This window comes from Staurois parvus, unplaced genomic scaffold (genome assembly GCF_062004578.1).
Source record: "Staurois parvus isolate SC_StPar_1 unplaced genomic scaffold, SC_StPar_1.0 ptg000461l, whole genome shotgun sequence".
NCBI lineage: Eukaryota > Metazoa > Chordata > Amphibia > Anura > Ranidae > Staurois > Staurois parvus.
In genome coordinates, this window is record NW_028318257.1 from 664,011 (window position 1) to 724,958 (window position 60,948).

A 60,948-nucleotide genomic window follows, 5' to 3' on the forward strand; every position below is an offset into this window, starting at 1 on the left:
CACATGAGAAAATGTAGAGGGTAGCTGGTCTTTAGAACAGATGTAGTTCCACAGCAGCTAGTGAGATGCAGATGGACTACAAGACCCAGCATTTCCACACATCCAAAGGCTGATAGAGGTGATGGGATTCATAATTCTGCAACAGATGGTGCACCATGATCTGCTTCAAGGTGAGGTCACCAAGACCGGCTAGAACACCCACTCTGGACAAGTGCCCCACTGCCACCACCCTTACTCTATATTATTGCAAATAGGAAATATGGCATTTTTCTAAAAGTCGTGGTATATGTGACAACTTTATGTAATTCCCCCATTGCTTCTGTGGTTAGTGTATGAGATTATGTATGGATCTGCAGTATTACCTTTATCAATACACAGTAACCTGTGCACTGTCCTGTGGACTATGTGGTGTGATATTTAAATCAATTAAAAAAAAAAATAAAAAAGGAATATCAGTAAGAAAAAAAAGGCTGGCATGGATCATTTTGTATATTTGTGTTTAAAAAAAAATCATGTTTGTTACATACGGATAGAAAAAGTCAGTTAATCCTTTCCTTTTTTGTACATGTTAATGCACATTTTTAGGTCTCAGTGTTAATTAAAACAGCCAAAAAAAGGCTGACAATGTCGGGACAGGCTCCTAATGAGATGATGGATGGTGTCCTGGGGTATTTCTTCCCAGATCTGGACCAGGGCATCACCGTGCTCCTGGACAGTCTGAGGTGCAACCTGGTGTCGTTGGATGGACCAAAACATGCTGTGGGGGCCATTCAACGGTATCAATTCCTTCATCCTCCAGGAACTGCCTGCATACTTTTGCCACATGAGACCGGGCATTGTTGTGCACCAGGAGGAACCCAGGACCCACTGCACCAGCGTAGGGTCTGACAATGGGTCTAGGAATTTCATCCCGATACCCTATGGCAGTTAGGGTGCCATTGTCTAGCCTGTAGAAGTCTGTGTTTCCCTCCATGAATATGCCTCCCCAGACCATCATTGACCCACCACCTGATTGGTCAAAGACATTCACATCAGTGGCCTGCTGGAGGTAATTTTGTAGGGCTCTGGCAGTGCTCATCCTGTTCCTCCTTGCACAAAGGAGCAGATACCAGTCCTGCTGAAGGGTTAAGGACCTTCTATGGCCCTGTCCAGCTTTCCTAGACTAACTGCCTGTCTCTGGAATCTCCTCCATGCTCTTGAGACTGTGCTGGGAGACACCGCAAACCTTCTGGCAATGGCACGTATTGATGTGCCATCCTGGAGGAGTTGGACCGCCTGTGCAACCTCTGTAAGGTCCAGGTATCGCCTCATGCTACCAGTAGTGACACTGACCCTAGCCAAATGCAAAACTAGTGAAAAACAGTCAGAAAAGATGAGTAGGGAAAAAAAAGTCAGTGGCCTCCACCTTTAAAACCATTACAGCAGAGGCACAGATTCGGAAGGTGAAATCATAAACTGGAGCCAGGCGAAGGTCCGTATCACACAGGCAGCAGATGAGCTGAAGGGTTAAACAAGATGTGGAGTCAAGAAGCAAGCCAAAGGCCAGGTACCAGAGGGATCAAGATCAGGCGTATTCAGAGGGCAAAACCAGGTATGAGGCAGGACCACGCAGGGTCTTGTCATGGGTCATAGGAGCTGATAATAATGATCCTGAGTCTTGCAGTGCTTTAAACAGGCCACTGGGTACCAAAGTCCATTCATTCAGACATGCATGCTTACGCACACGTGCATGTGTAGATTCACGCACAGTCCTGATTCTGTGGACTGACCTGCACATGTGCAGTTCTTTAAGCATGGGCATAAACTTCACTGGTATTACTTAGAGGGCTTGCAAAAAGTAAAAACCCACAAAAGAAACAACCCCAAAATACTGCAAATGCCATACAGTCATGGCCAAAAATAATGGCACTCCTGCATTTCTGTCCAGCAATGCACCACTTTGCTCAGAAAACTAAATGTTTAGGCATTCTGGAGATTATTTATTTTGTTTGTATTGATATGACACAAAAAAGCGGGCAAAAAAAAAAAAAAAAATCTGACACATTCCACACAAAACCCCACAAATGGACTGGACAAAATTATGGGCATCTTCTCAAAATTGAGTAAGAAATAGTTGCATTCCAAGTTTGTGATGCTCCTGTAATTTGTAATTAAACTCACCTGTACCAATTAACAGATCCTAAAGTTACTGTGTCCACTGTGTGCAACATTGTCAAGAAGTTTACAGCCCATGGCCCTGTAGCTAATCTCCCTTGCCCTGGACGTCGGCTTACAGACAAATTCAAGCTGACCTGAAGACAGAGTGTACAACTGTGTCAACTCACTATATGTCGCCATCTGCATCAAAAGAGACGCCATGGTAGGAGACCCAGGAGGACCCCACTGCTGACACAGAAACATAAAAAAGCCAGAATGGAGTCTGCCAAAACTTACCTGAGGAAGCCAAAATCCTTTTCGAAGAATGTGCTGTGGACAGACGAAACAAAATTACAGTTTTTTGGTAAAGCCCATCATTCTACTGTTTTAAAAAAAAAAAAAAGAAATGAGGCCTTTAAAGAAAAAATGCAGCCCCTACAGTCAAACATGGTGGAAGTTCACTGATGTTTTGGGGTTGCTTTGCCACTTCAGGCATTGGATGTCTTGATCGTGTGCATGGCATTATGAAATCTTAAGACTACCAAAGAATTTTGAGCTGCAATGTACAGCCCATTGTCAGAAAGTTAGGTCTCCATCAGAGGTCATGGGTCTTACAGCAGGATAATGACCCAAAGAACATATCAAAAAGCACCCAGAAATTGTTTCAGACAAAGTGCTGGAGAGTATTGAACTTGCCAGCAATGAGTCCAGATCTCCATCCCATAGAGCACCTGTGGAGAGATCTCAAAACGGCAGTTAGAAAAAGGAACCCTTCCAACCTGGCAGACCTGGAGCAGTTGGCGAAAGAAGAGTGGTCCAAAATTCCAGTAGAGAAGTAGAAGAAACTCATTGATGGTTACAGGAAGCGATTGATTTCATTTATTTTTTCCATAGGGTGTGTTGCTACCAAATATTAAATTGAAGGTGCCAATAATTTTGTCCAGTCATTTTTGGGGTTTTGTATGGAATGTGTCAGATTTGGCTTTTTGTTTCTCCACTTTTTTGTGTCATACCAATACAAAATAAATGAACATGAGAATGCCTAAACATTTGTAATTGCAACAATTTTCTGGGCGAAGTGGGACATTATCTGACAGAAATGCAAGGGTGCCAATATTTCTGGCCATGACTGTACCAAAATAAAGAAAACAATATGCCCCTAAAGTAACAAGACATAACCTATAATAATACCACTTAAAATTAAAGCCCCCCCAACTTCCTTTTAATAGAAAATAAAGCAGCAAAAGGTTTGATATAAATTAAATATAAAGTACATTTTCTTAAATTGACCCCAATCTTTCTCTGTGCAGTTTGTCAGCTTCTCTTATGCTTTCCCTACATTAGCTTCTAATTCACTGACACTATGGCTGCTCTGTGTCCCCAATTCCCAAATAATAGTCAAGGGATTTTAAAGTCTGATGGCCATAGGTCAAAGGCCACGCAGTGCATTATAGTTTGAATAATTCACCTGGCCACATAAATTCACCAGGACAGCAAATCTCAAACCCACAAGATCTCCCTCACACCTAAACCTGATTCCTAAAATAAATCCCTAATTTCTAATGGTCATGCTGCTTTAATTTTGTTCAGATGGAAATAATGATCACTTATCACATATACAGTATCTCACAGAAGTGAGTCCACCCCTCACAGTTTTGTAAATATTTGATTCTATCTTTTCATGTGACAACACTGAAGAAATGACACTTTGCTACAATGTGACGTAGTGAGTGTACAGCTTGTATAACATGTAAATTTGCTGTCCCCTCAAAATAACTCAACACACCGCCATTAATGTCTGAACCGCTGGCAACAAAAGTGAGTACACCCCTAAGTGAAAATGTCCAAATTGGGCCCAATTAGCCATTTTCCCTCCCCGGTGTCATGTGACTCGTTAGTGTTACAAGGTTTCAGGTGTGAATGGGGAGCAGGTGTGTTATATTTGGTGTTATCGCTCTCACTCTTTCATACTGGTCACTGGAAGTTTAACACGGCACCTCATGGCAAAGAACTCTCTGAGGATCTGAAAAAAAGAATTGTTGCTCTACATAAAGATGGCCTAGGCTATAAGAAGATTGCTAAGACCCTGAAACTGAGCTGCAGCACAGTGGCCAAGACCATACAGCAGTTTAACAGGTCAGGTTCCACTCAAAACAGGCCTCGCCACGGTCGACCAAAGAAGTTGAGTGCATGTGTTCAGCGTCATATCCAGAGGCTGTCTTTGGGAAATAGAGGTATGAGTGCTGCCAGCATTTCTGCAGAGGTTGAAGGGGTGGGGGGGTCAGCCTGTCAGTGCTCAGACCATACGCCACACACTGCATCAAATTGGTCTGCATGGCTGTCATCCCAGAAGGGAAGCCTCTTGTAAAGGTGATGCACAAGAAAGCCCGCAAACAGTTTGCTGTAGACAAGCAGACTAAGAACATGGATTACTGGAACCATGTCCTGTGGTCTGATGAGACCAAGAGAAACTTATTTGATTCAGATGTTGTCAAGTGTGTGTGGCGGCAACCAGGTGAGAAGTAAAAAGATAAGTGTGTCTTGCCTACAGTCAAGCATGGTGGTGGAAGTGTCATGGTCTGGGGCTGCATGAGTGCTGCCGCCACTGGGGAGCTGCAGTTTATTGAGGGAACCATGAATGCCAACATGTACTGTGACATACTGAAGGGGAGCATAACTCCCTCCCTTCGGAGACTGGGCCGCATGGCAGTATTCCAACATAACGATCCCAAACACACCTCCAAGACGACCACTGCAGAGGCCCCTACTAAGAATGATGTTCTGCTGGACCTGGTAATTTCAAACCAAGCAGAGCTTATTACGAATGTCCATATAAAAGAACATCTGGGTAGCAGTGACCATAACATGATTTTATTTGTTTGCTGTAAACAGCGAGCACATACGGGAAAAATAAAACCGCTCAATTTTAAGAGAGCTAATTTTCCAAGCCTGAGAGCTGCTCTCCAAGCCTTAGACTGTGAGGGAATATTGGCATCAATGAACACAACACAGAAATGCGAGTTCTTCAAAAAGACTGTATGTGAACACACTGCAAAATATATTCCCATGGGCAACAAGTTTAAAAGGCTAAAAATCAAAGCTATGTAGCTTACGGCCAAAGTTAAAAAAAGCTATAGATAATAAGAAAAGAGCTTTTATTAAATATAAAAATGAAGGAACACTATCATTTAAACATTACAAAGAACATAACAGAATATGCAAAAAGGAAATAAAGGCCGCAAAAACTGAAAACGAATGACAGATTGCAAAAGATAGCAGGACCAACCCACAAAAATTCTTCAAATATATTAATAGTAAAAAGGTTCGGTCCGAGCATGTAGGCCCTTTACAAAATAATCTAGAGTGGGTGACTGGGGACAAAGAGAAGGTAAATGTATGAAATACCTTCTTCTGCTCTGTGTATAATGGGCATGGTATTGACACAGCTTCAGATGATCCTCATTGGCTCACAATTGATATGATCCAGAAATATTTAGACAGAATAAAGGTGAATAAAGCCCCTGGACTGGATGGCATACATCCACGGGTCCTTAAAGAATTGAGCTTTGTCATTTCAAAGCCATTGTTTCTAATTTTTAGGGACTCTTTAATGACTGGCATAGTACCACTGGATTGGTCAATATGATGCCAATATTTAAAAAGGAATCAAAATCTTTACCAAGTAATTATAGACTTGTTAGTTTAACTTCTATAGTTGGGAAAGATACTGCAGAGGTTAATAAAAGACCACATAGATGAGTTCTTGCTGCAAAAAAATATTTTAAGCAACAGACAGCATGGATTCATGAAAGACAGAAGTTGTTAAACAAATCTGATTTCTTTTTATGAGGTGAGCAAAACCTTGGACCAGGGGCGGACTGACCATTTGGAAACTCGGGCACTGCCCGAGGGCCCGGGGTCAGTAGGGGGCCCCATGAGATGCCCCTGGTACCTTTTTCATAGGCTTTTTTGAGTTTGGGCAAGGACACAGGGGCCCCATGATCCCCTATTGCCCAGGGGCCCCACGAGTTGTCAGTCCACCCCTGCCTTGGACAGAGGTGTGGCGGTGGACGTGGTATACTTGGATTTTGCAAAATCGTTTGACACAGTTCCCCACACATGGCTAATGTGTAAGGTAAAGTCTACAGGCTTGGAAAAATCTGTATGGAAATGGATCGTAAAACTGGCTAAAAGTTCTTATTCAGAGAGTAGTGGTTAATGATTCATACTCTGAATGGTCTAGGGTTGTCAGAGGTTCACTGTTGGGACCCTTACTTTTTAATATATTTATAAACAATATAGGGTCTGGGATTATAAATCCCATTTCAGTCTTTGCAGATGACACCAAGCTGTGCAGTGAAATAACGTCCTTACAGGATGTCTCCAACTTACAAGCCGACCTCAATGCTCTGTGTAATTGGGCAACTATGTGGCAAATGAGGTTTAATGTGGATAAATGTAAGGTTCTGCACTTGGGGGCTAAGAATATGCATGCATCATACATACTAGGGGGGGTACAACTGGGGGAATCTGGTGGAGAAGGATCTGGGGGTTCTGGTAGATCACAAGCTTAATAATGGAATGCAATGCCAAGCTGCGGTTTCTAAAGTGAGCAAAATCCTTTTTTGTATTAAAAGAGGTATAGACTCCAGAGAGAGAGATATCATATTACCCAAATCATTAGTACAAATCATTAGTAACACCTCATCTGGAATATGCAGTTCAATTTTGGGCACCAATTCACAAAAAGAACATTGGGGAACTGGAGAAAGTACAGAGAAGGGCAACCAAACTGATAAGAGGCATGGAGGAGCTCAGCTATGAGGAAAGATTAGAGGAACTAAATTTATTCTCTCTTGAGAAGAGGAGATTAATAGGGGATATGATCAACATTTATAGATACATCAGTGGTTCATATAGTGAACTCGGTGTAGAGTTATTCACCCTGAGGTCATCACAGAGGACAAGGGGGCACTCTTTACGTCTGGAGGAAAATAAATGTAATCTCCAAACACGGAAAGGATTCTTCACAGTAAGAGCTGTGAAAATGGGGAAAAGACTCCCTCAAGAGTTGGTTCTGGCAAGCTCTGAGGATTTATTGCTTTAAAAAGGGCCTGGATACTTTCTTAGATACACAGAATATAACTGGTTACTATTTATAGGTAAAGTTGATCCAGGGAATATCCGATTGCCTCTCGGGGGATCAGAAAGGAATTTTTTTCCCTGCAGGAGCTAATTGGACCATGCTTTGCTGGGTTTTTTTGCCTTCCTCTAGGTCAACTGTGGGTGTAGGATTATAACTGTTTTTTTTTTTTTTTTGGTAAAGCTGGATGGACTTTTGTCTGTTTTCATCCAGACTATGTACCTGGCAAAAAAATGTGGCTTTCTGTCTACAAATGCTCTTGAAATATCCTGGCTTAGAAAAATGCTTATAAAGTCCTCTAGGTTGGAACTTGACCCCTGACCGCATTTCTAAATTTTTCCAGCCGCATTTCCAATGTACTTTTATGGTTGTAGGGAGCACGGCACCCTTCTTCACATCAGGTGAACCTGCCCTAAAGCAACCTGCTTATGGATGTAAGTTTACACTATGATCGGGTGAGTATTGAATATTATTATTATACAGGATTTATATAGCACCAACAGTTTGCTCAGCGCTTTACAATATAAAGGGGGACAGTACAGCAACAATACAAATTCAAAACAAGAGGGATAGGAAGGCCCTGCTCCTGGGAGCTTACAATCAAATAGGGAGGGGCTGGCAGAACAAAAGGTAATAACTGTGGGGGATGGACTGATGGGGGAAATAAAAGATTTGGTTATTAGCTGAAGGCAGGATAGGCTTCCTGGAAGAGATGGGTTTTCAGGGATCGACTGAAAGTGGACAGAGTAGGAGATAGCCGGGCAGGAAGTTCCAGAGGATGGGAGAGGCTCTGGCAAAGTCTTGTAGACAAGCATGGGAGGAGGAGACAAGAAATCTGGAGATTGGTAAGGTGGATGAGTCTGGCAGAAGTGTTCATGATAGACTGAAGAGGGGATAGCCTGCAAAGAAGTAAGCCTATGAGGAGGGAGTTACAGTAGTCAAGTCAAGAGATAACAAGGGAGGGAAAAAGTTGCTTAGTGGTTTCAGTGGTTAAAAGTGGCGAATTTTGGAGATAATACGGAAGTGAAGTCTACAAGATTTGGACAGCAATTGGATTTAGGGCTGAAAGGACAAGTCAGACTCCAGGATTACACCAAGTACACTGACATGAGGGGAGGGATTGATAGTTGTATTGTTGATCTTGATGAAGAAGTCAGGGGAGGGGACACGAGCATAAGGGAATATTATGAGCCCAGTTTTAGAACATTGAGTTTGAGGAAGTTGTGTGAAATCCATGCTGACATGTCAGTTTATAAGTTAGTAATGCAAGGAGAAAGAGTGAGGTGAGGAGTAGAAAGATAGATTTGGGTGTCATCAGCATTGAGATGGTACTGGAAGCCATGGGAGTTTTTCAGATGACCAAGGGAGGAGGTGTAGAAGGAGAAGAGGAGGGTACCGAGGACACAACCTTGGGGGGCCCCTACAGAAAGAGGAAGTGGAGACCAGAAGACAGAATTATAGGTAACACTGAAGGAGCAATGTGATAGGTAGGAGGAGAACCAGGAGAGAGCAGAGTCTTGAAGGCCAAGAGAATGGAGCTTTTTGAGGAGGAGGGGATGGTCAACAGTATCAAAGGCCGCAGAGAGGTCGAATAGTATGAGTATGGAGTAGTGGCCATTGGTTTTAAGAGTTTAACATAACTTATTAGCGAGTTTTAGTAGGGCAGTTTCAGTGGAGTGTAGTAAGTGAAAGCCAGACTGTGAGGAGTCAAGAAGGTTGTAGACTAAGTGTTCTAAAAGTTTAAAGGCAAATATGAGCAAGGAGATGGGCCTTTAGTTGTCCAGGCTGGTGGGGTCAGTGAGGGCTTTTTAAGTATAGTGGTAATTAGTCCACATTTTAGAGGGGAGGGGAAGGTTCCAGTAGATGAGGAAAATTGAAGAGGGAGGGAGCATAGGATAGAAGAGGAGGATGACCATAGTAGTTGTGAAGGAATGGGGTCCAGTGGACATGTTAGGTGGGCTTCTGAAAGAACTTTAGCAACCTCTTTAGTAGTAGCAAGGTCAAAAGAGGAAAGCATTGAGGATGGTTTTGTACAGGGTATGTTAAGTGGGATAGATATCTGTGCAGTGGAGATGTCCCCATTAATTTTTTTATGTTTATGACCCTATGGTGGAAAGCGGATACATGTGAGTGCCAGGTTACAGGAGAGTGATCCAGAACATTGGAGGCTACCAGGCATCCAGGAGGGTACATCTGGAGACGTGGTTATCTATTGACTGATGTGGTTATTCCACTAAGCGAGTAGGCCCTTGTGGTCACATAAAGGAGGTGAGGAGGCACTTTGGCCACTTACGGATATCACATCACAGTGTGCGGCACCTATTGTCTGTGGTTACATTCACATGTGTGTGCAGGAAATTCTCGCACCTTGGAATTGCTAATATGGACTACAATATAGCATGATGCATTGCATTTGGACACTTTTCTTCACATGTGCTATTTATTGTGTTCCCCTGTGAGGAATCACTCACTTCACTAATTATTGGTCCCCCGATTGGGGATATATATGTGGGGGAATCACTAGTTCAGTTTGTGATTGTATATGTTTTTCATGCTCACGTATGTTTTAATTAATATATTTAGCGCTACACCATTATTATTGTATGTAATTATCATTTACTTTGTGGTTAAAGTTTAGGTGGCAGCTGCTTTTGTAGGGTTCATCCATTCTCAGCGCAGGAGGTTTTCTTTCATTATTTTGTGCAGTGGAGATGTCCCCATGAATTGCATCAATTTTGTTTTTGAGGTGATTGGCAATCTCAGGAGCAGTGAGTGAGTTACTATGTGGAGGTGGTGGTGTTTAAGTAGAGAGTTAAAAGTAAAGAAGCGATGAGAACTGGATGACAGAGTATTAATGAGGTTTACACTGTGATCAGGTCAGAGTATTAATGAGGTTTACACTGTGATCAGGTCAGTATTCAATATCTCTTTGGCCCATGACCCTTGAGAAGCCCGATTACATACACCAATCCCTACCCTCACAAACGTTCAGAGAAAGCCGGTGGGATTTGTGTTCTTGGCAGCTCAGTAGACATTGTCTAGGGCCTGAGGATAAGTGTTTCTCAACTTTGCAGAGGTCCATGGAGACTATAGTCCACGAGAAGCTCACTTCCATCCTGGAGGACACTTACAATACATTTTGGAAGGTCTAGGATCCTTTGATTTCTTATAATGCACAACTGAACATTGACAGAACCCTACTTTTGGTATGAGGACAATTGCTGCCCACATGGGACTGTCTTCTGCTTAGCCTTCCCTTCCCCTTTTCCTTCCTCTCCTCCTTAACCCAGGCAACTATCCTTTCTGGCTTCCTTTATCCTCAGCCTTCCACTTTTTTCTTTCCTTGTTGCCTATGATTGACTATTCTCTCCTTCTTACCCTAACATTATGCCTTTAGTCTAATTGGTGCCCCTCTCTGCCCTGGAGGCATTCCTACCTGCTGACGCAGAGCACCCCCTACAACATAGCTATTATCTCCTTCCTTGAAGACATCAATCACACCCTTGGTGTTCTGACTGTAATATTTTGTCACCTCCTACGATTGCCACTGTAACACTCCAGCAGACGTCAGTATCCTCGCCTCTGCTGTACATCCTATTTTGTATAATACTTTTGTGTCGCCTGTTCACCCTGTAAAAAATAAAAAAACTTTAAACAGATCCAATAAAGCTTTTTGTGAAACAAGATGCAGGGCGATGGTGAGGTGGATACAATGTAACAAGGTGCAGGGTGAGGGAGAGAAGGATACAATGTAACAAGGTGCGGAGCAATGGAGAGGAGGATACAGTGTAACAAGGTGCGGAGCGATGGGGAGGAGGATACAGTGTAACAAGGTGCAGGGTGAGGGAGAGAAGGATACAATGTAACAAGGTACGGAGCAATGGAGAGGAGGCTACAGTGTAACAAGGTGCGGAGCGATGGGGAGGAGGATACAGTGTAACAAGGTGCGGAGCGATGGGGAGGAGGATACAGTGTAACAAGGTGCGGAGCGATGGGGAGGAGGATACAGTGTAACAAGGTGCGGAGCGATGGGGAGGAGGATACAGTGTAACAAGGTGCGGAGCGATGGGGAGGAGGATACAGTGTAACAAGGTGCGGAGCGATGGGGAGGAGGATACAATATAACAAGGTGCGGAGCGATGGGGAGGAGGATACAATGTAACAAGGTGCCCGGATCGAGAGGTGGTAGACAAGAGATGGAGAGGATACAATGTAACAAGGTGCCCAGATCGAGAGGTGGTAGACAAGAGATGGAGAGGATACAATGTAACAAGGTGCCCGGATCGAGAGGTGGTAGACAAGTGATGGAGAGGATACAATGTAACAAGGTACAGAGTGATGAAGAGGAGAACACAATGGGATTTATTTTCTAAAGCTGGAGAGTTCAAAATCAGGCTCACTTCTGCATAGAAACCAATCAGCTTCCAGGATTTATTGCCGACCTTAATTGAACAAGCTGTAGGTAGAAGTTGATTGCTTCCTATGCAGAAGTGACCCTGATTTTGCACTCTCCAGCATTAGGCCCCTTCACACGGGCGTTCCGTTTTTTCATCAGTTCAGTTACGATTTTTTCCAAGAAAAAACAGATCAGTTCACATCCGTTTTTCATCCATTTCATTTTTTTTTATGGAAGAAAAATAGGGTTTTATTCCGTTCAAAAAACAGATGTTGTCAGATGCTGACATTAATGGATGTAAACAGGTGATCATCCTTTTACATCCACTAGTCCATAGAAATACATGGGTGTCCGTTTTTTTCATCCATAAATGGAGAGATGAAAATCGGACATAGGAAACGCCCACGTGAAAGGGGCCTTAGCAAATAGACCCCAACAAGGGGCAGAGCTACTGTGCAGTAATGAAATAGAACAGAGATGCAATCAGAGGAGAGAAACACAAAATGGGGGAGGGGTTATACTCAGACTGGAGCAGCTGTGCACAGTAACCAATCAGCGTGTTCAGTTAATCTTTGTAAATGGAATCCAGAAGCTGATTGGTTACTATGCACAGCTTGTGCCAGCTCCAGTTCCAGCGCATCCCCCCCCCCCCCAGTGTGACAGAGAGCATCTGCATGAAGCCGAAGGAGAATACACCCAGCAGGGGGCGATAGCGGCTCCTCTCCTGCCCAGATCATCAGAATAACAACACAGTCACGTGCTACACTCTAGAGGTCGGGCCAATCAGCGGGAGGGGGTGTGTCTGAGAGTTCCGTTGTACGTCGTGTGTTTGCAGGACGGCGGCACGCCGGATGTTTACTGCGGTGTGCTAGGAGACGGGGGCGTGTCTACAGCACAGCTGGGCTTGTGTTGCGGAAGGGCTCGTTGATCATCAGGTGAGTACCCCGTGTGTCCATCTCTGTGCTCTCATTGTACGGTGACCCCGTGTGCAGGGAGAGATCTGTTCCTTGTCTTAATACCCAGACGGCCTCAGATCGCTGACTCTGTCCTGCCAGAGGAAAGACACACGTGGCGGCTCCCTCTTGGCAGTCAGCACAATATTCATTTCTATACACCGTGCCAGGAAGAATTCTAACACAGCACGGTTGTTGTTTTGGAGGAGTTTCCATGGCAACCAGGGAAGGGCATGTCCTTGTGATAGCAAGGAAGCCCTGTTAACCCTTTACTGCTGGCCTTCACTAGGCGGTTAGGGGGCTTGGAGTGTTGGGGCTTTATAGCAGAACTTCACCGCTGCATTTGTTCCCTCCTGTGCCGCCATCTTGCACGGTCCATCGCTTGCGCAGATACAGCGCCGTTTACTGCCAGGTGTTTGGTTCCCGGGAGAGGCCGCTTGTTCTGTCTCCAGTCTAAGCATTGAAAGTGTGATCTCTGTAACTTGCAGTTGGGATGAGATAGCGATAACTCCAATCTTAGTTGAATAACACAGGCAGTGACGCGATCCAGACAACACCTTGTAGATCTTGTGAAGTGTATTCCATAAACTGAGAGAATCTTACAACAATGAACATCTGATAGGTCAAAAGATCATAATGTGATCTACTCCATAAGACATGAGGCTAGAAGCTGCAATGCATTACTGGGAAAAGAATAAAAGGGGTGGGGCTATCTATACAGCATGAACTAAACCAAAGGAAAGGGAGGAGCAGAGAAAAAATACAAAGAACACTTAAATGCATATGACAGTCATGTGAAACATGACACCGGTGGTGCACAAATGCCGCAATTTGTAAGGTATGGGCATCCTAGTTGGTTTTTTTTTTTTTTTTTTTTTTTTACGTTTTTTGTAAGAGGGGGAGGACAAGAAAGAAAATGCTGCTATGGTGAGTTAGTGATTGTAAAGGGTTATTTAAAAAAAATAACAAACATGTCACACTTACCTGCTCTGTAATGGTACAGAGCAGCCTCAGACCTCCTCTTCTGGGGTCCCCTGCCAGCACTCTTGCCTTCCACACCAAGTGCCCACCTTTGCTACGTCACTGCCGAGCCGGCTGTGTGAATCCATAGACATGCAGAACATGGCTTGCCCCTGCCCCCCCCCCGCTTCTGCTTCACGGGCTGTGATTGACAGCCATTGCTGTGTCTGAGCCAATGAGGAAGGAGAGAGTCCAAGCGTTCACTATAACTATATTTCTACGTTGTTTTTTTCAAACTGTGTAGATACTATAAGACGAACCTATGTTTCATCTGACTGTGCTTATCATTGCAGATATGGTGCGCCTACATGTGAAACACGGCGATGAGAGCCAGTTCCTCTTCGATACGACTGTCAGTGTTCCTGTGGATGACTTGGTGAAAGATATTGTAGTCATTTACAATGGCAGGCTTAAAGTTAGCAGGATTTGTTCAGGTAAGAAGGGCCTCATAGCTATCAAAGAAACAATATATACAGGTGAAACTCGAAAAATTAGAATATCGTGCAAAAGTTCATTTGTTTCAGTAATGCAACTTAAAAGGTGAAACTAATATATGAGATAGACTCATTACATGCAAAGCAAGATAGTTCAAGCCGTGATTTGTCAGAATTGTGATGATTATGGCTTACAGCCATAAAATATAATCTAACAGGGGTTATAATCCTCCCTTGCTCTATCAAAAATGAGAAAAAAAGTTTTGCTTATTGTTCTACTTTAAGATAAACTGAGCAAACACTTCTCCCTTATAAATAACACTAGGCAGATCACTAACCTATTTGTTGCTTTGAGTTTTCATGTTTTCTTACTTCAGGCTGCCTTGTAAAATAGAAAAGGCTCACTGTTTATTGTACAGTATGGTATAGTGAGCTGTTTATTTTATTTATTTATTTCAGGTACTTATATAGCGCTGTCAATTTACGCAGCGCTTTACATATATATTGTACATTCTCATCAGTCCCTAACCCTCAAGGGGCGTACAATCTATGGTCCCTAACTCACATTCATACACATACTAGGGCCAATTTAGACAGGAGCCAATAAACCTACCATCATGTCTTTAAAGTGCGGGAGGAAACCCGAGTCTCCAGAGGAAACCCACGCAGGCACAGGGAGAACATACAAACTCCAGGCAGGTGGTGCCGTGATTGGGATTCGAACCAACAACCCCTGTCAGAAGTGCTGCCCATTTAGCCACTGTGCTGCCCGTTCAACTACTGTTCAGTTTACTTATGCATTTGAATTTTGTACCTGATGCAAGCTCCTGCCCAATGTAAATACCCACTAGAGGAGACTTTTCCCATTTACTTAATGCCCTGCTTAAATGTCCCCTGATTTTACCTTTCACTGGCTGTCTGCAATGCTGGAGCACAGGGGTGCTTGTTGAGTCTTGTATCTTCTGCTGGTCTTCTTCCGCAGTGAGACATTATAACTTGGTGTCATATGACCTTTTCACACTAGACGGGGGATAGAGGTGTCGGTGAGGATAATTTTCCAACTTGGATAAAATCTCAATACTTCTCCTAAGGCTGCTTTCATGCTGCGCTTCTAAAACCTGCTATGTGTTTTAAAAAATGGTTCACACATTTTAAATGCTGATTGTTAAGGATGCCTTCGGGTTACGGCTACTTAACAACCAGCTATTCATTGGTTGTAAAGGACACTGGTGGGTGTCAGCTCTGTTATTCACTAGTTGTTAAGGATGCTGTTGGGTTCCGGCTACTTGGCTACACATAGAGTGCCACACCTATCTCCATGGTAGTCACCCCTAGCTCCTCTCTGCTCAGTCATTTGTTCCAATAATCTGTACCCAGGTGGTGCTGAGAGGTCAGTCTCGTGTCTGCTCTGGATACTCAGTGTGAGATGGGGAGGGCGATGGGAACACTGTGCCAGGCTGTGAAGGGAGCTGCAGAGTGTTCCATCACTACCACTGGACACTTTGGAGGATGGAGCAGCGGGGAAGACTGGACAGTACAGCTGAATGTTAGAGGAGGCATAGTGGAGGTCAGACCAGCTCCCCTAAACCTGAAGAGATTTAGCAGTAAGAGCCAGAGAGTGCCCACCATGGGGGAAAGGGGGGGGGGGTTGGCAATGTATGTGTAGCTATGCGCTGGTTGTTAAGGATGCTGGTGTGTACCAGCTCCTTAACAACCAACATCTTAAAAAAAAAAAAAAAAAGTGTCATGTGACCCTGAAAACCTTTAAACTGTGAACCCTTGGTGCTTTTTTATTGACTTACAATGGAAGGTGTATTTTGGTGCACGTTTGAAAAGTGTGCCAAAGATGCAGAATTCAAGACTTTTCTGGTACAATATTTTTTTATTGAAAGAAATAACGCGAGAACCACCCACGCAGGAGGCCTTGTACAGTCGCACGTAAATGAAAATTGTTTACGCCTAGAAATGGCAATTATCAAAAAATGTGGGTGCATTCCTGACTTATAACGAACTAGGTTTCAAGGATCGAACAATATGGCCACACGGTGGGGCCATCAGCCTGAACAACTGGCTGGATCAAAAGACCTAAGCATAAAAGCTTGTGAGGAAAATTATTAAGAGAAAGAGAAGTAGTGAAGAAGCGGATACAGAGTAAGAAAAGCAGAGAGAAGGAAAAAAAAAGTGGGGGATCCTGCAGGCCCTGATACTAGTCCACTTGGGGGTTACAATGTGCTGTGACTGGCTGGGTGTAATGTGGGGAATGCGTAAGTTAGCCAAGGTTTCCATATTTTCAGGAATTTAGAGTGCAAGTCGTGCAAGATGCTGGACATTTTTTGTTGATCATCATCGTGGTCAGTCTTTCACAGCTTCAGATGAGACCATGGGTTTTTTCCAGGCCTTGGCTATGGTACGCTTAGCCACAAGAAACAAATATGTGGGACATGCAAGATTTTTCAAACTGCAGCACAAATGCAGTGCAGCGATTTGAAAAACTCGCAACTCCCTCCTTACTGGCCTGCCTCTCCGCTGGCTATCCCCGCTTCAGTCCATCCTGAATACGGCTGCCAGACTCATTCACCTTTCCAACCGCTCCATCTCCGCCACCCCCCTCTGCCAATCCCTCCACTGGCTTCCGATTGCGCAATGGATCAAATTCAAAATCCTAACATTGACGTACAAAGCTGTCCACCATACTGCCCCGAACTACATCACTGACCTAATATCCAAGTACCGCCCAGCACGCACACTCCGCTCCTCACAAGACCTCCTTCTCTCTAGTTCCCTGGTCTCCTCCTCCCATGCACGCCTCCAGGACTTCTCCAGGGTGTCACCCATCCTCTGGAACTCCCTGCCCCAACCCATCAGATTATCACCTACTCTCCTCTCCTTTAGGCGCACCCTGAAAACCCATCTCTTCAGGGAAGCCTACCCCACCCCCTGCTAACTTGTCGACCTCCTCCACTCTTCCTACCACTCCATCCCCCACACCTATCTCCTCCTGTACCACCATCCCCTCTCTCCTAGATTGTAAGCTCGAAAGAGCAGGGCCCTCAATCCCCTCATGTTCTGCATTGTATTGGTATTGTTCTGTCACATGTTCTGTCCCCCTTTGTAATGTACAGCGCTGAGCGAACTATTGGCGCTTTATAAATACTGTATAATAATAATATAGGATTTTAAGGGAAATACAGTACTTTTGATGTGCTTTTGTCGCACTGGAAAGGTGCTTTTTAGCACAGCAGTGTTACAGGGCACTAAAACTACTGTTTTTGCTTTGGTTGGAGTAAAGCTTGTAGTCACTAGGACCCACATGAAGATGGAGAATGTAAAAAAACATCTCTGCTGCAAATTGTATTTATACTCTGCCTTTTTTCCCTGTATAGAGATGGAGGAGTTGGCAGAACATGGCATTTCTCTGCCCCCTAATATGCAGGGATTGGCTGATGAGCAGATTGAAGATCTGAAACTAAAGGATGAATTTGAAGCTAAATGCGTGCCCAGTGGAGGGAGTGTCTTCAAAAAGGATGAGATTGGAAGACGCAATGGACATGGTAATGATGTCATCTCATTTTAGTAGCATTCCCTTTCTGAATGTGAACATAAGATTTTATATCTGGCATTCCATATCCTTTCACTGTAGAAGTAAATCATGGCCTACTACAATTGTACAACCTATGGAATGTGTTGCCACTTTCGTTTAAAGCAGTCAGTTAATTTCAGCTGACTTTTTACTTCAAGCGATCCTTTCTACCTTATTGATTTAGCGCTGACAAATAATTTTGCATTATTATCTGCGCCAGTAGAGTTTTATCGTCTTTGCCACAGTCACCCAAACACCCTGTAGGGTCAATTTGGGCAAACAGCATTGGGCCAACAATTTTATTTTTGAGTTATGGGAAAACATTGGAGAACCAGGCGCACACAAGCACTGGGAAAATATACAAACAATGGACCCAGGGCCTTGGTGCTTCAATAATTATAGGACATGGGAGCGCCTGAAGTTTTTGGGTCAAATAACTTTTTATTTCTAAGATGTTAGGTTACAAAATCACACAATAATATACTAGAAAACTGTTGTACTTGACATAGAAGAATAATGCCAGGGATAGAAGATACATAAACATCTCAACATGGTAGAGGCAAGGATATGCAATTCATATTGTCCGACGCCTGGGACATGTAGTTCCGGGCGGGTAGTTTGTTTTTTTTTTTTGGCTTTAGCCCTGCTGTGAGCAAGCAGCTGGGCTCATCTGTCAGGTGGAAGCATTCGGGCGGCAGCGATGCCACCCGATTGCTTCCACATAGCCCACAGTGCCAGCCGCTGCCCTCCTGTCCGCTATATGTCTTAGGCTTTGCTTGCCCTTCTGTGAGCCCGAGACCAGTCATGCGGTGCAATGTGCACTGCAATACATTCAGTGGAGCACAGGGGAGAAATGCAGGGTCTTTTAGACCCTGAATGTCTCAAAAAAGAGAACCTGTGACCAAAATCATCACATAGGGGACTTTTTGTCCCCCTATGTGATTAAAAAAAAAAGAAAGTTAAGTGCAAAAAAATTATTTTTTAAATTTTTTTATAAATGTAAGTTACAGCCAAGCATATAACCACTCCCAAAATTTTTCAAGGCCCTCCACCCCCACATATGTACGCACACACAAACGTAAAAGCATGCGCTGGGGTGCCTACACATAAAAACAACGATTGCGATACATGTTACATATCGCTGCGCACGCCAGAATGAGAGCAATAATTCTAGCACCAGACCTCCTCTGTAATGCTAAACTGATCTGTAAGGGGCTTTAAAAGCAGCACCTATATAAAATATAGGGTACAAAAGTTTGTTTCCGTTTCACAAGCGCATGCAAATTTAAGGTTTGACATGTTGGATATCTATTTACTCCTCTTTTATATTTTACAAAAAATGTGATAATTTATTGCCTTTTGTGCCCTAAAATTAACTTAAGTGTATTTTTTACTGAAATTTTGCATTTCCTAGTCCTTTGTGATCATATCGTGTGACATAAAAAATTGGAACTACCGTTATTCTATTCTCTAGGGTCTTTGCTTTAAGAAAATATATCATGTTTTGCAGTTTTGTGTAATCTTCAGGCCTTAAATTATTTTTTAAACGTGTGCAAAAAAAACGCAAAATTGGCTCTGGCAGCGAAAGGGATAAAGGATAAGCCCGAGACTCCCCTTGCCTGAAGAGCACCCAATCAATGCTCATTACACTGCAAGGTCTCTCCTCTCTCTGCTAGTCCCCAGGTGCGGTGCTGGCGACAGGTAGGGTGGGGAGGAGATAAACAGTGCCATGTTAATAATATTAAATGTTTAAGTCGCCATAAAGCCCCTTTTTGTTTTTAAAAGCCCCGACATTCCATAAAGCACCTCAGATTTAAATAGGGTTTTGGTTAATTTTTTTTTTTTTTTGTATCTGGACAAGTAGATTGGGACACCAATTTAGCCCCTGGACAAGTAGTTTTTAAAAAAATGTCCACACCCCTGTAGAGTGTAATAATCCTAAACCAACAGGTATAGAAATAAAAACCATGACTCATAAAAGAGAACCAAGTACGGAATTGAATGCAAAGTGTTAGCGAAATGGTCAAGCAACTGGGGAGCTGTGCTCTGTAAAAGAGTACTAGATCACAATGTAACGGAGGGGGGAAGAGAGAGGAGGTTCAGGAATGGAAAAGGTGGGACCAAGAAAAATGATCTAACCTGTCTCTGGGATCAACTCAGGACAGTCACCAATATTTCAGAAATCTGGAAACATTCGAGAGAAATTAAAAAAGGATTGGGCAAAAAAAATAGAGGTTAATTCATGTACCTGAAGTTTTTAATTCTGCGTTTATTCCTAGAAAGCAGTTGGATTCTTGCATTAATGATCTGCCACAAAGACTTAAAACTCCCTGCTGGTACATTGTTTACTTGCTGGAGTGCATTTGTTTATATGCAGGGTGCCGCCAAAGCTGAATTTGCGTTCTCCCTCCTGTAATCTTCCTGTTTAGAAGCAAGGAAAATAAGGATCCTCTTGTAATATAAGTAGCAGCAAGACAAAAGATGGTATTGGTAATCCATATAATGTCATACACTATTTTATCTTATTTTTTTTTAGCACCTAATGACAGTATGAAGACGGTGTTGCAAAAGACAATGGAGGAAGCAAAAGCCTTAATATCAAAGGTAACCTTGTCTTCACAATATTATGCAGATTCTGTTGCTGAAATCAAATGGTGAATAAAATGACTCCCTGCAAAAAAACAGTAAAAAAAACCAAAGCATCCCAACTAACCAAGCTGCCGAATACCTTTGGTGTATTTTATATGCGCCTAGGGTTCACCTTTAAAGTGGTTGTAAAGGTTGAAGGTTTTTTCACCTACACACGCACGCACGCGCACGCCCTCCCCATTACTCACCTGAGCCGCCTATCGATTCAGCAATGTGCACAGGAGCCTCAGCTGTCCTGAGTGTCTCTCTCCTCATTGGCTGAGACACAGCAGCAGGAGCCATCGTCTCCCACTACTGTCAATCACAGCCAGTTAGCCAATGAGGAGAGACCAGTGGACTGAGCTGAGCCACAGCTCTGTGTGTCTGATGGATGCATAGAGTGGAGCTCTGGATCGAGCATGCACCAGTGCTCCCATAGGAAGTGGCTTGCTATTAGGGGCACTGGTCAAGGGGGAGGAGCCAGGAGTAGTGGCAGGGGACCCGAGAAGAAGAGGATCAGGGCTGCTCTGGACAAAACCATTAGTATGATATGTTTGTTATTTAAAAAAAAAAAAAAACCTTTAGAATGACTCTAAAGCCTGATTGTCACATCTGTAGTGATCTCTATTTGTATGAGTGTTGTCAGAACATGATGACAAAGATTGCAACTATATTGTAATATGTGTTTGGCATAAACTGAAAAGCAACTGTAAAAAGTCATCTCTTTGTGTAGAAACAAGCGGAGGCCAATGTGTGTGTAGCAATGGACATGGTAAAAGATGCTTTGGATCAGCTCCGCGGTGCCGTAATGATTGTGTATCCCATGGGATTACCTCCACATGATCCAATCAGGATGGAGTTTGAAAATAACGAGGACCTCTCTGGGACTCAGGTATAATACCTCCTCTTCCATTGTCTTGGCTTCTCTGACTGATCAGCAGTCTTTAGCAGTGCTTTTTTTTTTTTTTTTTTTTAATAGGCAAATGTACCAAATGTTGGTGTCTTAGTCTTGTTTTTCAGAGCTGTTCACACACTGTTCATTATTTGTTTTTTTTTGTTTTTTTTATTTGTTTCCATTCAGCCAGCGGGCTGAACAAATAATTCCTATATCCACACAAACAAGGTGGATGGAGAATCCATCCCCATATCCCTCCCCCTTTCCCTGCTCCAACACATTGTATCATTGTATTCTGACAGTGGCACCCGCTGCTGTCAGAATACAAAGATCAACAGCTGCAGCCACTGATCATGGAGCGTTTTTGAATATATCCCATGTGGGAATGCTACACACTGATCGAAATTAGGCCAGTCCCTGCTTAACGGGACAAATTTCAATCTGTGTATGAACAGCTTAAGATGCAGCAATGGAAAGTAAGCACATATAGGAAGACGGATTTAGGTGTATGTAAACCCAAGAACAAAAATGTAATATATTGCAGCTTACTAGTTCTTAGATGAAGTGGCTGCTTTAGTTCTCTTTTTTCAGGCTTTTATATTCTTTATTTGTGCCTGGTAATCCTGCCAGTAAAACTCTTCACATCCTAACACGTCAACTCTCACTCACTGGACTGGACCTATAAAGGAACAAGAAGTGTTTTAGGACTAGAAAACGCCTCTCCCTCTCCTCTCCATAACAGGAGTGGTAGAGGTTCTGTAGTACAGCAGAGGGGAACTGGGCAGGACTGATAACACTACTGTGCAGTGGAGGCATTGTTTTGTCAGTTTGCTACAGAAAGTTACGAAAGCCCTAGATTTCTGAAAGAATTATTGGTATAACATAACACTTTTAATGGTAAATTTAACAGACCAAAAGGGAGCAAATCATAGAGGGAGAGAAGGAGAGAGAAGGAGAAATGATTGCTTTTACAGCCTTTATGGGTGTAAAAGCAATCGGTGTAAAAAAAAAAAAATCTTCATCACCCCACACAAGTAGTACTGTGTCACTATGGTGACACTGTACTGCTAGGGTGACAGTATGTAAAAAAAAAATATATAATAATAGAGAAAAAAAATAAAAATGTACAAAAAAAATTTAAAAATTATAATTTTTGGTTATAAACTAATTTGGGTTATTTTTTTTTTTTTTTTTTTACTAAAAAGATAACTGAATACATTTTGGCCAAGATTTATGAAGAAAGCTTATTTATTTGCAAAATTGTATAAGAAAACACTTTTTTTTTCAAATTTTTTGGCTTTTTCATTTATATAGCAAAAAAATAAAAATCCCAGTGGTGAATAAATACCACCAAAATAAATGCTAAAAAATTCATATGGGTACAGTGTTGCATGACCGTGCAATTGTCATATTTCTGTATCAAAACTGTTAATCGCTGAAAGAGCACCCAGCTCAATCACATGACTCGCCTTAAGACATTTGGAAAATGTAGGCTTATATAATTTAAAAGGCATAAAAAATTCAGCTGGCAGGAGCCAGTCACCGTGCTCTCTCCTTCTATCAGCACACCCCTTGTCAGTACATTTGCATGCAGCAGACCTGATTGCTTCCCAGTCCTGTTTTTCCCTCTCGCAGTCAGCTCTTATGTACAGAGGCTGCAAGAATCTAATACCAAGTCAAATTTAGGTACCTGATTTCATTGAAAAAAATATCAATATATTATTCATACATTTTGTGCACAAAATTCTGCACCATTTTTCAACGGCTTTAACCTACCTCTACTGCATCTAAAACTTTATACACAATTTTTGGCTGCACCTAAAATTTAACATTGCGGATCCTTTTAGATCTGTGCCAAGACGTAATGGCGGAGGAAACCTCTTGTGTGGTCATGCTAGAACATTCCTAAAATAAAAATCGCTGCTAAGCTGAACCAAGAGTTGAGCCATTCTTTTGTTTGGTGAAATGGAATTTCTCGTTCAGACATTCTTTATAATCTTTACTTGGTACTTGTAAATATGCCATCCAATTGATCTTTCTCTAGATGATGGTATGAGACAGACCAGTTCCCATATTTGTCCTCATCATTGTTGGCAGGACAATGTATGATGGGAAGGGGAGGCCTGAGAAAGACACGGCCAGTGATCAAATATTGTTCCTTGAATCGGCCTTACATATTCATCTTCTCCCATGTCACTGGTGTGCTTTGTCCTCTCTGACCCATGCCTGATCTATGTGTTGTCTTTGGACTAAGCTCCAGACTGTTTCCTTGGTCTTCTTGACGTTTGCCTGCCTTTCCTTTGTGACTCCTCACACATTCATGTTGGGTTCTGTTTAGTTTACTGTGTTTGATGTGTTTTGTATTTGTAAATTAAGATGCTCAGCACATCTTGAAGGTCATGATCTGTAGATATGCATCGTGTCATGGTGGCAACCAGCCTAAAGCTTCACCAAATCTGAGATCTTCAAGTCAAACCAACTGTAGACTGCTTCATGTTCATGATTTTGATATTCTATGATAGTCCCAGGAATCTAATATTTTCTATTAGTATGTGAGGCGTGACAATTTAATTCATGGAGTGGACTGTGAAAAAAAAAAAAAAAAAGACTGCTGTCACCTGCAAAGTCTGTTCCCTTTTGAAGGAACACACTTATATAGAGGACTGTGCCACTGCCGAAAACATTCATAGAATTCATTTTCCAGAACGCTGTGCAATATCTTTATCAAAGGATAAGTTCACTATATATATATATATATATATATATATATATATATATATATATATATATATATATATATATATATATAGTTGTGTTCAAAATAATAGCAGTCAGACATCACTAACCTGATCACTGTTTTTGGTAGAAATGATATTTCTACATGGCAGATAATTTATTAGCAGGTGTAGTAGAGTCATAGAAATCCAACAGACCCAACAGTCATGACATGCATGCTGCTGATTCTGTGTAATTGAATCACTAATTGAAAGGGGCATGTTCAAAATAATAGCAGTGTGGAGTTCTATTAGTGAGGTCATTCATTCTTTGAAAAACAGGTGGCAATTATTGCCCTTATTTAAGGAAGGAAGGCAGCAAATGTTGTACATGCTGGTTACAGTGCATTTCTCTCTGAAATTCTGAGGAAAATGGGTCGTTCCAGACATTGTTCAGAAGAACAGCGTACCTTGATTAAAAAGTTGATTGGAGAGGGGAAAACATATAAAGAAGTGCAGAAAATGATAGGCTGCTCAACTAAAATGATCGCAAATGCTTTAAAATGGCAACCAAAACCTGAAAGACGTGGAAGAAAGCGAAACACTACCATTCGAATGGATAGAAGAATAGCCAAAATGGCAAGGACTCGGCCAACAATCAGCTCCAGGAAGATGAAAGAAGGTGTAAAGTTCCCTGTGAGTACTGTTACAATTAGAAGACGCCTATGTGAAGCCAAGCTATCTGCAAGAAGCCCCCGCAAAGTCCCACTGTTGAAAAAAAGACGTGCTGAAGAGGTTACAATTTGTCAAAAGAGCACATTGACTGGCCTAAAGAGAAATGGCGCAACATTTTGTGGACTGATGAAAGTAAGATTGTTCTTTTTGGGTCTAGTGGCCGGAGACAGTTTGTCAGACGACCCCCAAACACTGAATTCAAGCCACAGTACACTGTGAAGACAGTGAAGCATGGTGGTGCAAACATCATGATATGGGGATGTTTCTCATACTACGGTGTTGGGCCTATTTATCACATACCAGGGATCATGGATCAGTTTGAATACATCAGAATACTTGAAGAGGTCATGCTGCCTTATGCTGAAGAGGAAATGCCCTTGAAATGGGTGTTCCAACAAGACAACGACCCCAAACACACCAGTAAACGTGCAACATCTTGGTTCCAGACCAACAAGATTGACGTTATGGAGTGGCCAGCCCAATCCCTGGATCTTAATCCAATTGAAAACTTGTGGGGTGACATCAAAAATGCAGTTTCTGAGGCAAAACCAAGAAATAGAGAAGAACTGTGGAATGTAGTCCAATCATCCTGGGCTGGAATACCTGTTCACAGGGGCCAGAAGTTGGTTGACTCCATGCAACACAGATGTACAGCAGTTCTCAGAAACAGTGCGACTACAACCAAATATTCATTAAGTGATTCAAAGGAAAGCAAAATCTTCCAGTTTGTAAAGAAGAATACAAACACTGCTATTTTTTTTGAACAGTCTAATATTCACTTTTCTTCAATTTTATTTAGAGGAACAACACAAATTTGATCTATTTTTCTTCATGTTTTGATTTGGAATAGAATGTGTTGTGTTCCCAATGCATTTGTGTGTATGGAAATAAAAGCTATTAGAAGGATTTTGAGCTTTATTCATTTTTTTCAACACACTGCTATTATTTTGAACACAAGTGTGTGTGTGTGTGTGTGTGTGTGTGTGTGTATATATATATATATAATGTTTGTTTTTTTTTTGTAGGAGCCTGGAAAGTATTGCACCAGCGATCAGCAGATCCCAGGTGCATTGCATGGCTCCTGCAGATTGTCAGTGTATTTGTGTGCTGGTACCTTGTAATGGCAGGCAGTTACACAAGGACAGGAAGTATCAATGAACTACCTATAGAGCACTCAACAGTGCCCTGGTAGTTTGAGAACTACACCGCAAAGGCTGTCAGTTGCAGAACTCTGTGAATGACGTGACCGTGTGGGCGAGCCCCGCATGGCTGTGCTCTTTTCAAATAGTGACAGCACGTGCAGGTAGAAGATTCCTGGTCCTCTGTCACAGAGAGTGAAGGATTCAGGGAGTGGCTGCAGGAGTAGGAACATTGTACATGTCGCACCCTAAAAACGGGTGGAACACGTAACTTATTCCTAAAGATGAACTCGTTTTAGGGCATTTTTTAATTTAGGAAACAACCAAAAGTTGCAGGGTGATAAGTCGGGGGACATAGGTGGTTGGTCAAGTTTTGGAATGGATTTCTGGGCGAGGAACACGCCAACACTGAACACATCATGTGCTGGAGCATTGTTGTGGTGGAGAATCCACTTGTCAGGCCAGGATTCCAGTCTTTTCTTCCGAATGGATTCCCGTAACCTTTTCATTTTCCACATTTGCATCCGATCTTTGCGTTCTTGGCCACTCACTTCTTGCATCATTGTGGACACCCTCTGATCCCTGCTCAAACCGCCTATGCCATCCAAAAACACTTGATTTCTTCATGAAATGTTCACCATCAGCCTAAATTTGATGTTAATTAGCTGCTCCAGATTCCTGTCACTCATTCTCCACTAACAGCGCATGCACACACTTATTATTTCTTCTACTTCTCCGTAAAGACTGGCTCTGTGACTCACCACCACAGCGCTACGCCATGGGGGTTCCTTGGTTTTAAATTATCACACCTCATACTGTGAAATTATTTTTGCCATGAATCATTTCCTATCATCATAACCAGGGTGAATAGTGTTAAAGTAGATGCTTGAACTGAGTTATATTTAGTTTGCCAAAGCATTGTGTCATAAACTGCCATTTATTCAATAAAATACGTATTTTTATCTTTTTATTTTTTTTTTTCATTCTGTGCTACATCTTGATGCTAATGTCCTGCAGCTTCTTGGTCACAGTACACAGTCCTGAATATAGTGTAACTTTGTACGCTCTCAATAAATGTAAAAAGTACGATAATCTGAAACAGCGTGGCAAAACAGACAAAAGTCCCCATTCACACTTGTGTATGGGGCCGACTACGATTTTCTGCAGAGGGCACCAAGGGCTGATCATCCAGTCTTCCTGTATGATTTACATTCAAATGGCTGCAGGTGCTCTCAGCCACCCATTGGATTCAACAGGGCTTCCTGCCTGCAGATGTTCACAGGAGCCTCCAGTGGGAAAATTAAATCCATGCCTATTGCTGCAGCTATAATATAAAAGATGCAGAGCTCTTAATATATAATATAGTGGAATAGTGACGTTTAATACGCAATCTTATGCATTAATGGGTGAAAATATTAGTGATGTCTTTGATGAAGACAGTATTAAATAAAATGTGAGATCATCTCATAATGACATATCAAACAGCAGCAAATTGAATATATATGAAAGTCTTTGAAATATTCAATCAAGATGCGTGAATTTTCCCGAACAATTGTGCACGTGACTTCAGTGATATGAAGAAAAAGAAGGGTGCTTGCACTCCCCAGACGTATGATAATATTACGAATGTAATATAAGGGCACTAGTAGTCATCTGGGACCCGGTAGGCAAAAGGCACTCCAATGGTACTGGTTACAACCTGGGGAAGACCTCTGGGTGGACCCTCTTAGTGGATGGGGACTGCTCGCTGTAGTTAGTACTCGGTATACGATGGACTCAGCAGAAACTCCACCTTTCAGTAGCTCAAAGTAAAGCCACCAAGGCAAAGGGCTAATATAGTGTAGCAATTTATTATGCCAATGATGGTACACAAATTGGAGTAGCATACTGTGTTGATGTAATCTGACAACTGACAGTAGCCATAAGTAAACATAGGTGGGTAGCAAAATAGCTACAAGCAGGTGGATAACAGCATAGGTATAGTCAACAAATATCATAGATATGGCTACCATGCATGGAATTAAAAAAAAAAAAAAAACCCAAGATGGCTGCTGATCTAGCACATGGCTCTCAGCAGCTGACAGGGATATTCGGTGCGGCAAGCTAATACTCTGACGCGTTTTGTGCAATGGCACATTGTCAAAGAGCCCTTTGACAATGTGCTATTGCACGAAATGCATCAGGGTATTAGCTTGCCGCACCGAATATCCCTGTCAGCTGCTGAGAGCCATGTGCTAGATCAGCAGCCATCTTGGGTTTTTTTTTTTTTTTTTTTTTTAATTCCATGCATGGTAGCCCATACTTGTATGCTGACCATATCTATGCTATTTGCTGACTATACCTATGCTGTTATCCACCTGCTTGTAGCTGTTTGCTACCCACCTATGTTTACTTATGGCTACTGTCAGTTGTTAGATTACATCAACACAGTATGCTACTCTAATTTGTGTACCATCATTGGCATAATAAATTGCTACACTATATTAGCCCTTTGTCTTGGTGACTTTACTTTGAGCTACTGAAAGGTGGAGTTTCTGCTGAGTCCATCGTATACCGAGTACTAACTACAAAGGGCAGTCCCCGTCCACTAAGAGGGTCCACCCAGAGGTCTGGAGGTCTTCCCCAGGTTGTAACCAGTACCATTGGAGTGCCTTTTGCCTACTGGGTCCCAGATGACTACTAGTGCCCTTATATTACATGCGTGATATTATCATACGTCTGGGGAGTGCAAGCACAACTCTTTCTTCATATCACTGAAGTCACGTGCACAATTGTCTGGGAAAATCGGCGCATCTTGATTGAATATTTCAAGGACTTTCATATATATTCAATTTGCTGCTGTTTGATATGTCATTATGAGATGATGTCACATTTTATTTAATACTGTCTTCATCAAAGACAACACTTGTTCACCCATTAATGCATAAGATTGCGTATTATACGTCACTATTCCACTATATTATATATTAAGAGCGCTGTATCTCTTATATTATTTATGTTTAGGATTTTAGGGGTTAATCTTATGCAAGCTGCTTTTTGATACAGTATTTTGAAGCGCTCGCTTTATCATTTTTTATTACTATTGCTGTAGCTGTTTGCAAGAAACTCCGCTGTTTCCAGCGGGAAATCATAGCTGGACCCATACACAAATGTGAATGAGGCCTAAATCTATTTAAAATCTAGCTGTTATTAAATTACTGATTTATGGTCGCTTTAACCAGCTCCGTGCCGCCATATAGCAGAAATACTGCTACAGGACAGCACAGGTGCGCAAAATCATGTGTATAAACACGTGATTTTTCAGCTCCAGGTAGGGGGCGCGTACGAGCCATACAAGGCAGTGTGCTTACAGTGGAATGCGCACAGTGAAACAGCACACAATTAACCCTTTGAGCACCCCAGATTTTAACCCCTTCCTACCCAGTGCCATTAGTACAGCATCAGTGCTTTTTATTAGCACTGATCACTGTATTGGTGTCACTGGGGATGTCAGTGACACCAGGTCAGTTCCCCCAAGTGTCAGAATGCCCGCCACAGTCCCGCTATAAGTCACTGATCGCCGCCATTACTAGTAAAAAAAACCCAAACAAATTCCAGTATTTATACCACCATTTGTAAACGCTATAACTTTCACGTAAACCAATTAATTTACATATATTGGGATTTTTTTTTAAGCAAAGACATGTCGCAGAATACATTTTGGCCTAAAGTTATGACGAAATTTGATTTTTAAAAAGTTTTTTTACTGGACATGTTTAATAGCAAAAAGTCCAAAAAATTTTTTTTTTTTATCAAAATTGTCAGTCTTTTTTTGTTTATAGAGCACAAATTAAAAAAAAACTTACAGGAGATCAAATACCACCGAAAGAAAGCTGTATTTGTGGGGGAAAAAAGGACATAAATTTCATTTGGGTGCAGCATTGCATGACTGCGCAATTGTCAGTTAAAGTAACGCATCGCCGTAACGCAAAAAATGGCCTGTCAGGAAGGGGGGGGGGGGGTAAAGTGGTTAATTTTCTGTACAGCAGAATTAGCATTGTAAGAGGCAGGGGCAACATGCTGAACTACTGGTGACTCTTTCTGTGGGCTCTTCTGTTGGTCTGACACTGGGATCTTGCATACAGGAGGGGAGAGCACATTAACCATTACTTTGGTACTATAAAGAGAAGAATGTTGACCTGTACACATGGAAGACATGACATGTCTTCTACAGCTGTAAGGAAATACTTCTATGTGTGGCCCAGGGCTTGGCTTTAACATCATAGGATATGTTAGTTCATGTTCTTGTATCCATTTATTGTGAATTCACACCTGCAAAAGCACCCTTGCTGGAGTTTAGATGTGAGAACCCCCCCAGGAGGTCTCACCATTATCTGCAGTAGGCAGACCTATTGAAAGCAATGGAAGGCAACTGGTATCCACAGTTAATTGTGTCCACTCACATGTATTCACTGCCTGCCCATCTCCAGAGCCAATCAATTGCATGTGATTGATGCATGAGAGATTACATGCAAGTGGGTGCAATTAGCTGTGGGAGACATAAGCCTCCCACTGCTTTCAATGGAGCTGCGTATTTTCAGCTAATTGTGGCAGTCCCCGCTGGGGTTCTCGCATCTACGAGCAGGCAGGGTGCATTCCCAAGTGTGGATACACCTTTATGCAGGCCATTCATGGGTCGAATTCCAAACACATTTTCTTTAGAAAATCAGAAATTTCTTGCATTTTGTAATCTGATGGTGCCACCATTGATTTCGAAATTTGACCAACCAAGCCTTTACTTTCACCTCATGTTGCTACAGAAAATAATTTTCGTGGCCAAGAACCAAGCCTTTAATTTAACCAAGTTTTGTGGCCAAGAATTTTTTCTTTTCTTTCCAAATCACAGCTCATTCTCATTTCTTTTGTGATTACATTTCTCACACGATTCTCCCATCATTGATTAGAAATTTGTTGATTTTTCGAAAAATTTCCAACATGCCTGAGCACTCAAATTTGCTGGCCACTCAAAAATCAGCTGTTGCTGTGGCCCATTAATGGTGTGAGATTTAAACAAAAATTTTTAGAAAAGATTTTTTTAAAGAAATTTCTTTTGCAAATCGATTCATGTATGGCCGGCTTTAGTGTTCTGAACCTATACCTATGGCTCAGACAGTTTGGTTTTTCTCACGTTCCATTATTTTTTGTTAATTTCTCCATATGTTGTTGTTTTCTAGGCTGGACAGATGGTTATTGGGGAACCCGAGGCCCAGTTGTGGTGGGCTGGGAAGGAGCTGCTGAGGAATAAGAAACTTGTTGACTACGTGGGTAAAAATGAAAAGACTAAAATAATTGTGAAGATACAAAAGGTAAGCAACACATTTTTATATTTGCTCAAGTTATGAATATGAACACCTAGAGTAGAAAACCAGATGCTGTCATCCAATTACAGTGCAGGCAGCCATATTTAAATCTGCATTACTTCAGCCTATCAATATACAGACAAATATTCTATATGGCCAGAGATTTGAGACATCTGATTATCACACCCATATAAACTTGTTGGACATTCCATTCCAAAAAAACACGGCCATTAATATTTAGTTGTGTGTTTCTGGGAATTTATGACCATTCAGCTAAAAGAACATTTGTATTGTCAGGTACTAATGTTGGATGTAAAGACCTGGCTCACCATCGGTATTCCAGTTCATTCCAAAGGTTTAGTAGGGTTGAGGTCAGGCCTAGTGCAGTTCCTTCACACTATAATTATCAGACTATGTCTTTATGGAGTTGGCTTTCTGTACAGGGCCTCAGTCATGCTGGAACAGAAAAAGGCCTTTCCTAAAATGTTGCTACAATGTTGGAAGTGCACAACTGTCTGAAAAGTCTCTGTTTGCTGGAGCATTGAAGTAGCTTTTCTTAATGTAACACTAATGTAACTTAATACAGTGGATATAAAAAGTCTACACACCCCTGTTAAAATGTTAGGTTCCTGTAATGTAAAAAAATTAGACAAAGATAAATAATTTCAGAACTTTTTCCACCTTTTAATGTGACCTATAAACTGTAAAACAAACTGAAATCTTTTAGGGGGGGGGGGGGGGCGTAAACATAAAAAACGAAAATAATGTGGTTGCATAAGTGTGCACACCCTCTTATAAATGGGGATGTAGCTGTGTTCAGGATTAGCAATCACATTCAAAATCATGTTAAATAGGAGTCAGTACACGCCTGCCATCATTTTAAGTGCCTCTGATTAACCCCAAATAAATTTCAGCTGTTCTAGTAGGTCTTTCCTGACATTTTCTTAGTCGCATCCTATAGCAAAAGCCATGGTCCGCAGAGAGCTTCCAAAGCATCTCATTGCTAAAAGGTATCAGTTAGGAGAAGGGTACAAAATAATTTCCAAGACATTAGATATACCATGGAACACAGTGAAGACAGTCATCATCAAGTGGAGAAAATATGGCCCAACAGTGACATTACCAAGAACTGGACGTCCCTTCAAAATTGATGAAAAGATGAGAAGAAAACTGATCTGGGAGGCTACCAAGAGACCTACAGCAACATTAAAGGAGCTGCAGGAATATCTGGCAAGTACTGGCTGTGAGGTACATGTGACAACAATCTCCCGTATTCTTCTAATGTCTGGGCTATGGGATAGATGGCAAGATGGAAGCCTTGAAGAAAAACATCCAAGCCCGAAGAAAAACATCCAAGCCCGGCTAAATGTTTGAAAAAACACATCTGAAGTCTCCCAAAAGCATGTGGGAAAATGTGTTATGGTCTGATGAAACCAAGATTGAACTTTTTGGCCATAATTTCAAAAGATATGTTTGGAGCAAAAACAACACTGAACATCACCAAAAGAACACCATACCCACAGTGAAGCATGGTGGTGGCAGAATCATGGTTTGGGGCTGTTTTTCTTCATCTGGAACTGGGGCCTTAGTCAAGGTAGAGGGAATTATGAACACTTCCAAATACCAGTCAATATTGGTACAAAACCTTCAGGCTTCTGCTAGAAAGCTGAACATGAAGAGGAACTGCATCTTCCAGCATGACAACGACCCAAAGCATACATCCAAATCAACAAAGGAACGACTTCACAAGCAAGATGATTAAAGCTTTAGAATGGCCCAGCCAGAGCCCAGACCTGAATCAAATTGAAAATTTGTGGAGTGATCTGCAGAGGGCTGTGCACAGGAGATACCCTCACAATCTGACAGATTTGGAGTGGTTTTGCAAGGAAGAGCGGGCAAATATTGCCAAGTCAAGATGTACCATGCTGATACACTCATACCCAAAAAGACTGAGTGCTGGAATTAAAAGGTGCTTCAACAAAGTATTAGTTTAAGGGTGTGCACACTTATGCAACCATATAATTTTAGTTTTTTATTTTTACTTTCCTCCACCTAAAAGATTTCAGTTTGTTGTTCAACAGAGTTGTACAGTTTATAGGTTACATTTAGAGGTGGAAAAAGTTCTGAAATGATTTATCTTTGTCTCATTTTGTTACATCACAGAAACCTGACATTTTAACAGGGGTGTGTAGATGTTTTATATCCACTGTACATTGTTACCGAGCAGTATTACATGCCCCCGTGTGTCCAAGCACTTACATAATTTGCTTGTTCACCACCCCTGGCTTCAGGTTGCAGAGCACCGCTTCCCTGAACTTCTCAGTAGGGAAGTGTACACCATGTGCACTTCACATTCACTGTTTGGAAGGAACAGCACAGGCACAGGGAGGAGGTGAGCAGGGGACTGATCTGCTTCTGGGGCTGTTCATTTCTGTGCACTTAACCTTCCTGGCGGTAATCCCGAGTGTAGCTCGGGGTTAATTTCAGTACCAGAAGCGGTAACCCCAAGCAACCCTCGGGATTACACTGCATCGATCCCTCGAGCCTTACCTTGTCACACGATCCCGCGAGGTCCTCCCGCTGTGTCCCCCGGCCATGTCTGCCATCCGATGCCAGCATCCGTCTTCTGGGTTCCATTCCCTGCGAACATCGGGACTTACAGGCGGTGGAATCGGCGGGAGATTAAAATTTTACATACACACAATACATTGTAATCTGTTAGGATTCCATTACTGTATCAAACCATTTCACCTAAATTTTGTCCCGAGTGCTTTGTCCTGTGCCCTGCCTGCACTTTTACCGTTCTTTCTGCCTGGAAACTTGAGAAATGTCCATGGCATCAAAAAGTGTCCCTTTAGGTCAAAAGCGGTTTTAGACCGGCTAGAAAACAGTGATAGTAAATCAGAACTACTTGCAGAATTGAGCGATAATGATTCGTGGGGAAATTCATCATCAGACACTGAAAACAATAATGCGACTTTGCTCAGTGATGTGCGAACTTGGTACTCTATTTCAAATCTCAGTGTTTTTGGTTTGATTATATTATTGAATTAAATTTATTATTATATTATTATTTTTTATAATTATTATATTAAAATTTATGATTTCGTGTTTCAAACTTTATCATACCCGGGATGTTTACTAGACTCTTGTTTGGTAAGATTTAAGTGAGTTATTCCTGAGAATTACAGGCCTACAATATAAAACAACACAGTTCCATGAAAAATGTACCTCTTTGACATTCAAAAATATTGATTAGTTAGACCACCAGGCAGGTTAAGGAGACTTATCCACAGTGCCAACCAGTAGCCCATATGCAACGGGTTGCTCCGCGGGACCCTTTAAGGGGACGGAGCCACCTGAAGAATGGAACCAAGGAAGGGGGGATTTTAAGGAACTAAATGCAGCCACAGGCATAAAACAAAAATGGATGTGTGGACATGGTACGTGTTTAGGCCTTTATTAAGGTATAGTAACTCTACCAGTACCCTTCTAAGGAAGTACATGAACTCAATAATTTAGAGAGGTGTCCACACACGTTTAGCCTCATGAGTAGGTGTGATGGTTAGGTGTCCACAAACTTTTGGCCATATAGTATATTTTCATCACAGTGGGATGAAGCATTTGTACTTATGGGCAATATCATCAAATTTTTTTTAAGATGAGCTTAAAGGGAACCTGTCAAAATGCAAATTTAGACGCTGCTATTGTTGATTTGTATCAAAGGGATTGTTCAATAGAAGCTTACATATTTTCTCTGTACAAGTCAGCATTGACATCTCCCATATTTCTATCCTGACAGGTTCCCTTTAATTGCTGCAGTCGGGATACCCTGATTGACAGTCTAAAAATGACTTTAGAACCACAATAGACAATTGTTTTTTATGTGCTGTTCACTTTTTAACAGAGCATTCATTCATTTTATAAACCATTTCTTTCAGTAATTTTCTTCCACTGACAGACCAGAATGTGGGTCTGGTTGTACATGATGTTGATGATATTCTGTGGAATGCTGACAGTGTACATGCCTCTTGATTTGACCTTTTGATCACTACCTGTATATATTTGTGTTTTAAACCCATCTAGAGAGGACATGGAGCTCCAGCAAGAGAGCCGGTCATTTCAGAGGAAGAGCAGAAGAAAATGATGATGTATTACCACAGGAAACAGGAGGACCTCAAGGTAATACATGTGCCACCTTACCTATGTGTTCATTAACTCCAGCTCAACTCCATTGCGTGGAATTTGGGCAAATATCTAAAGCTGCCGAGCTTTCTGTGTTTCACTGTCCTCACAGTGCTACAAACGTATGGTTTTGCACTTTAGCCTCTGTGTTGGATTTCTCCTGCTGTAAGGTAAACCTCATCAAAGGCTTTACCAAAGTTTTCTCTGTACAGGGTGCTACCCTATAGGGCCAAAAGTTGTAGATGCCTAACCATCATACCTGCGCTGTATTGTCACTTTTACAAAGTTCTGGACCCACCTCCAAAATATTGAGTTTGTGTGTTTTCTACTAAGGGTACTGTTTATCCCACAGCATACAAAGGCACGTTAGACAATGCTTGTTTATCCTTGTGGCAGTGGTTTGGGGAAGGTCCTTTTCTATTCCAGTATGACTGTGCCCCTGTGTACAAAGACATGGATTGGTGAGTTTGGTGTGGAGGAACTCAAGTTGCCTGCACCCCAACCTCAAGAGCTCTGACATCAACCCTATTGAACACATTTAGTAAAAATTGGAAGGTCAGTTGCAAGCTATCCAACATCCATCCCTGGCCTCACAAATGCTCTTTAGGCTAAATAGGTATACATGTCTACAGACACACTCCAATATCTTGTGGAAAGCCTTCCCAGAAAAGTGGAAGCAGTATATATTAATGCTTATGGGTTTGGAATGGGATGTCCAACAAACTCATTTAGCTTTGATTATCATATATGGTGTCCACTTACTTTTGGCCTTACAGTGTATGGCCGTTTGATGTGGGAGGATCCCAGCGCTGAACAATTCATGTTACATAATTACATAGTTAGTCTGGCTGAGAAAAGACAAAAGTCCATCCAGTTCAACCAAAAAAAAAAAAAAGTTATAATGCTATAACCAGTTGATCCAGAGGAAGGCAAAAAAAAAACAGCAAAGCACGATCCAATTTGCTCCTGCAGGGAAAAAAATTCCTTCCTAATCCCCCGAGAGGCAATCGGATATTCCCTGGATCAACTTTACCTATAAATGTTAGTATCCAGTTATATTCTGTGTATCCAAGAAAGAACCCAGGACTTTTTTAAAGCAATCCACTGAGCTGGCCAGAACCAACTCTTGAGGGAGTCTATTCCACATTTTCACAGCTCTCACTGTGAAGAAACCTTTCCATGTTTAGAGATTAAATCTCTTTTCCTCCAAGCGTAAAGAGTGCCCCCTTGTCCTCTGTGATGACCTCAGGGTGAATAACTCTACACCGAGTTCACAATATGAACCACTGATGTATATATACATGGAGATCATATCCCACCTTAATCTCATCTTCTCAAGAGAGAATAAATTCAGTTCCTCTAATCTTTCCTCATAGCTGATCTCCTCCATGCCTCTTATCAGTTTGGTTGCCCTTCTCTGTACTTTCTCCAGTTCCCCAATGTTCTTTTTGTGAATTGGTGCCCAAAACTGAACTGCATATTCCAGATGAGGTGTAACTAATGATTTGTACCGGGGTAATATGATATCTCTCTCTCTCTGGAGTCTATACCTCTCCTAATACAATCTCAATATTTTAATACAGTATGGCACACTATAATGTGGGCCATAAGCAACCAATACTTTAATCCTGATTATTCTTTTCATGTCATTGTTACAGTTTGCAGAATTTAAGTGATACTAAACCCCCTGCATTCACTATATCTGATCTCCCACAGTACACAGAACATGGAAATGCAATTATTTTAGTAAATATAAACTGCTAAATACCTTTTATCATCAGCAGTTAGTGCAATATTGTGACTTCAGCAGAGCACTGGCTAAAACTTGCAGGAGGAATTTTCTTTCTGCTCTAGGAGGATGTGAAACCTCTGACCCTCTGTCTGGACAGTGCTGATTGGCTCTGTGCTGATCACATGCACTCTCCCAAAACAAAAACCCTCGCTAGCAATACACACCAAACTGAGCATGTGCACGTGACCACGGGTTCAGTCTCTCTCAGGTGGTCATTTCAACAAGAGGAGGGGCAGAGAAGACAGGATCAAACAGCCTTTTTACACAATGCAGAGGATTAACCCCTTAGGTTCCACAGTGAGTATAACAAGCATGCTTTACTGCATATACTGACTGATTTTACTGTTGTGGGTTTAGTAACACTTTAAGAAGGATTTATTCCTCCTTCATGGCAGTCAGACATTGTAGGTTATTCCTTAAAGCAATAATAAACTCTTCTGGTAAAAAATAAATAGCTTCTCCCTGCAAGGTAATGACATATTGTGCTAGTGTGTGTTGCATGCTAACACATTATGAAAGACTTACCCTAAAACTAAGCCCCCCAGTGGCACGCTGTCACCACTGACAGGGCTTCCATTTTCACCTGGTCTTCTTTCGGGGTTTGTGGGCTCCGGCCGCATTAATTGCCGAGCTGCAATGACGTCACCCCTGCTCATGCGCACAGAGGAGAGGGGGGTCACAGCCGCAGCACAGAGCTCATGTGCTGGTGATGTCACTGCGGAAAAAGTGAATATCTCCTAAACGGTGCAAGTTTAGGAGATATTTCTTGTACCTATATGTAAGCTTCCCTGTAGTGTACCTGCAGTGTTTACTACCACTTTAACCCCTTTACCTACTGGAAATAGTGCTGGTAACTGTACAAACTGATGGATTATAGTATGTATACAGCCTAACGTGTACAGTATATCACACATGGATAAATAGCATTTTGGCTTTACTCACTAATCAGCAAACTAATGTTTGTCTCTTGGTTCCAGAAACTTGAAGAGGATGAGGATATTTCATACCTGGATGCTGACTGGGCAGACAGTAACTCCCTAAAAAGACAGTTTCAGGGTGTGAAGAACATTAAATGGAGGCCAGGGTGAGAACCCAGCAATCGTCCTCATTCACAAATGTCTGCTATATTTTGATACATCGACAAGTTTTAATTGTCATCTCCTGTTCTATATAAATAAATTATCTGTCTTTTATATTTAGTGTTTTGGTGCTTTCAAAACAGTTCCTCTCTCTAGAATTGATTTCAATAGTGACCCAACAAATGAAATACATTTTAGAAAAATTCCTGTGTAGTGAAATTTGCTATTCAATAATAAACTGTATTTGGCGGAACAGAGATCACCTCTAATATCAGGGATGGATCTACAGGCAGTCTGAAGAACTGTTGAGGCTTTGTTCACTTGGGCAATTGGAAACAAACAGCAGATTCTTGTGTGGGAATTACACCTGTAGGGAAAAGCTGTGGGAGGGAAGCCTGTACAAACGAATGACAGGCTGACAACAGATACATCTGTACAAATGAATGACAGGCTGACAACAGGTACATCTGTACAAATGAATGACAGGCTGACAACAGGTACATCTGTACAAATGAATGACAGGCTGACAACAGGTACAAATGAATGACAGGCTGACAACAGGTACAAATGAATGACAGGCTGACAACAGGTACAAATGAATGACAGGCTGACAACAGGTACATCTGTACAAATGAATGACAGGCTGACAACAGGTACATCTGTACAAATGAATGACAGGCTGACAACAGGTACGTCTGTGCAAATGACAGGCTGACACAGGTACATCTGTACAAATGAATGACAGGCTGACAACAGGTACGTCTGTTGGCGATTCCGGCGGTTATGGACAGATGACCGGACCTGAAAGCTTTCTGAGTACAGGCCAAACACCTGTTTCTACATATTGTTCAATATGTATGGCTGAAAATTGTTAGGGACTGAAGATCTACTAGAGATCACTGCTAATACACCTTTACAAATCAGTGCTCCCACTACAAACTGGGATCCAAGGGCCACACAAGGGCATCATCAGGTTGCTGGACAGGCAACTGGGCACCAGAGCCCTACAAAAATGCATGTTTGAGGTTCTGACCTAACTGGCTGCATACTTGTACTGGGGCAAAGGATTAACCACTTCGATACCGGGCAGTTTTACCCCCATCCTGCCTAGGCCAATTTTCAGCTTTCAGTGTTGTCGCACTTTGAATGACAATTGCGCTGTCATGCAACACTGTACCTATAAAATAATGTTATCTTTTTTTTTTCACACAAATAAAGCTTTCTTTTGATGGTATCTAATCACCACTGCATTTTTTATTTTTTGCTAAATAAACAAAAAAAAACCCTGAAATTTTTGAAAAAAAACTCATTCTTTTCTTTGTTTTTGTTATAAAATTTTGCAAATTAATAACATTTCTTCATAAATTTAGGTCAAAATGTACTCTGCTACATCTGATTTTTTGGGTAATTTGGGGACTTTTATCCCTTGTTTATAAGTGATCACATTCTCTCTGTTCTCAGCAGCATAAAAACTGAGGAAGGATACACGGCAGTACACTGAACTTCCCTGTGAATGACTGTGCGAGGGGATTGTCAGGGAAAAGTCTGATTACTGCAGGAGAGCACACCCAGTTGTCTAGTGTGGTCAATCTTTATTAGGAAAGCATAGGGACTTGCAGGAACACCAGGGATTTCACACAAAGGAAGCAATACAAAGAGAAAAGGATACCATTTCATACAAGTACATGGTACAGCAGGCACATATCAGGAATATGAAAAAGGGCAGCACAGTGGCTTAATGGTTAGCACTTCCACCTGGCAGTACTAGGATTGCTGGTTCAAATCCCAACCACAGCACCACCTGCCTGGAGTTTGCATGTTCTCCCTGTGCCTGCGTGGGTTTCCTGCGGGTACTCCGGTTTCCTCCCACACTCCAAAGACATGCTGGTAGGTGAATTGGCTCCTGTCTAAATTGGCCCTAGTATGTGTATGTATGAATGTAAGTTCTGGACCTTAGATTGTTCGCCCCTTGAGGGTTAGGGACTGATGTGAATGTACAATATATATGTAAAGCGCTTTGTAAATTGACAGCGCTATATAAGTACCTGAAATAAATAATATGACAATCGATCAATGTACTGACAGCCAATCTCATTTCTTGAGGCCTAAAAACATCAGCATAGTACAAATACCCCCCAAATTACCAATTTTTTGGAAAATAGACAGTCCAAGGTATTTAGTAAAGGCATGGTGAGTTTTTTCAAGGTTGTAATTTTTTGTTACAATTCCAGTACAGCGTGATTATATAACTGGTGTGGCAGTGATCAGGGACACTGACTGGTGACAGTATGTAAAAAAGAAAAAAAAAAATTTTTAATTTTTATTTTATATTAATTACTTTTTCTTTTCTTTTTTTACAATTTTTTTTTTTCAGCACACTGTGACCAAAGCAATACAGTGTTACCATAGTAACATTGAACTACTCTGGGCAAGTGATCAGGAATTGTTTTTTTCTTTGTACACATGATTGCTAATACCAATGTATTTCATTGATATTTGCAATCATTATTACTGAATGAAACGGATTCAGGCAGTCTTTTGTTGTGATTAGCTGTGACTGGGAAAAGCTCATCACATGATACAGATGGGCTGTGATTGGCCCTGTCTGTACCATGTGAGTGCTTTGATCAATCACAGCTAACAACACAATTGTATACAATGAATGGCATGACAGGAAACCATCCATTGTATACAATCGACTTGTGATCTGCTGTGATTGGTCACAGCGGTCACATGACACTGGCAACAGGCCGGTGTAGTGACAGATCGCGCTGCTGCGTGGCCCCATTGACGCGTGAACGGCTGCTTTTGACAGGACGTCATATGACGCTCAGTCACAACGGTGAGTGTCCCACCCGGCCGTCAAGCTGCTATAGGCTGGGCTGGAAGGTGTTAATAAAGTACTCAAACTACCAGGCAAGTAGCATTTTCGCAGCAATTATAACGTACTTTATTTTACAATGGCTTTTTTTTTTTGAAGAAGAAGAAGAAGAATACTTAAACAAAAGGAAACTTTTTTTTTTTTTTTTTTTTAAAGTTTTGGACAGAGTGGAGCGAGATTAGAACCCCTGTGAGGTTTTTATTGCGGTCTGTGCCCCTGTTAGAGAGATTCACCCTCTCTATTTGTCCTGTTTACCATTATCATCAAAAATGAAAGTAAAAGAAACCTCAAATTTTTGGTTGTCCCCAGAACAGGAGGAAATCTTCCAATGGAGACACTAGTTCTGGTGACTTGAGGGTCCCCAAGGAATTTCCTTAATTTGCAGAGATTTTCCCACTTCCTGATTTGGCTATGAGACAGGAAGTGAAAGGAAATCTCCCCACAGATGGCAAAAAATAAACTGACTGGGTTATAACCCTCCCTTACTCTATCCAAAATGGGGAAAAAAAAGAGTTTTGCCTGTAGTTCTACTTTAAACACTACAAATCTGAGTCCCTGGACAGCAGGGTCATTATACCGTAGGCCACTGTGTGGCGCTGTAATGCTTAGAATCCCTTTGAATTACAGTAACATCAGCAGTCGCTGTAGTAGAATCTTTTCAGTGCTAATATTCTGAACATTAGGATGTCTAGTATAGATTACAAAATCAACTGCACATAACTTTTTAAAAAAAATGATGCCGATGGATTGAGGCAGATTGGGCAGATAAGATCAAAATGTAAATGAGTTATGGTTGTATTTTATTTTTCTTTATAATAAATTATGTTTTTGATGTAAAAGGATTATCTTGCAAATGTGTGAACTTCTCACAGGGTGCATTAGAAGCCTCAGCAAGTCAGAGCCTGCCTCATTTCCTGGCCTGCCCCTTTCGTTCATTGGTTTTCAGTTGATTTAATCAAGGAGGCTCGGCATTACAGATGGGTATTACCAATGGCAGCCTGCCTGCAAATACAGCCTGGATAGGAACGCCCGCTCATCCAGACTGACATTCACCCATGATCTGGCTGTACTGCATAGAAAAGAACAGTAGCCCAGTGATGATCACCGGTCTAAAATAGTGTTGAAATGGAAATGTGATTAGCCCATTGGTAAGGAGGAACAAGGGAATAGGCAGATTAAACTTCAGCTTTAAATCTGTATAAGTGGTGACACTATGCTGAGTTCACAGGTCTACAAACATCCTGTGGCCACTATGAGGGGTTCCTACTGTACCTGGAGCATACAAAGGTGGACAGGTTCAGATTTGAGAGTTATAGAAAGAGCAGGGCCCTCAATCCCCTCATGTTTTGCATTGTATTGGTATTGTTCTGTCACATGTTCTGTCCCCCTTTGTAATGTACAGCGCTGAGCGAACTATTGGCGCTTTATAAATACTGTATAATAATAGTAAGAAGATCCAGGGAATATCTGATTGCCTCTCGGGGGATCAGGAAGGAATTTTTTTTTTCCCTGTAGGAGCAAATTGGATCATGCTTTGCTGGTTTTTTCGCCTTCCTCTGGATCAACTGTTGGTATAGGATTAAAACATTTTTTTTTTTTTATATGGTTGAAATGGATGGACTTTTGTCTTTTTTCAGCCAGACTAACTATGTAAGATCCAAGACATAAAAGAAAACCAACGGCTGACTCGGCCCCCTGGTTCCACCTATAAATACATTACTTTTTTATTTGCTGGCCATTTGTTTACACTTTTACTGACTATTCTATAAATATTATTATACATTTAGATGCCTTTAGGCTCTGTTCACACTGCCGTGACTTGGGATCCAACTTGTGAAACCCCAAGTCGCATGACATGTGACATCCCATGTTGGTCAATGAGAGCTGTCTTAATTAGCACTACTGAAGTCGACTTTAGAAAAGCTTCCTGTACTACTTCAAGACGAATTCTCTGCGACTTGTGCCCATAGACTTTAATGCAAGTCACCTCCAAATCTGATCCTCGTCTATATTGATGTGATTTGGATCCGATATTACAGAAAGATTACCCAAGCAAAGACGCATGGCATGAAAGTCGCATGTCAAGTCACATCAAAGTCATACTCAACTCGCATCAAGTTTCCGGCAAATCGCCAGGAAGTAGCCTGGCAAAGTCGCACCGTAAGTCACGTGACTTTCAGGTCGCAGTAGTGTGAACCAAGCCCAGGGGCAGACTGACCATTTGGAAACTCGGGCACTGCCCGAGGGCCTGGGGTCAGTAGGGGGCCCCATTAGATTCCCCTGTTACCTTTTTCATAGGCTTTTTTGAGTTTTGGCAAGGACACGGGCCCCATGATCCCCTATTGCCTGGGGGCCCCATGAGTTGTCAGTCCGCCCCTGACCAAGCCTTAAAGTAAACCCATGGTACTATCCAATCATGTAGATGAGGGGTCTCCAAACCTTTTTTAATACGAGGGCCACAACGTATATTTTACAAATATTCACAGGCCCAAAAAAAATCCAGATTTATAGATGAAAAAATCAAATTTAAATGAATGACATTTTTTTTCTGGAGTTTTATTGTTTAATCAGCATGATAATATTTAGAACAAAAGGAAAAAAAACCCAGTAAACTAAGTAAAGCCATTCCAAAGAAACTTGAGTTCATCAGACTCCCTTTCAAAGTCCTCCTTACATGAAAGATCCCATTAGAGTCCCCTCCCCTGAATCAGGGTCTGGGCTTCTGTAGGAATGCTCCAATGAAGATCTAACCATGTATGGCCAACTAAACCCTTCTTGGACATTGTGTTGCCATGCATGGCACGCTACTGTGCTTTGTGTTAGTGTTACCGAAACACAAAGGTGTAAAACCAGCCTAAATGATCCGTCTACTTCAGTCCTCTAAAAACTAGTCGCTGATCATGCTTGTGCTTGGAGGAATCTGCAGAACACTCTCGCCCACCTTTTTTCCTCTGAACAAACCTTCAGACGTTTTAGCTATTTGCTCTTGTCGGCAGTGGTGACGTTACCTGCAGGATAAAATTTCAGAGATTGTGTAAACATTGGAAACAACTTCAATCTGTATTGACCTAAAACAAGCTCATAATGACTTCTATATTTGTTCTGCTGTCTATTGTGGATTTACAAAACAACATCAGCCATATGTCTAGATTCACAGTCACAATACATACAGTATCTAGAATGTTTTACCTGACAAAATTCACTTGCTTGTATCACAGTGTAAAGCCAACCAGTGATAAAATTGTTCTTATGTCACCTGCTTGGCTGCCTTCCCTCTGCTGTGGCACTTCCTGAGCTCTTCCACCTTTTAAGCTGCCCAAACATGTCAACCTTTCAACTCCACATACAGCAGTGGTGGTCATCTGTGATACTGGGGGACTCAAATGAAACCCCCAACATCACCAAAGGGCTGCACATTAAATGAAGTCAATATTCAGTCTGAGAGACAGCAGACACACAACAAGTTAAAGTCAGACTATGGGGATGATACAAGAGATGGTCAAAGACTATGGGGATGATACAAGAGATGGTCAAAGACTATGGGGATGATACAAGAGATGGTCAAAGACTATGGGGATGATACAAGAGATATTCAGTGACTGTGGACATGATACAAAAGATGATTGGAGACTGTGGGCATGATACAGTTGATGATCGGAGACTGCAGACATGATACAATTTATGATCAGATTCTGCAGGCATGCCACAAGAAATGGTCAGAGACTGCAGACATTATACATGAGATGATTGGAGTCTGTAGGCATGCCACAAGAAATGGTCAGAGACTGCAGACATTATACATGAGATTATTGGAGTCTGTAGGCATGCCACGACATGGTCAGAGACTGCAGACAGGATACGTGAGATGATCGGAGTCTGTAGGCATGCCACAAGAGATGGTCAGAAACTGCAGACATGATACAAGAGATTGTCAGAGTCTATGGCCATGCCATTCCTCTCGTATCTTTACCATGGCTTCCTCACCAGCTGTGCCCAAAGTCCCTAAACCCGATATTAGCTCACATTCTCGCTATCTGGGACTCAAATACTCAGCCTGTCTGATATGCCCGCATCTCCTCCCATAGCGCTTAACTTTTGCCACATTTTGTTATGTTGCAGCCTTATTCCAAAATGGATTAAATTAATTTTTTTCCTCAACATTCTATAAACAATACCCCATAATGACAATGTAAAAGAAGTTCGTTTTGAAATCTTTGCAATTTATAAAAACCGAAAAAAAACACATGTACATAGGTATTTCACAGCCTTTGCCATGACACTCAAAATTGAGCGCTGGTACATACCGTTCCCACTGATTATCCTTGAGATGTTTCCACGACTTGATTGGAGTCCACCTGTGGGAAATTCAGTTGATTGGACATGATTAGGAAAGGCATAAACCTGTCTATATAAGGTCCTACAGTTAGTGCATGTCAGAGCACAAACCAAGCCATGAAGTCTAAGGAATTGTCTGTAGACCTCCAAGACAGGATTGTATCAAGGCACAGATCTGGGGAAGGGTACAGAAAAATTTCTGCAGCATTGGAGGTCCCAATGAGCACAGTAGCATCCATCATCTGTAAATGGAAGAAGTTTGTAACTACTAGGAATCTTCCTAGAGCAGGCCACCCAGCCAAAATGAGCAATCGAGGGTGAAGGGCCTTAGCCAGGGAGGTAACCAAGCACCCAATGGTCACTGTGAAAGAGCTCTAGCATTTCTCTGTGGAGAGAGGAGAACCTTCTAGAAGAACAACCATCTCTGCAGCACTCCACCAATCAGGCCTGTATGGTAGAGTTGCCAGACGGAAGCCACTCTTTAGTAAAAGGCAAATGGCAGCCCACCTGGAGTTTGCCAAAAGACACCTGAGGGACTCTCAGACCATGAGAAACAAAACTCTCTGGTCTGATGAAGCAAAGATTGAACTCTTTGGCCTGAATGCCAAGCATCATATGTGGAGGAAACCAGGCACTGCTCACGACCTGGCCAATATCATCCCTGCAGTGAAGCATGGTGGTGGCAGCATCATGCTGTGGGGATGTTTTTTAGCGGCAGGAACTGGGAGACTAGTCAGGATTGAAGGAAAGATGAATGTAGCAATGTACAAAGACATCCTTGATGAAAACCAGTTCCAGAGTGCTCTGGACCTTAGACTGAGGCGACGGTTCATCTTTAAACAGGACAACGACCCTAAGCACACAGCCCACATAACAAAGGAGTGGCTACAGGCCAACTCTGTGAATATCCTGTAGTGGCTCAGCCAGGGCCCAGACTTGAACCCAATTGAACATCTCTATAGAGATCTGAAAATGGCTGTGCATGGATGCTCCCCATCCAACCTGAAGAGCTTGAGAGGTACTGCAAAGAAGAATGGGAGAAATTGCCCAAAAATAGGTGTGCCAAGCTTGTAGCATCATACTCAAAATGATTTGAGGCTGGAATTGGTGCTAAAGGGGCTTCAACAAAGTATTGAGCAAAGGCTGTGAATACTTATGTACATGGGTTTTTTTTTTCATTTTTTATTTTTCACGAACTTCTTTCATGTTGTCATTATGCAGCATTGTTTGTAGAATGTTGAGGAAAAAAATGAATTTAATCCATTATGGAATAAGGCTGTAACATAACAAAATGTGGCAAAAGTTAAGCGTTGTAAATACTTTCTGGATGCACTGTAAATGTCCCCTATTATCTCCAGACATGGAAAGCCCACTCAGATATCTCTGGTGGCATAGTATTTGCACAATATAGTTCCCAGTAACACTCTGGACTCTATCTCCTACATTTATTCTCATGACCTGTTTTAAGGTGCCGCCAACTTCTAGAACCACTATTTGCTGCTTGAATTATCCATCAGCTCAACGCCTCATATGCTTCCGAACTCCTTCCCTTTTGTTTTCTATTCTTTGGAAGTTGAATGGCTCTGAATTTGTCAGGACAAACGTATTACATTACACATACTGTATGTACCTTGTAAGACAACTACTTCCTTTTTCAATAAAAAAAAACTAAGTGAAAGAGAGTCTATGGGCATGATACAAGAGTTGATCAGAGACTACAGATATGGTGCAAAAGATGGTCAGAGACTGTAGATGTGATACAAGAGATGGTCAAAGAATGCAGCCATGCTGCAGGGCTGTGAACATGATATAAGAGTTTTTGGAGACTGGGAACATGCTTCAATAGACAGACAGTAATAGTCTGGAGACACATTACACAAGACTTCTAGATATCATTGCAATAACAGGGCAATAGGGAAACACAGTTTGGTGTTGACAGGGGCCCGAAGGGTCACACAAAAGTGTCAAAAGGCCACCAGTTGAGCACCAGGGACGAACTGTGTACGTTATGGGAGCCATACACAGAGTGATATATTTATTATATGGATGTAATGTCAATTGATTTACTGTCTGGGAGAGAAATACAATTGGAAGATCAATTAGGAATTGAATAAAATTGTTTGATATGATCAGTTCACAATGCTAAATTGTTCAAAAGCAAGTTTGGAATTGCATAATAAGAACCGATCGACCCATTTTGATCCTGTGTGACATACTGGAGGGGATTTAATAAAACTGGTGCACACAGAATCTGGTGCAGCTGTGCATAGTAACCAATCAGCTTCTAACTTCAGCTTCTTTCATTAAGCTTTGACATAAACCAGCTGTGCAGGAGCAGGTTGCCATTCATAAACGGCGCCCGCATTCTCAGGTTGTGCGCGCTTCCTGGAAGCGCGCGGAACACCGATCGCTGTACGGGACCTCTCTGTGAGGTCCCGATCATGTGATCACTGATTGGCCAATCAGTGATCACATGAATAGTAATAAGCAAGATGTCACTTCCTGACATCATTGCTTACTACGTGTGAAATCTGTGAATGATCACAGAGGTCACATGGTACAAGGCTATTCACAACAGCTTTGTACCATGTAACAAACTGTGACCAATCACAGCTCTCACAGTATTTCTCAATGGCTGCAAGAATGCAGCTAGAGAGAAGGAGAAATTATTTCTTTTACAGCCTTTAGGGGGGGGAAAAGCAGTCGGTGTAAAAAGAAAAAAAAAAAAATCTTCATCATCCCCCACAAGTAGTACAGTGTCACTATGGTGACACTGTACTGCTAGGGTGACAGTATGTTAAAAAAAACAAATAAAAACATAAATAATATAAAAAAATAAAATAAAAATGTGAAAAAATAAAAAAATATAAATCATTTTTGGTTATAAACTAATTTGGGTTTTTTTTTTTTACTAAACAGATAACTGAATCAATTTTGGCCAAGATTTATGAAGAAAGATTCATTATTTGCAAAATTTTATAAGAAAAACACTTATTTTCAAAACTGTTTGACTTTTTCATTTATATAGCCAAAAAAAATCCCAGTGGTGAATAAATACCATCAAAATAAAGTTTTTTCTGTCTCAAAAAAATGCTGAAAAAATCATATGGGTACAGTGTTGCATGACCGCGCAATTGTCATTCAAAGTGTGACAGCACTGAAAGCTGAAAAGTGGCCTGGACAAGAAGGGGGTGAAAGTGTCCGGACTTGAAGTGGTTAAGCCCTGGTTCACACGGTGCGACAACGATTTACAAATTGCTCCTGAAGCAGCATCTAATGTATTTCTAAAGCACTGTCTTAATCAGAGCAGTTTGATGTAGCGCGTTTTCAAAAATAGTTCTTGCACTACTTTTTTCCGATTTTCATTACGACTTGCATTGACATCTGTTAAATGAAGTTGCAAGCTGCAGTAAAATCGGAGGTACAAATTGCACTGATCTGTGGCTTTGAAATCACAATACTTCAAGTGAAGCAGCTTGATTTCAAAGTTGTGTTCAGTGTGAACAAGGGCTAAAACCTAGAAGCTGATTGGTTACTATGCACAACCGCACCAGGAACTGGTGTTTAGTAAATCTCCCGTGTGATCTAAGAAAAACTTTATTGAAAAGGTATCTGTATAATGATGTACATGTACACTTGTACAATTTTTGGTACAAATTAGGCAGTATACTGGCATTTTCAACAGTCTTCTTTTTTTTTATTTTTTTACGAATGGTATTCACAACTTTAATGTATTGCTGAAAATTGTTGAATGCTGCTGGTGTTTTTTTGAGACCAAGGAGCTGCTTTTTCCCCCCCAAAGCGATCTCTGTTTTTCACTTTAATAAAGATATTTATTTATTTCAGGTACTTATATAGCGCCATCAATTTACACAGTGCTTTACATATATATTGTACATTACATCAGTCCCTGCCCTCAGGGAGCGTACAATCTAAGGTCCCTAACTTACATTCATACACATACTAGGGCAAATTTAGACAGGAGCCAATTAACCTACCAGCATGTCTTTGCAGTGTGGGAGGAAACTGGAGTACCCAGAGGAAACCCACACAGGCACAGGGAGAACATGGAAAGATATTGTGATTACCCTCCCTTTGTTCAGTACTGCTTCACCCTAAAGCCTTGTACACACGGTGAGAATATCGGACGAATGATTGTCCGTTTTTTTTTTGCATGTTAGTCTCATATAAAAAATGAAGAGGTTAGTAAAGTTACAAAAATTCTCACACGACAGAATACAACTTCGGAAGTGATGTATTGTAATGTATTCTTTTGTTTCCCAGCATGCGCAGTCTTGGTCACTCGATTTTTTTTTCAGACAAACACTCTGCTAATTAAACAAAAATCATTAATTCTGGTATTGTACGAAAAAAAATTCTGTGCTTGTACCTTTGGATAATTGTGCATGAAATGTCATGATCAGCTCTTGAAAGCTATGTACTAACAGTCAGAATATCCGACGATCACTCCGAAAGCAGTATTTTTCATCCAATTTTCTCACTGTGTGTATTGGGCTTAAGGAAATCTGTCTGCATTGCCTGGAGGTGGTGAGAGCTGCCAGGGATGACTGTTACAGTAACTTTGTTCATGTCAGTGGATTTCCTGTTGGTTCTTCCAGAAAGTCCTAAACAAGGCTCTCTGGCCTCCAGGTCCAATATTTCTTGGTTTATTTTGTTGGTTATTGCACAGGTCATTGAGTTGGGAGATAAAGTGCCTCGTTTTCCTGGTAAAGTCCGCTCTACTAAGGAAATGTCTACTAAGAAAAGCTTCTTTTTTTTGTCATCAAGGCTGTGTATTAAGCCCGGTACACACAAGCTGAAAATTGTCTGCTTCAGCAAGAACTGGCCGACTTTCGGTCCATGTGTACAGCAAGAACTAGCCGACTTTCGGTCCATGTGTACAGCTGTCTGTTCAACAGAAGCCGGTCTAAAGACCAGCTTCTGTTAAACAGTTATGCTGGAAAACCAGCTTTCGATCAGCAATTACAGCCAATGGCTGCAAGCCCTGATCAGTGTATTCTGGTGGGGGAGGAAATCTCTCTGTCAGAATACAATATCTCAGCAGCAGAGATTTTTGCATTAGGATCATTTGGGTTGAGGTGGGTTCTGTCAGGTTTCTTTTTTTTTTTTTTGTTCAACCCGCAGATTGAACGTAAAAAAAAATAACCTGTGTTTTAAGGTTGCAACCTGGTCTGTACATACAGTAAGTTTTCAAAGTTTTACAAAGTCGAAGTGTCTTCTGCAGTTTTGGTCAAAAGATTTTTGAAAGTGCCAATTTAGTGCTGTTACAGGAGTTCCCTTTTGCTTTGTTTTCTCTTGTTGGGTTGGTTCGTTGTGTTGCTGTGGCTGACTCATGGTTTGGATTGCTTTTGGGCATTCCTAGATTGCTTATTATTATTATTATTACAGGTACTTATAAAGCGCCATCAATTTACGCAGCACTTTACATATACAGGTGAAACTCGAAAAATTAGAATATCGTGCAAAAGGTCATTTATTTCAGTAATGCAACTTAAAAGGTGAAACTAATATATGAGATAGACTCATTACATGCAAAGCAAGATAGTTCAAGCCGTGATTTGTCATAATTGTGATGATTATGGCTTACAGCTCATGAAAACCCCAAATCCACAATCTCAGAAAATGAGAATATTACATGCAATCAATAAAACAAGGATTGTACATAGAACAATATTGGACCTCTGAAAAGTATAAGCATGCATATGTACTCAGTACTTGGTTTGGGCCCCTTTTGCAGCAATTACTGCCTCAATGCGGCGTGGCATGGAAGCTATCAGCCTGTGGCACTGCTGAGGTGTTATGGAAGACCAGGATGCTTCAATAGCGGCCTTCAGCTCTTCTGCATTGTTCGATCTCATGTCTCTCATGTTTCTCTTGGCAATGCCCCATAGATTCTCTATGGGGTTCAGGTCAGGCGAGTTTGCTGGCCAATCAAGAACAGTAATCCCACGGTCATTGAACCAGGTTTTGGTGCTTTTGGCAGTGTGGGCAGGTGCCAAGTCCTGCTGGAAAATGAAGTCAGCATCCCCATAAAGCTCGTCTGCGGAAGGAAGCATGAAGTGCTCCAAAATCTCCTAGTAGATGGCTGCGTTGACCCTGGACTTAATGAAGCACAGTGGACCAACACCAGCAGATGACATGGCTCCCCAAATCAACACAGACTGTGGAAACTTCACACTGGACTTCAAGCATCTTGCAGTGTGTGCCTCTCCATTCTTCCTCCATACTCGGGGTCCTTGGTTTCCAAATGAGATGCAAACGTTGCTCTCATCAGAAAAGAAGACTTTGGACCACTGAGCAACAGACCAGGTCTGTTTTTCTTTAGCCCAGGTAAGACGCTTCTGACGTTGTTTGTTGTTCAGGAGCGGCTTGACATGAGGAATACGACATTTGAAGCCCATGTCCAGGATCCGTCTGTGTGTGGTGGCTCTTGATGCACTGACTCCAGCCTCAGTCCACTCCTTGTGAAAGTCCCCAACACTTTTGAATGGCCTTTTCCTGACAATCCTCTCCAGGCTGCGGTCATTCCTGCTGCTTGTGCACCTTTTTCTTCCACACTTTTTCCTTCCACATAACTTTCTATTAATGTGCTTTGATACAGCACTTTGGGAACATCCAACTTCTTTTGCAATTACCTTTTGAGGCTTTCCCTCCTTATGGAAGGTGTCAGTGATGGTTTTCTGCACAACTGTCAGGTCAGCAGTCTTTCCCATGATTGTGATTCCTACTGAACCAGACTGAGAGACCATTTAAAGGCTCAGGAACCCTTTGCAGGTGTTATGGCTTAATTAGCTGATTAGAGTGGGACACTTTGAGCCGAGAATATTGCACCTTTTCACAATATTCTCATTTTCTGAGATTGTGGATTTGGGGTTTTCATGAGCTGTAAGCCATAATCATCACAATGATGACAAATCACGGCTTGAACTATCTTGCTTTGCATGTAATGAGTCTATCTCATATATTAGTTTCACCTTTTAAGTTGCATTACTGAAATAAATGAACTTTTGCACGATGTTCTAATTTTTCGAGTTTCACCTGTATATTGTACATTCACATCAGTCCCTAACCCTCAATGGGTGTACAATCTAAGGTCCCTAACTCACATTCATACATACACATACTAGGGCCAGTTTAGATAGGAGCCAATTAACCTACCAGTATGTCTTTGGAGTGTGGGAGGAAAGGAAGCTGTGTCTCTCAATGGACAATATAGAAAACAGAAATGTTGTATTCCCTGTTGAGTGTATTGAGGGATACAGCTCCCTTCCCTGATGTTCTATGGTTCTCCCTTCAACTGAGTAGGTGGGAGGGGTTGTAGCCTAAAGGGGTCCGATCTTCAGTTTTCTACCTGCCTAGTGTTAATTTCTTCTGTAGCTGTCAGTATAACCCTAGGTTGCCTATTGTCCCCCAGTGGCCTCCAATAAAAGATTTGACGGTTAGTACAATAATTACTTGGCTTTGCATACACTTGTGTGACTTGGCATCAGTCTCTTGCAGTCCAGTGTATAGCAGAACTGAAATTGAAAAACGTGAGCACAGAGGTCATATGCGAAAAAGGGCATGCTGATAGGAGTAGAGATCTGAGTAACAACGAGATGAGCTCATAAGTGTCCTGCTTCTCTTTCACTGTCCTATTAAAGGCTGGATACATGGAGGAGCCTAGTGACATTCGTTAACCACTTCCAGTCCAGACACTTTCACCCCCTTCCTGACCAGGGCAATTTTCAGCTTTCAGCGCTATCACACTTTGAATGACAATTGCGCGGTCATGCAACACTGTACCCATATTAATTTTTTACCATTTTTTTGAGACAGATAAAACTTTATTTTGGTGGTATTTATTCACCGCTGGGATTTTTATTTTTTTTGCTATGTAAATGAAAATGTCCAAAAAGTTTGAAAAAATGTGTTTTTCTTATAAAATTTTGCAAATAAATAATATTTCATCATAAATGTTGGCCAAAATTTATTCCGTTATCTTTTTAGTAAAAAAAAAAATAAGTCAAATTAGTTTATAACCAAAAATTATAATTTTTAAAAAAATTTTTATTAATTTTTTGTTTTATAATATTATTTATTTTATTTTTATACATACTGTCACCCTAGCAGTACAGTGTCACCATGGTGACACTGTACTACTTTTGGGGGTTGATGAAGATTTTTTTTTTTTTTTACACTGATTGCTTTTACATCCATATAGGATGTAAAAGCAATCATTTCTCTTTCTCTCTGTCTGCATTCTTGCAGCCATTGAGAACTACTGAGTGCACTTTGATTGGTCACAGCTTGTCACATGGTACAAGGCTGTTGTGAATAGCCTTGTACCATGTGACCTCTGTGATCATTCACAGATTTCACACGTAGTAAGCAATGATGTCAGAAGTGACATCTTGCTTACTACTTTGCATGTGATCACTGATTGGCCCACAGTGATCACATGATCGGGACCTCGTACAGAGGATCCGACGATCGGTGTTTCACTCGTACAGCGGGCACCGGATTGCGGTGCTGCACACTCCCGGGGGACCGCGCACAAGCAGGGTACGGGGAGGCCATTTATAAACGGCCACCCGACCCTGCACTGCCACCGTCCGGCCGTTTATATACAACGGCCGGTCAGGAAGTGGTTAAAGCAGAACCTAACTGTATCTGAGCACCAAAACTAAAAATGTTATTTAACCACTTGCCCTCCTGAGGATTTCTCCCCCTTCCTGACCAGGCCATTTATTGCATTACGGCACTGTGTTACTTTAACTGACAATTACGCGGTCATGCAACACTGCACCCAAATGAAATTTACGTCCTTTTTTTCCCACAAATTTAGCTTTCTTTCAGTAGTATTTCATCGCCTGTGCATTTTTTATTTTTTGCGCTATAAAAAAAAAAGATGGGATGTATGACATCATTTTAGCCTAGGCCAAAAACTGGGAAGCAACTGAAGAAATGTAAAAAAATTAAAATATCTTCCTATCTATTTATTAGGTCTAGCAACATAAGGAGTAAAAAAAAGTTAATGTTGATTTAGAGAGTTTAGAAACTAACCTTTCTCAATCAACCTTAACTATTTTGTTAGCTTTAGCTGTAGTAAAGAAAAGCTAGGTACCATGCTGACTGTGGTATGTGACGGAGCTGTGTAAATATCAGGACTGGATGGTAAGAAATACAAATCCATTGGCAGGTAAAATGTATTAAATGTGTGCATTTAGCTGTTTGTCCCGAGTTCAGTTTTAATTGCATACTGATATACAGTTCCTTTTACCCAAGGTTCATACAACTTTGACCTAAGATTCACAAATTTTGCTATGAACCTAATTTTCCCATATATCTTATGTGAAAATGGGTGAATTTAGGGTGAAATCGTTGATAAATAAAGCCCCAAGCGTCTGCTTGTACTAATTGCATTTTCTGACGATATTATAAATTATTGCTTTGTCTTCTAAATCTTCATTATTCGAGTTTCAGGCCAATCCTAGAGGACATTCTGTAAAACGGATCTAATAATCCGGCAAGAATTTATATTTAGGCTTTGCCAATGAATGCTCCAAGATGCCAGTTTGTCCAAGGCCAAAACAGGATGTTGGAAATTTTATATTCTGAACACTTGAAGAGACAAGAGTCCGGCCGGAACAAGCCGTCATGGTGTTAACCCGTTCAGAAGTGGCTTGGCTTTTGGCCGAACCCTTCAAGTGACAATCTGAATGCATTGTTTTACGTGGTGACATTTCCATTGTGACCGGCACACAATAGAACTATTATAGGAAGACGTTTTACTGCGGAACAAGCTTGTTTTAGTCTGGAAAGAATCCCGTAGGATCAAACACTATAAATATGAACTAGCAGAAAGAAAAGTCATTGAAATGATTACATAATAAAGTTTTCTCCGGGGCCTGGGACATCCTACAATACTGCCGTGGGAAGAATATGGAGTGAGATGAAGAAACCCAATACAATCTACAGTATTATGTCTATTACATCTGAATGTCAGTGACTGCAGATTTCACTTTCTAAGGGACTCTGTGCCTACAGCTAGGTAGAGAGCCAGGGCAGTGTTAACCCCTTCATGACCGGTAACCAATTCCCAATGACCAGGGCTGTATCTACCATATTGGTAATCACGGACCAGTACCGGGGGACTCAACATTTACAAGCTGTGATAACATCTTCCTCATTTTGTTTCACTCATCTGGCCACCTCTGAACATTTGTGGGTAAATTCAGCAAGAAAGCTATAGAGCAGTGGTTCTCAACCTTCCTAATGCCGTGACCCTTTAATACAGTTCCTCATGTTGTGGTGACCTCCAACCAGGGGCGGACTGACTATTTGGAAACTCGGGCAATGCCCGAGGGCCTGGGGTCATTAGGGGGCCCAATGAGATTCCCCTGGTACCTTTTTCATAGGCTTTTTTGAGTTTGGGCAAGGACACAGGAGCCCCATGATCCTCTATTGCCCGGGGGCCCCATGAGTTGTCAGTCCGCCCCTGCCCCCAACCATAAAATTATTTACCCAGTAATTATAATTCATGAGTGTCGTTTTACCTCCAATACTGCTGCTTTCAACACAGTAGCTGCTTTTAACAGAGTAGCTGCTTTCAACACAGCAGCTGCTTTCTACACAGTAGCTGCTCTTTACAGATCGGAAATATGTGTTTTCTGATGGTCTTAGGGGACCCCTGTGAAAGGGTCGTTCGACCCCCAAAAGGGTCGCGACCCACAGGTTGAGAACCACTGCTATAGAGGAAGGTGGTGGAGAGAATGGTAAGAGGAGTCAGAAGGCTCTTTAGAGTTCAGGAAACCTGAAAACCTTTTTCCTTTCCTTTGTTTGGCAATCAGGTGTTCTAAATACAAGTTCTGCAGTAAAAGCAGACCCCCATGCTTCCTGAAGCTCATTCTATCATGGGTTCTTACTAAAATAATCACATGACACAAAGGGTGGAGCTTGTACAATCATTTTAAAAACTCATGTTTGGAATCTTTCTGCTCCAAAATTGTTGGTTATTAACCCAAATTGCTCCTTAAAGTGGAGTTCCACCCAAAAGTGGAAGCTCTGCTTTTTTGCCTCCTCCCCCCCTCCGCTGCCGCATTTGGCACCTTTTGTGGGGGAGCAGGTACCTGGTTTTGACAAGTACCCACTCCCACTTCTGGCTGCGTTCACCGCAGCGAACTGAACCGGAAGTTCGGCACAGCCCTTGCAGCATTGCCAAGAGAAAGATGAGAAACATGAGACTGAACAATGCAGAAGAGCTGAAGGCCGCTATTGAAGCATCCTGGTCTTCCATAACACCTCAGCAGTGCCACAGGCTGATAGCTTCCATGCCACGCCGCATTGAGGCAGTAATTGCTGCAAAAGGGGCCCAAACCAAGTACTGAGTACATATGCATGCTTATACTTTTCAGAGGTCCGATATTGTTCTATGTACAATCCTTGTTTTATTGATTGCATCTAATATTCTCATTTTCTGAGATTGCGGATTTGGGGCGAACTGAGCTGGAAGTTTGGCACATCCCTTGCAGCCCTTCAGGTCCTAGAAGATTGCAGCCCATTCACAAAGCGCAGTGCACATCACGTATGTGCAGGAGGAAACTGCTGGTGAGGCCGCAAGGCTTCACTGCCGGTTTTCCGTAGTCAAGATGGCAGCGCCAGCACCTAACAACTGATTAAAGAATGGGCTCGGGGTGAGGACACTGCTGGATGCATGGACAGGTAAGTGCCCTACTATTAAAAGTCAGTAGCCACAATATTTGTAGCTGCTGACATTTAAATTTTTTGGGGAGAGGCGGCAGGGGCCAGAACTCCACTTTAAAGAGGATCTTCAGCCTGTTTGCAAAAATAAAATAAAAGTCAGCAGCTGCAGATACTGTAGCTGCTGACTTTTAAAAAAAGGAGATTTACCTCTCCAAGGATCCAGCGTTGTCCTCACCCAGGCTGGTTCTTCGCCGGTCTTTGGGTCCCTGGAGCTGGCATGTTTTTTGTGTGAAGCTGGCTGTGATTCCTTGCGGTTTAACAGCCGACTTCCCACTGTGCAAGCCACACTGCTCTGTGTGAATGATGCCACAGCCTCGTGGGACCTGCGACATGTACCATGAGGTTGCGGCTGAACTTCTGGCTGAATTGCCTAGGCCAGGGGTGGGCAACCTGCGGCTCTCTAGCTGTTGTGGAACTACATTTCCCATGAGGCATTGCAACATTACAAAACTGACAGTTACAGCTACAACTTGCAGAGGCATGATGGAACTTGTAGTCCTGCAACAGCTGGAGAGCCGCAGGTTGCCTACCCCTGGCCTAGGCAATACAATAGGAAAAGGGAGTGGGTATCTACCAAAACTAGATACCCACTACCCCCTCCAAATAAAATGCCCAAACGTGTTAGAGGAGGGTGGCACGAGGACATAAAGTGGAAGTTCCCCTTTAGGGTGAAGTTCTGCATTAATCAGCCCATTCTCTCCCAACATACTTCTCTTCCTTCCAGCAAACCACCCCCAACTGTGGTCACAACATCATACTGTATGCAAGCAAAATAGTATTGTGCACCACCATTCTTCTTCATGGGAACATATCCTATATGTTTGAGTAAAGCTGTTCTAGGGGTAAACCTGACTTGTCTACCACTGTACATAGAAAAACAGGGAAGTGCTGCATGTGTATTTCTGCCATTTATAAAGGCCACTGCAAAATTCACCCTCACATGGCCACTGTAGCCATTAATGGCTGTCATCGGAGCCATCACCTTGCAGCTCAGATCAGTTCCGAGTGGCTCTGTACCTTGTGAGCACTGTGATGACCAATCACAATTATCACAAATGTAAACAATGTACAGCAAGGTACCATGGGATATGTAGTCCTATGTAGTGTTTGCTGTGACCGTAGATCTCCTTTAATGATCTGTATTAGTATCTAGTTTGACAGACCCAGGGGCTTTTGGAGGGAACTGCAGGCTAGCCTCTTGCCTACTGACCATGGGCCCTGTCATCTGAGGGGGCTCTATTCCTTGAGAGGTGTGTGCCTGGGGGGACCTTTTACTTCGGATTAAAGTCCATGTCTCCCCGAAACACACAGACTCTGAGAACTGGAGGACCACGATACAGATCTGTGGTTTCTGTTCCAAAACCAGCATTGACTGCTTCAACCCCCCTCCTAGATTCAGAAACTCAGAGCAGATGTTAATATAATCAGCTTAAAACAACCTGATGCTGAGGTCTCTTGCTGTAGTCTGTTTATTAGGTGTTATGTGTTTACCATTGTGTCATTGTCCCATTGTTAATTTAGTTAATGGAGTCACCTATTGTTTCTGTCTGTTGGCTGGTCCTCCTGGAGATTCCTACATGATGGGATTAGTCTTATGTCAACACTACCTCAAGATCTAATCAGTGTGGGATTGTTCATGTGGGGACTGCTTCTATTTTTGAAGTGTATAAAAACCTGTATTTCTGTTCAATAAAAAGTTCCAGTTGCACCCAAGCTAGTGTCGGATCGTTCTTGGGTGCAATGCCCAGCTATAATACTTTGGTCCTCTGTCCCAGCAGTGAAGAAGCAGCTCTCTGATGGAAGCACCTAGGCGGGATGCCAGGTGGTCCGTCGCATCTCGTACCTAGTGCATGTTTCATGTTTTAACCACCTCAATACCAGCATGTTACTTCATCTCCAAGTAATTGTTGCAAACAAATGAGATCGCTTTGGGGTATCTACTTTCCAAAAATAGGTCATTTTTAGGGTGTCCATACTGTCCTGGCAATTTTATTTGATATGTTTTTAAACCAAACGTAAAGGGATTTTTTTTTTTTTACTTTTTTTTTTGTCTCTTCCTTTATATGTATCAAAACATAGCCCACCCCCCACAGTGATTATTAAATGTCATCAAAAGATCTATTGGGTTGATTCACTTAGAAGTGCACTAGAAGTGCAGTTGATCTAGCTCTGAGGGGAACATGCAGGAAAAATAAAAAAACAGCATATTTGCTTGCACATGATTGGATGAAAGAAATCAGCAGAGCTTCGTCTCATTTCAGAGCTTCCCCTCGGATATAAAGCAACTGCACTTGCAGTGCACAGTATATTTACCTTTAGTAAATCAACCCCATTCTATCTTACAAAAAAAAAATATATAAAATGAATTTGAATACAGTGTTGTATGATTAGGTAATTGTCAGTCAAACATCACAGCACTAAAAACTAAAAGTGACCTGGAGACACAGACACAGACAGATAAAGGTTTTATACCCTAAAAGAGAAGTATTTTTTTTAAATCATAATTACTGAGGTGGATGCAGCATTGATCCAATGCTGCATCTATCCCCTGTCAGCTGTAGAGTTGAGAACTGAGCGATCAGACACCGCGGATCGCTCAGTTCTACCTGCTGCTCTGAGCAGAGATCGGCGGCTGTCAGTCGCCGCTGTCAGTTCTGCCCCTCCAGTGCTCATTGGAGCGCTGTGCTGTGGAGGGGGCAGGAGCGGCTGGGTCAGGTTCTCAGCGGTTTTCTGAAAGGCTGAGCCAGATGCTGTTCCAGACATCTGGGTGGATCCAGACTTTTAAGTCAGGATCCCTTCAGAGTCTGGACCAGCTGAGTGACGTCAGCTGGCAGACTATAGTTCGTTGTCGACTGAAAACAGGTCACACAGGAGTGCAGAATGAACTGCACTTCTGGGATCCACAGAAAATGTACAGCCAAACAAGCTTTGGCTGTACTTCTCCTTTAAAGATTAAAGAAAAAAAAAAAAAGGTTTGCCTTTATGACCACTTTAATAAACAGCATAAGTAAAGTTACTGACTATCACTCGGCTGGAAGCAATAATAATGGGTAATACCTGCCTTCTGAAGTTCAGAGGAGTCTTATTAGCTGGCCTTTCATTTCCAGCCAAAACTTATCATTAGGCGTAACGCTGCCTACGGTAATAATTTGCGCTCTCTGTTAGCACATAAGGGAGCTTTTAGTGGTCATTAATTACAATAACATGCAATTATACATAATATATACCCCTAGAATGCAATTATCCCTGTGTGTGCTGCATGAAAAATCATCCATAATGACCCCTTTTCTGTGTATAGTGCCATCATTGTCCAGGGCAAAGTAATAAAATAAAAGAGACTTCACTAAATAGTGCCAACATTTCAGTAAAAAGAAAGATTCTTACCAAAAGCACTAAAGTTTTAGGGGGCATTGGCAAGGCTTGATTACGGTGTAGTGCCACCACAGTGTACACTCTCAGTAAACTGTCCTTTCATAAACGTATCTTCCCCTAATGAGAGTTGGTAGTAGAGAAAGGTCAGGCCATCAGTTTGGATGTTCAGTCTAGAAAAGCCCCCAGCAGTGTCTCCACATCCTGGTCCCCATCCCAGAATACAGCGCCCAATGTCTGATCTACCTACCAGCACTATTTACAACTCATTTTTCTTCATCTTGGCTTCTGAAAACAACCAGTGCAATCATTTTGTAAATAAATGTATACAGGTGAGCGTTGGCAATGAATATATGAATAAATGTAGAGACGCTGGCACGCAAGGTATAGGTACAGTTGCAAGAAAAAGTATGTAAACCCCTTGGGATT

At 41.9% G+C, this 60,948-nt stretch overlaps 1 protein-coding gene across 1 annotated transcript; it reads left to right on the forward strand.

The window, feature by feature from the left end:
• The first annotated feature begins 12,474 nt into the window (after positions 1-12,474).
• On the forward strand, positions 12,475-38,282 carry CFAP298 (cilia and flagella associated protein 298). Its single transcript, XM_089688931.1, has 8 exons — positions 12,475-12,610; positions 13,942-14,082; positions 17,466-17,633; positions 20,199-20,266; positions 21,024-21,182; positions 30,987-31,118; positions 35,199-35,294; positions 38,067-38,282. The coding sequence occupies exons 2-8, from the start codon at positions 13,944-13,946 to the stop codon at positions 38,175-38,177; spliced, it is 873 nt and encodes a 290-aa protein (XP_089545057.1). The 5' UTR covers positions 12,475-12,610; positions 13,942-13,943; the 3' UTR covers positions 38,178-38,282.
• Positions 38,283-60,948: the final 22,666 nt, after the last annotated feature.

Bases quoted from the DNA above. Each gene is read 5' to 3' on its own strand.
- CFAP298 (XM_089688931.1), top strand. From the start codon at position 13,944: ATGGTGCGCCTACATGTGAAACACGGCGATGAGAGCCAGTTCCTCTTC. The intron at 21,183-30,986 runs GTATAATACCTC...GTTGTTTTCTAG, and splicing joins AGGACCTCTCTGGGACTCAG to GCTGGACAGATGGTTATTGG. The intron at 31,119-35,198 runs GTAAGCAACACA...AAACCCATCTAG, and splicing joins TAATTGTGAAGATACAAAAG to AGAGGACATGGAGCTCCAGC.